The sequence below is a fragment of the Aythya ferina genome (assembly GCF_964211825.1).
Source record: "Aythya ferina genome assembly, chromosome: 4".
In the NCBI taxonomy this organism is placed as follows: domain Eukaryota; kingdom Metazoa; phylum Chordata; class Aves; order Anseriformes; family Anatidae; genus Aythya; species Aythya ferina.
The window spans coordinates 6,366,795-6,437,857 of record NC_140300.1 but is presented as its reverse complement, the minus strand read 5'-3'; the positions used below and the strand labels follow the sequence as shown (position 1 = coordinate 6,437,857).

At 47.8% G+C, this 71,063-nt stretch overlaps 1 protein-coding gene and 1 long non-coding RNA gene across 2 annotated transcripts in view; one reads left to right on the top strand and one right to left on the bottom strand.

Annotated features, from left to right (window-relative positions):
- Nucleotides 1-598, bottom strand: part of LOC311435452 — an 8,406-nt gene extending 7,808 nt beyond the window's left edge. Inside the window, exons 1-2 of the long non-coding RNA XR_014692136.1 lie at nt 226-598; nt 1-114 (exon numbers count right to left, since the gene is read on the bottom strand). The exon at nt 1-114 is cut by the window's left edge and continues 15 nt beyond it. This is a non-coding gene — a long non-coding RNA (uncharacterized lncRNA). The remainder of the gene's footprint in view (nt 115-225) is intronic.
- A 33,108-nt stretch (nt 599-33,706) lies between these two features.
- Nucleotides 33,707-54,551, top strand: ATOH8 (atonal bHLH transcription factor 8). The gene is made up of 3 exons (XM_084518826.1): nt 33,707-34,380; nt 45,275-45,466; nt 52,983-54,551. The coding sequence occupies exons 1-3, from the start codon at nt 33,940-33,942 to the stop codon at nt 52,986-52,988; spliced, it is 639 nt and encodes a 212-aa protein (XP_084374952.1). The 5' UTR covers nt 33,707-33,939; the 3' UTR covers nt 52,989-54,551.
- Nucleotides 54,552-71,063: the final 16,512 nt, after the last annotated feature.

The following is a 71,063-nucleotide window of genomic DNA, read 5'->3' as shown; positions in this document are numbered from 1 at the left end:
CATGGAAACTGGAGCTTTGTCCTTCACCACATGGTCCATCATCAGACAGAAGAACAATGCTGCTTTATCTATGTTTTCTTTTACTGCAGTACAAAGGAAGAAGAAAGGCAATTCCTAAAAAAAAAAAAAAAAATACCATACAGCCTGATTTTCTAGAATTCTTTGGGATCAACATTTTTAGAAAAGAGGAAATCGGAAGTTTGTTTAAATAACCTGGGTACTTACATGTTGTTTTATCATTAAAAATGGCCATGTGCCAGGAGGCAGAAACTGGAGGCAAGGGGCACGGAAAGGAGCTGGGATTTATGATTCCTCTCTTTGGAGAGTGCTGAAGTCTGCAAACTGCAGCCTTATCAACCTGTACACATATTTTGGGCACAATATTCTGCAGTGAAGACCCACATACCAATGCTCCTGAAGATACCACAAGAAGTTAAATACTTTTTTTTGAAATCACTCAGGTCTTCTACCTGTGAAAAATCATTTAAAATGATGGTACTCTGCTAACGCAAAGAAGAGCAAAGCCACAGTAAACACTTGGCCATGAATACCAAAGACTTTAGTAGCCTCCCTTGTCCTCTCTCCTATATAACTGCTCTCTGTGATATCCATGTGATAGAGACCTCTGACCTCTTCCCCCCTTTAAGGCACCTGTGCACCTTCTCATCAGCACAAATCCTCACCTGTTCATATTGATCCCGGCTCAGAAGTTATTTCTGCCAAGCCCCAAGAAGATCCCAAAGGCTTTTCTAGCAATAAGCACTCAGAACTGATGACACTCAACACCCAGCATTTGTTATAACCACAATCAAGGCAGCTACAACCAGCAAAGAGGCTGACTGTGGGATGCTGGTCCTCATCTGGCCATGAATTCACTCTGTTCTTGCAGCCAGAAAGAGAGGGCAGGATGAATCACCCCAAATCCCCAGAGCAGGGCTGATATTTATGGACAATGCTAAAAATTATGGCACAAGGAAATCAACAGTCTGGAAAGCCATGCTGGCTGCAGCCCTGTAGGAAGCAGTGGGGCGGAAAAGCAAAGTTTGCCAAATGGATGAGGAAAAATACGTTAAGGATGCTTTTGCTGCTTCTTTTTTCTTTACTTTTTTTTTTTTTTTTTTTTTTTTTTTTTTTTAACAAGTTTCCAAGGATATTTGACAAACAATGAAGCACAGAAGAAAATGCAGAAGTTGTTTTTAAAAATAGTGCCTGGCCAGGGAAGGCAGCTGCAGTTCAAATGGAGTTGAAATTAGTGAATGACAGATATTTGCTTCAAGTTCTTGGCTCTAGCAGATCTCACCCAACCCACCTCCAGAGCAGCATGGATATCAGAGTCCTCATGCCTTTTACCTGGCCAAATTATCTTCCTGTCCTTGCTCATTGCAAAAACTGTAACTCTCAGGAGCATTAGGATTTCATTTCTCTCTGTATCATCCCAACCAGCTCTTGTTTCTCCTCTCTCCACCCCAGATGCAAAAAAACACTTTAGCATCTGCTTGACTTCAACCCCTGTGTTTTGATCCTCTTTGCTTTAGATGAATTCAAGCACATGGGCTGGATCTGGCTGTCAGAGCTACCTGCTTCTCCTCTCCAGTCATTGCAACACCAGTTGCAGGCACCCCACAAAACCCTTGTGCAGGTATCACATCTCAGCCCTGATCAGGATTGCAGAGGAATGTAAAACCAGCCACTGACTCACAAAACAACCAGCACCTCTGTTTTGAGGAGCCTCCCAGCAGCAGCACCATCCTGTTTCAGGAACAACTGGTTTGTGGGGCTTGTAAGTGGGTGGAAATATGTTTACTAGAAGGCAGGCAGGGGTATGGAGCATGAACAAAAGAGAAATTACGGAACTGAAGAGGAGCTGCTGCCACAAACCTGATCCCCTGACAGCTAAAATGTCAGGCAAAATGTATTAGAGGATATAGTCTCTGCCCCTCAAAGGATGGGGGATACCAAAATCATCAGTGAGTTAAACCAAAAATCAAATCAAAATGTTAAACCAAATAGCAAATGGAAATTATTAATTTCATTTAATTAATTAATTAATCAATTAATTTCATTAATTTATCTTTAAATATCCCTTGGAATAGCAGGGAGGTTTTTTTATATATTTTTTTTTATTTCTAAGTGTAACAAACGTCAGCATCCAGGCAAACTAGAAAACTGGCATTTCAAAACAAAATTTGAGCCAAAAAAGTCCTGTTTATATACAGGTCATCATTCTAAAGCCTTCCTGCTTGAATTTTGCATCAGAATCAGTATTTTTAGTGGGATTTTCTAAGATATCTAAGAGCTTAGCTGCAAGAAAGATGCAATTTATTTTCTCTTTAGGGTGCAAACTTTTGGGGGTGTTTTCAGCTGGAGGTGGAAATGACAGAACAGTAAGTTAATGGAATAAATGGCAGGGACTGGGCTCCTATGTTAAATCCCTGGTGGAATTTATCCCCTGGGAATGGAGGTGCTGGACCCCAGGGCAGGCTGAGCAGAGGCCAGGCCTTAAGCCTTGCTGCAGTAATAGGTCCAATGCCTGTGTCTGGGATGGAGAAGGGTGTTTTTTCCAGTGAGAATCAGGACACGGGACTCCTACTGTGGAGCAATGGCCAACAGTCAGACCTGCAGAGAAGATCTACATGAGAGAAGATCTCATAACTGGGTCATTCAACATTTTGTTCTTGTCAAGTCTTGGTTTCAAAAATCTTTCCTGAGGTCCATCTCCTCCAGCATCCCTCAGGATTCAGGTCTAATAAGGGGATGATAAACAGTTTTCTCCATCAGAGGCTCCTGAGAGAGGCCAAGAGAGGGGCTGAGCACAACGGCCTGAGTTCTGGCACTGAGGGTACATGGGTGAGGATCAGCACTCTGGTTGTGGCCATTGCCAAGCTGAAGAAGGGGTACCTCAGGGCAGATTTATTATTTAAAATCTTGTTTAATTTCAGACATCAAAGAAAAAATACCATCACCACCATCAATGCTTCGTGGCCCCAGCCATCAGTGCACTAAACATCTGGACCTAAAATAAGCTGTGAAGGTTTTTGGCTTGTGGTTTTCTTCCACTTCAGTTGAGGTAGATGGAGCAGCAAAGCCAGCATAGCGGTGTGTCATACGAAGAAAGGGGTCATCCCCAGAAAACATTGCATGGCCAAAGACCTTACATACAACTTCCATAAATTACAAACGGATTTGGCTGCACCTTGAAATAAAGCACCCTGGAAGGGGCCCTGTTGTTGCTGGCACCTCCTGAGCATCCCATGGGAAGATTGTGTTTCTGCTGATACCTTCAGGGGAGGCCCATGTGAGAAAAATGTTAGATCCTCCCTTGTTTTGAATTTGGCCCAGCCCAATTAGAAATTTCTACAAGCCATCCTCAGGCTCGGTGTGGGGTCGGAGCCATCCAGGACTTATTTCCCTTCAGTGCTTTCGATGCAGCCACCTGGCTGGCCATGAAGATGTTTGCTAGGGTCCGTCACCTGCCAGTTGGCCTCAGTGCTCAGAAATGTCCCTGGACACATTTCATTCCCTTGTACAGATATAGCTGGAGAGACCACAGCCCTCTGTGTATTCCCTTTTGCAAGGCAAACAAACCACTTGCACATGTTAAATTAAAATGATTAAAACAATTTTAACATTTCTGCTGAAAAGTTATTGCAGCTTTTGACCAGTTTTACTAAATGTTCTCGGGTATTTTTAGCCTTCACATGGAAACTCATCCCATGAAGAGCAGAGGTTTGTTTTCTTCTGCGTTGCTGTACAGGTCTAGCTGCTGCTACAATGAAACCTGACTCTGGTTTTGGTTTTAATGACCTGAGAGAGGCCCAGAGGGCAGGGCCTCTCTCATTTCTTACAAATAAAAATAAATAACATTCAAATATAAACTTTGGGAGACATTTTCTTAAAGGTTTCTATAAAATAGGGTTACAAGTCACAGTAGATCCAGGTCTTTGTAATCATTTTTAATAGGAGACTTACATGATTTTTTTTTAAACACTTTTCTATGAAAAAATTAAAAGACTTCTTGATATTATACATATTTGTGGTTTTTTGTTTGTTTGTTTTGTTTTGTTTTGTTTTATGAAAACAACAATTAGAGGGACCCACAGATTGTGAGATTTGAGTGTAAATTGGAACCAAGGCTGAGTTAAAATCTTGGGTGCTCGGGGCTGGGACTTTGAAGTTACCTGCCACAAACACGAACTAGGAAGTTCACTTGCAAATGGGCAGTTTATGAGCAGGATTAGCTGACTTAGAGCCTTTCACCTGAAGGCATCCTAAAACAAGTGCACGCAAGGCTCTTCACCGATCTGCACAGTGCAATCCCTTATCTTTCGGAAGGGGCATCGGTTTGGCACTCTGCAATGTGATGGGATCCTTAAGAAGAGGAATTCCAAAAGACAGAGTCCAACGAAAACCTTACAGAAATGCTCCCTTTGCTTTGCAAATACATACCATAGGCATTTTATTTATTTATTTATTTTTTGTTTCCCTACTTCAGGGAAAGTTTTTCTACCATCCCTGTTTATAACCCTGTACAACCCAGCTAAAATCAAATGTCAAGTCCTCATAAGCATCTGTCCCTCAGCCAGAGGTTGTTTTTCTTCACGGATGAATCAAGCATACTGAGTAAATCACATGAATCACCAACGGAAACATCATCCTTACAGCATCATCTCACATTTATGAATAAGGAGCTTGTTTTGCAAGTCCCCAGAGAAGAAATAAAGCAGTGAGAGCTCAGGGAGGGGCCCAGGACTTTCACAACCATTTTGTTTTAACAGGTCACAAACAATAAGGTGTCTCCCCCTTCCAAAAATAAAATAAAGTAAAATAAAATTATAGGCAATTGCTTTACAAACCATCATTCAATTTAGAAGTCCTTTTATTAATAAGAAAATGCTTACACTGATGACATAGCCCAACAACCCAGTTATAAATCGCATAAATCTGTTGCAATGGTTACAAATGAGCAGCATGATTTATGGCCAGGGCCACTGACTTCTACACCTGACATAAAACTTTGTAGGCAATCAGCCACATGTTTCATTTTAGTTTTATATTTGGCAAATAAATCAGGTAGTGAAAGGGACTCTCCCTCCACCCCCACTCCTCCCCTTTAAACAGATGAAGCAAATCTTTTACAAGCAGCATGTAGCTCTTTGCAGCAAGGACACAACGCGAGGTATGGAAAATATTACGCTGCGATTTCATTAATTTCACATGAACCAACCTGAGGTGCAGTGACCTTCCCTGCAGAGCAGGCAGGTTTAGAGGAGAAAAACCGTGCGGGTCACCGTGGAAAAACCCTTGAGAAAACAAGTTGTTTTCCTGCACCACAAATGCCATTTATTTCCAGGTTTTGCAAACCTGGGGAAGGTTTGCAAAGGAAGTTTGTTGAAGACCTTTCCCTCCTGAAGCCAAGCAGAGTTTGGCCTTGCTTTTGAGGTGAAGGTGAACAACATAACCCCATAAAGGTGGTTTGACCATGAACAGGATGGAGCAGAAAAAGAAACTCGACAGTCACTAACTGGCTTTGTGGAGTTACTTTTGATAGGCGTTAACAAAATAATTCACTGCCCAGCATGTAGTGCAGGAACCCTCTCCTCTTCAAACGCTAAAGCAGTTGTCCTTATAACTCAAAGCTTCACATATGAGCCCCAGCTTCATGCTGAACAACAATTTTTATTAAAAATAAATGCATTAGGAGCGGCTTTTAGTCTTTTTAGGGCATTCTGGGAAAGCTTTCAAGTTTCTCCTGCATCTGTGTGACCCAGCTCCAAAGCCTGTCAAAACCAAAGAATCTTCTGAGCATTGGCAAGATGAGCCAGATCTTTGTGCAAAGTAGCTAAATATTTTCTTTACAGTCCCAGATAAGTGCTGTTTTGCTTATCTTGGTATAAGTTCAAATCTAAGATTTTCAGCAACTGAAAGATCAGACCCAAAAATATGGGAAACTTCTTACAGGTAGTACATGCAGAAGTGAGATGTGATGTAAAACAACACATGACTTCCTAAAAGAAAGGTTATTTTAAATAAGTGTCAAAAATCTGAAGAATCTTCCTCCAATTGCACAAGTTAGCTTATCTCGGCTGGATGAAGTCCTGACAAAGGTTTTTATATGATGTCTTCCAGGGATGTGAATTTTTCCACAACAGAGGTGTTGGCAATTTCTGGAAAGCTCTCTCTATGAGTCAGGCATGTCCTGCTTTTCCATTTTCTCAGAAGAACTCTTTAAATACACTTGAGGCAATGGAAAGCCATCTGGAGGCAGAGGTTGAAGGATGGGTTATGACTGCTTCGTTCAGTGATGCAGGCCTCTGGAAACAGGATAATAAACAGACTCTGTGATGTCAAAGCAAGATTTTTGTCAGAATTAATGCACTATTTATTTACTTATAAGCTTCAGCAATTTTATGCAATATATTTTATGAACACAAGCTTCTTGGAAACTTCAGTTAGGCTCTGATCAGCCATTTAAGTTTCATAGCCACTCAGACACTCAGTTTCTTAGTGCAGTTGAGGCATTTGCATACCCTCAGATAATAACTACATCTTTAATAACATAAATATCTGCAGTCCCATTAAGACAGCTGATGTCTCGTCTCTGCAAAGAAATACCTGTATGCTGTAACCTACTCAGACACTAACTGTAATTGGGTTCATCCAGTGTGCAAAGTAGAAAACAAATAATTTGTTTATAACAAGGTTATCTGTTTTGACATTAGCAGAGGTCTCTTCATTTACTAAAGAATAATTTGCAAAAATCTGATAGAAAACCCAATTTACACTAGCTGAGAATCCCCTTGTAAGCTTTTCAGCTGCTTGTAACTTAACATCTTCACTGGCAGGTAATGGAACTGATTTTCCCATATGCAGAAGGGGCACTGAATACCAGAAACTTTTCACCTCTATGTGTTTGTCTTAATTAAATGTGTTGAATGAGTCTTGGAAGAATGGCAATTAAGAGTCTCTTGTCTGTGTGCAAATTAACTTCTAGTGGGGGATGACGGGATTGAAGCAAACACAGCAATGGAATTATTCAAGGTCAGTATGGGATTAAGAGTGAGCTGCCAATGTAGAGGATGAGTTTTAAACCATGCCAAGGCTTGACAGCAGAGGAATCCAGCATCTCACCAGTGTCTGAAGCCCTTGCTATGGAAGTGAATGCACTAATATGTCCTCATGAGCCCATAGCCCAGCTTTTGCTTATGTGGCAACCAATGCTTGAAATGTGGCATCTGTTAATGAACACCGACCTTTCCATCCATAAATTGCTCTCACTTGCCTACTCTGTGAGGCTTTTCTTGAGCAACAAGGTGTTTGTATGCATTAGCTACTTGTAATGGCACTCTTCAGCCTGGGGAACAGAAGATTCAGGGGGGATCTTATTAATGTGTGTAAATACCTGATGGGAGGGAATGAACATGGCAGAGTCGGACTCTTCTCAGTAGTGCCCACTGACCAGACAAGAGGCAATGGGGACAAATAAAATACATTAAATTTTTGCTGTGAGGGTGGCCAGACACTGCAACAGGTTGCCCAGAGAAGCTGTGGAGATATTCAAAACCAGACTGGGCAGGGTTCTAGACAATCTGCTCTAGGAAACCTCAACCGTTCAGTGACATTGTAATAAAGCATTGCACAACAGCCACACTGATCTTCTTTGAAGACCAAGTACAAGAATATTCAAAGTACAGCATTATTCACTAGCCTGCTTATTGTCCATTGGCAAATTTCTCATTGGCATATTAAAGTATGCATGTTTTCAGATTGTGTTTTCAGTTGCTGGCAATCTGACACACTATAAAACAATAATTATAATTGGAAGTGCAGCAGTGATTGGATCCAAGAAGCATGTTTGGCTCCAGACTCCCAAACTCTCAGGAAGTTCCAGTGCAGATCTGCACATCACACCTGGTTCCTGTCTGTGTAATGGGCAGAACCAGCTTTTCTTATCTGAACAGCCACCTGCTGTTTCAAGAAAACCCAAAACCCGCAGCTTTGAAGACATTCTTGTTTAGATTCAGACTCAAATTTTATACCCAAAGTCAAGAATGTAAATGTAAAATTTTCAACCCGTTCCACTCCATTGTTCAAGGAAAACGTGTTAATACAGAAGAAAAAGGTGTTAATGCATATTTTAAAAGAAAGGAAGTCATTGAATTAGACTTGAACAAGACAAGGAAAAATGTTTCTAAATGGATTTGATTTTCATTTTTTTGGCAAGATTTTCAAATAACTTTTGGTGACACATATTGCTGAAGTGGAGCCAGAAAAAAAAAAAAATAATAAAAAATTGCTTTTCTAGTAAATTAGAACCATTTAAAATATATATATATATATATATATTTTTCAGTCTTGGGATAGCTCTTTTAATCAACTAAGCAAAATGAGTCTGCAGAGGAGAACTCTCCCAAGGCAATGGCCCTTCCCTATCTGAAGAACCAGGCGCAAGAAGGGAAATCCTGAGTCCCAGATCCCAAATGAGAATAATTACATTACACCAGGAGGGTCTAACCTCACAATCTGAGAATGCATTTTCTTGGCACCTTTTCCAACAAGCATGGGCTCCATTACAAACAAATGTGTATGATTACAAATAACGTGCCCTGATGGAGCATAAATTCAGATTATTTTTTTTTCTCATTTTGTTTTCTGCTGGGGAATTCTGGTGAAACTTATTTTCCTGCCATTGCCTACATTCTTCATATCACTGGAGTTCTCTTAAACCACATCTAGTGTGGATCAAAGTCTTGACTCAGAATTTAAAAGATCCCCTAAAAGAAGAAAGCATCACTCCAAGAGCATTACTCTTTTTCTTACTCTGTCACACCCCCAAAAATATTCAGCAGAGTCCTTTTGCTGCTACTTGTACATGTACATGAAATAATGATCAATTATTATTATTATTAATGAAAAATTTCATTAATAACTGAGCAGATTAGTCTCAGATCAAACTCTTTCCATATAAAGCAAATTCCTTCTGCTGTCTAACAGAAAAAAAAAATACCATTCATTACTCAAATGGTGAGCTCAAATAAGAAAGCTTATTTATCCAGTCTGAGGTCTTTTCTGCTTTCCTATGAATTAGGATATAAATAAATACCACATGGATAGCAGGTTGTGCCCTCCAAAGTGATGCCCTCCCACTGGATACAGCTCAGTATACACTGTATACAGCTCAGTATACAAAATCAGCAGACCAGATCAACCTAGGCTGTTGCTAACTACAACTTTTTTATCACAAGGAATCTCAGGGAAGAAAATCTGACAAGATTTTTTGATGAAAACTATTGTCACAATCTCCTTATTAACAGTTTTATCACATTCTGAAAAATAAGTTATTGGGAAAATATTGTAGCAGAGAAATGATAAATATTTATTAAAAGTACATCCTCCATCAGAGTTTGACAAGTCCTGAAAACATTAAGGTACATCAGGCAATAGGTAGCCAGGCCTGAAATCAAACAGAAAGCATTGCACAAGTTTGGTTCACATCACTCTATACAGCCTCGTCTAACAGACAAATAAGGAAAATACAATATTTAAATAATAGTGTGGTGTGATTGTATTCCCTTCCTGACACTCCAAACTTGGCGCCAGACCTGCCAGGGGTTTCACTGACTGCTGAGGATGTGTCTGACAAACCTGGCTTCAGTCTTGGGCTTTTAACCAAACAGCCGGTGTGCTCTAGATAGTTATTTGTCCCCAGATGCCCCAATGTAACAGCCAGGTTTGATACAACCCTCCCTTCAGCTGCTGAAGGTATTGGTGGCTGCCCGTCACTATTCCCTTTTCTGTTTCTAGCAGATGGGAGTTCTCCTCTGGGGATGAAGCTGATTACCCTTAGAGTCTTGCAAAAATAGAAATGACGTATATTGAGATGATAAGGCATGTTTGGAGAGGGGCAGAGATATTTAGGGAAGAAGCAGCAATGCACCGGGGAAAAGGAAGGTGCATTTTAAGTGCTTCTGGGAAATTCAGGCCCAGCCCATAAAGTTCAAATTTATGAATCTATTCTGGTTTTCTGAAATGATTGAACGCACAGTTTAATAATATGGATCCTCACTTTAAAAGCCTCGCTAGCATAAATCACAGATCTGCATTGTCTGCAATATCCATGCCACGTTTTATTACCTAGGTTCATGGCCAACACTTAACTTAATTTAGTGCATACCCTTTCATGTAATGTATTCCAAGATACGCATCACTTGACAACTCAGCACCATGGTACTCAAAACTGCCTATGGTATCAATCTATATGATGATTAAATCTCATCTTATTTAACAAACCAGGCTTTCAGAGCACTAGATGGTGCTAGAGAATGCTCTTAGCCAGCTCCGGGGGCTGCATTCCCATAAACTCTCTCCATGTACCATTTATTTTTGTAGGATATAACAGTCTTATCTGGATCAAGCATCTATATTCTCAGCAGTGCTTCAGATTGGCTGCTGATAGTGTCCATCACTCTTCCTTGTCGTGTGATGAGACATTGTTATTGCCAAAAGTAAGCTGTCAAAAACCATGAGTCAGGCTCCCCAGATCATAAGACAGCCTTAAAAAGCAGGGATATGTATATTTTGTACTGTGTACTTTTTATTTACATTCTGGTTCCTAAGTTTTAGGACTGATATGATACTGTTGATGTGCTCCCTAGGAAGGGGTGGAAGTTCTGGGCACTAAAAACATCTGCCATTAGGGCCATGTATGGGGCTGAGCTGAACTGGGGATGTTTTGGAGCAGGGTTTTGACCCACCCAAAGTAAAGGAACCTCCCTCAGAAAACACCAGGTGGAAAAGACAGTTAGGAAATGGAGCATTTTCCCCTCCCTGACAGCTCAGCTGTGAGTCCAAACATATTGCAGGCTGCACAAGACTCAGGTGCTTCGAGGCAGGCCGTGTGTCTTTGGTAGACAGGTGCCGAACCGATGCCGATTTCACAGTGCTGGCACTATACATGATGCACCCCAGCTGTGTCTATCCCACAAAGCCACCAAGCTGCAGACAGCAACTGCTGCCGGACAGCTGGAGGGGAAGCGGGTTATTGGGCTGCTTTGAGAGAGCCCCGAGGTGCAGCTGGCCATGGGCATGATCCTTCCCCCACAAGGCAGCTGCACACAAGAGGAGAGCAGCCTCCCTGGGCACCGACACTACAAGGGCTTGGCCTCATCCTGCACCTCACAGTGTGGGTTGGAGCCTCCTCCATCCCACCCGGCTGTGGGGTCATGCCCATTGAAAGCCTAGCTCACATCTATACAGGTAGATTTGGGTCAGGTGTGATGGGCCAAGCATTTGATGGGCCAAGGCTGTGGCACAGCTCCTGTGGTTGGTTCTTCCTGGGCATGGTGGAGCCATCCCATGCTCTTGAAACAGCCAGCAGCACAGATGGAAACACTGGGGGTCAGTTGTTGGCCCTGCCATGCTTCATCCCACCAGGAGCACAAATAAAGGGTGGTACAGAATAAAAAAACATTGTTTAGACAATATGGGAAGAAAAAGCAGAAATTTGGGAAAGCCATGTCAAAATCCAGATGGATGTTACAGGTCCTGCATTTGCACATCTCTGGTGTCACAGACCAAAATTAATTACCTCTCAGGGTTTATTTAATCTTGGGTTTCTTGTTGATCCGTGATTGCATCCGACTCCTGATTGATGACGGCGTTTAATCCAGATGGAAAGAGTTGAAGAATTCAGACATGACATCATGGAACTACGACATCATCACTAAAGCAACCAATCAGATAACAGCTAAATAATGACATTTCCAGGAAAATGACATTTATTTCTGCGGCAGTTCTAGTGCAATTAAGACTTGACAAGGACGCAGTCAGATCACGTTAGGCCCATAGCTTAATATTTTCCAAAAGATCAGTGGAAATGCTCCCGTGGCTTTTCCTTTAGAGCAAACCAAATCGATTGTTGGTATGAATTTAAATATATCGCTGAGGGTGAAGCTGCAAACCAAAAGAGAAATCCCACTGCTGTGCTGCTTGCCTCAGCTGAGCGAGTGCTTAAACGCAGTGAGAAACTCGCTGTGGTGCCACATCTCTGCCTCATTTCATGTAACCCACCGTCTTCTAACAATATGGCAGGGCAAAGAGATTTGCTTTTAATTGATTAGGAACCTACCAGCCTCCCTCTGTGTGCTTTTTATTTACATTAGCAGTCTGAAAGAGTGAAGTATTCCCCTTCAGGTTTTATTCTGCCAGAGAAACGGGTTTGCTGTCATCACTCCTCACCAGCACAGCCTGAGACCAGCTTCTCCTCAGTCTCTCCCTTCCACCATTTGTCTTTACTACCTCATAGCTGTCAGCTTTTCCTTTAACTGCTACTATGAAATGAGCACAGGGTTATTTTGGCTAAAAAGCACACCAAATGCCATGAGGAGGGGCAGAGGGGGGCAACTATTGATCTCCAAATGGGAAACATCCCTGGGATGGTATCCTTGACTAGGGGCTGCAATCTCCAGGTTGAAAACTTCCATCAATGCCTACCTGATAATAAATTCAAGAGAATTATATGTGACCATGAATCATTATAGACGATTCTATGATTCTGTAGTGGTGGACTCAAGTTGGACTAGATGGTCGTAGGGGTTATTTCATCCATGCTGCCTCAGTTTCCCTACCTGTGAAATGGGCATAGTGGTAGCTGCTTGTTTGACAGTGGAAGATCTAGTTTAAGGAGTAACAGGGTTTTCTATGAGCCCCTTGTTTTTCTGTCCCCAGCTGAACAGGTATTCAAAAAATAGACTGAAAAATCATGCAAGAAGCATACCCGAGGATCTGGGAGAAGCAAATAGCACAAATTACTACAGAGACTTCATTGCACCACCCCATGAGAAAAGCCATGTTCAGGCCCTTTCTGTCTGAGTGATGGATGTTTTAATGGACAGTGAGATAAATATATTTATTTTCCCTGAAAAAAAAAGAAGCCTTGTGCAGAAAGACCTTCAATATTTTAATGTCACTGCAACTTTCACTTGGGCCAGAAGTCTGAACGTCTTTCCAAGCCCTTGGCTTCCCAGAGGAATTTTTTTTTCCAAATGGTCAGTGAAAATGCAGACAGATGGGTCAAATATCACAGGAATTATAGAATGAAAGAAGGGGTCCATCAAGACCAGAGGGTGGGCAAACTGCTGCAGGTGACCCTGCTTAAGCATGAGTTGGACCAGGTGGCCTCAGAGGTCCCTGCCACCTTCTGCCATCCTTGTGAAGACAAGAACAAGAAGGCTCCGTCCTTTATCCTGTTCAAGCTGTTTGGCATCCTGCTGGAAGCACTGGGTTTGGGAGACACACGATGCATCCCAAGAAGGTTTGAAGGGGGAAGGCAGCTGAATTCTCACCCCTGCATGAAGTCCTGGTAAGAGCAGCCCATCAGGCGAGCGGCTGGCACTCTACGCAATTAGATATAATTAATAACACACAGCTCGGAGCAGGGCCAGCAAGCACCGGTGGCGATCCGGACCATCCCCAACCACGATGGGGTGCTGCCACCCACCTACCTGCCAGGCGGTGAGGCTGTGCCCTTTTGGGGAGCCCCCCTGCTGCCATACATCATCTCGGCTGGCTGGGCAGCAGCCCTAACCTGGGTCTGTCCGTCAGCCCGGAGCCAGGCTGTCCCCTCGCTCCCCTCCCGCCACCCCCTCGCCAGCCGCCAGGACTTTGTGTCCTAAAAGCTCATTCTTTCCATAGCGTAAAAAATAAACCAGCATGTGCTCCCTCTCCAACGCCGCCCGTCTCCGCAACAGCCCCGGGTGGGTTGTTGTCGTCGTTGGGCTCGGTGTCTCCTTAAATAACAGAATTACAGCGGGCCTAATCCTGCAAAGTGCTGAGTAACAGCTCGTTCCCAATAAATTAAGTAGGCACTCAGCGCCGCGGCCTGATATTTGTATCCATGTCCTCCCGGATTATCAGTCTCTCCTCCTCGCTCTCTCCCCGGCCCCTCGGGGAGCAATTATCTGTGAATGAGAACAGAATAACTCTTTTAGCAGAAGGTTTCCACACTCGCGCACAAGGAGCGCTCTGAATGGATTTATCATGCTCACTAAAAAGGGAGGTGGAAAAAAAAAAAAAAAAAAAAAAAAAAAAAAAAAAAAAGGTCCCCCCTTCTCTCTCATTTACTTTATTTTATTTTATTTTATTTTATTTTCAGGAGAAATCCCTGAAGCGGCAGCCGTTCCCTGGTGGCTCCCTGCACCAGAAAAAAAAAAAATGGATATAGTAAAACTTTTTAAGGGAAGCATGAATCGGTTCTTCAGAAAAACAAGGCAGCGGTGCCAACTGGAAATGTTTGCTTTGGGGGTGAGTTAGATGGCTGGCGTCAGCCAGGGCTAAAGACATGCCAGCGGAATGCAATATTGGGGAAGCAGCAGGTCACTCAATCACTGGCAATTTGCCCGGGAGCAACTGGATGCCTTCAGATTTTTTTTCATGTGTGTGTGTGTGTTGCTTTTTTTTTTTTTTTTTTTTTTTCTTTTTTTTTTTCTTTTTCCAGGCAAACAGAGCCTTAGCAGTTTGGGGGCCGGGGAGAGCTGGTGAATGGTATTTCTGAGAGGCACGCTCCTGCAGGAATATCCCTCGGTCTGCATGGCTGTGCAGCGGTGACATCTGGCAGAAGAAGTCGCATTTTGACAGATGGGGCTGAATCCGGCCCACGGCTGCACACAGCAGAAGATGCGGCACCACGTGCAGGGTCTACTGGGGCAGGGAAAGGATGGGGCAACGGGAAGGGACGGCAGTGCCAGCACCTCTGAAAATACCCTCCATGGAGAAGAAATATTTTTTTCTTCCTCTAACAAATATCAAACACCAGAGATGAGTTTTTGCTTATATTTTTGGTGGGCAATAGTTTTTTTTTCAAGGTTAACTTGCTTACAAGAGTGGAGAAAGTAAGAGAAATATAAAAAGAAAAAAAAACATTTTTTTTTTTTTTTTAAAAAAAAGGTACATTAACATGGGGAAGGCAAAGCCTCAACCGACATTTTTTTTCTGTATTTTTTCATGGCTATCACTTGTGTGGAGTGCCAGGCTGCAAAACCCAGGGAGGGAGGGCTCCCAGAAAGTCTGGCTCACAGCAGCCACCATCATTAGGGATTTGCCCTTTTCGCTAACAAGGGAAATTGGTGTCCGGTCAGCGGCTGAATGCAGCACATCATGTGCTGATGTCAACCATGGCACTTCTCCAGAGGTAAAAGGGAGCGATAAAATGGCCCTCACCACTGCCTCCCTCCATCCACATGGGTAAAACTCAAATGTGAGATGGAGAGGAGCTCCCATGGAAGCATGGCCCTGAATCCATGGGGTTCAATACTGTTCGGAGGTCATCCACCATGTAGGCAACCTGATCAACCCATGAAGAGATCAGAAAGAAAGAATAGGTTTCTGGAGACAGATCCCAGCTACAATCAGAAGGTTGGGATCCCTGAGAGGTCTTCTGAGCGAGGTCATGCAGAGGCATTCAGAAGGAGGCAATTCACTGCATGTGCAGTGCAGCCACTGATGGCAATTAAGTGACAAGCTCAAGAAGCTCTTGACCACCTCTTGGCTCCAACACTTTGGGCTTTCTTGAGAGCATTGGTCCAAATTTTCTGCAGGTAGTAACCCCACCAGGGGCTCTACCTGTGCTCTGCTATTGTCCCCTGACCTGGCAGCTGTCCTTGCACTGCCATGCCATGGTGCCCAGTGCCTGCCACCAGCCCACCCAAGCTTGGAGACCATCAAGCATTGAACAGCAGCTTCACCTTGGGACCCATTCCCCACCTGAAATGCAGTTTTTCTGCTGCTCCTGGCTTTCAGAGCAGCTGCTCCAGCAAACACAATCATAGCACAATCACTCTTGTCTTTCCATTGACCCCTTTCTTTTTACATTTTCCTTCTTGCTTTGGATCTTGACCCAACTGTGTTACAGAACAGAGTTACAGTTACAGACCTAAAAGCACTTGGCATCCCAGCTCTCCATCACTCTTCTTTTCTGCTTCTCTTTTCATCTTAAAAGAATCATATTTGGAACAAGAGATGGTCATTGAATCACTGGACAAGGGCTCTAGTTAAAATGAATTGCATTCCCAGGTCAGTCATTACTTTCTTGTGTGATCTTGAGAATGTCCCTGCCCCAAATCTTTGTACTGTCAGATGGATATTGCAACCTTTTCTTTTCCTTGCTGAGTCTTTTTTTTTTTGCTCTCAAGAGAAGAAGGAGACTCGCAATGTGCATGCATGGCAAACTCATGAAAATAATTTGGTTTTACTGTATCTTGAACAACTATTTAATAAAATACCCAAGTTACAATGGTCTCAAGTTTACAATGGTCTAGGGGAAAGAACATTTCCCATCTTCTTTTCTAGATAATTAATCCAACTTTCTCTCCTTGCAGAAAAGATCATATCAGAGCATCCAGCACGTACAACCTCTCCAGATACCATAATGGCCACATAACTGTGGTACCTTGTCACCTACCCGCAAGCACCTCCTGCTTCCCAGGAGGACCTCTGGTGTGGTTCAAGAGGAGCACTGATGGGCAGTGATTAAAGACAGAGTGGACATACTCAATAACCCAGCAAGATCCTTGTCACAGTGAGCTCTCCCACCAAACCCTGTACTCCAGGGCTGCAGCACCAGGCAGGTCACCTGCTGGAGAAGGGCAGGAGCAAGCCCTTCTCTGGTTCTGTCTCAGTGTTGCTGTGTTGCTTGGACAAATCATTTTTGCTTCCTATACCTCAGTTTCCCCATCTGGAACATGGAAAAAGTGATCTTGGCTTCTTTTTAAAGCCCTTTGAGATGTGTAGATGAGGAGCCCTTTTAAAGAGGTAAGCAGTATTATAAGCAGCGGACTCTCGTCTGCCAAGAACCAGAAGTGATACGAGGGTGATGAAATTCAGGCCACCTCATCAGCAAAGCATGTTGTCCTGGCCTTCAAGACAAGGTTAGGGCTCTCGGAGAGAGCCCGTTCCTTTTTGGGACAGAAAGGAGTGGACACAGACCCAGCACATGCTTTCCTATTATTAGTCATTTGTATCCATGCATTGCCACAAATGTATATGGCCCTTAAAAACCCAACCACAGCAAGTGCATAATCTAAAGTCATCTAGCCCAGGAGCTCAACTGTGCAACGCAAGCTGATTTTCAGTCTCCAGCTAATTTCCCCGTGATGGCTTGAGCAGGATGGGCGCAACCAGCCCTCAACAAGCCTGCAAGCCCCAGCACCTCCATGAGCCTTTCTGTAGGGCTGGAAAGGGACAAGAGCCAGCAGATGGACCTGCCTGGGGACTGAAGCTGGAGAGAGCATCGAGGCTTCTCCAGAGGACCATGCAGGATGGTGACGCACGGCTTGGCCGGGGCAAGAAAGCTGGACGGAGGCAAGCCGCAGGCACAGGAGAGCTTGGTGAGGACCTCACAAACGAGGCCGGAGGCACGATCGAGAGCTGCTTTGCACGATGAGGCCAAATCCGTCCCTGGCACGGCTCCGCTCCGGCCACCTCCATATGTTTGTGTAATAATCCCGCTCCGGCCGCTCAGGGAGGCACCGGCTGTGCAAGGCTGGCGTGCCAGCCCGGAGGCCCAGACGCCAGGACAGCACCAGATGCCGGGCATATTTTGTCAGCTGCGCGGCCGCGGGGAGTCACACGGGGCCCGGCGTGCACCTGCGCGACCCTGAGCCGGCCTGCTATTAACAGCCGGCGACAGCGCTCGGATGCCGTACGGCTGACCGCTCCGTTCCCCAGCGCGGTGATAAATTAGCCTCCCTGCTGGCAGCCCTGAGCTCTTCTGCAGCAGGGATTGATGTAAATGCTGAGTGAGGCCAGCCCGGCTCCGCAGCCTCCTGCCTCTGCTGCATGGCCCCGTGGCCTTCCTGCACCTCGGCACCCCATTGTGCACAGTGTACCCCGTGCTCCCAACACTCTCCAGTCAGCCCCTTGAGGTGAGGTGGCTCTGAAGGTCTCCTGATGTAGCTAATTAACATTTGGGGTCTTCCACAGTGTTTGAGACTGGCATGGTTTTCCTGGAGAGGAGATAAGATAGGGAGGGTCAATGTGAGATGTAAAGTTGCTGGGAGATGCTTGAAGCCAGAGAAAGCACCCAGAGGTAAAGTTACAGCAGACACTGAGTATGAGGGGGTTAAAGCTTTCTCAGAGTTGGGGGACAAAAGCTGTAAGTGTCAGGAAAGGAAGCACTGATGGAGAAAGCTGCGTTTACCTCTTCTGAGTGGGCACAAAGTTCAACATGAGCCAGCAGTATGCCCTTGCTGGAAAGAAGGGTAATGGTATCTTGGGCTGCTTTAGGCAAGTATTACCAAGAGGTGGTTTACCAACAACTCTTCTTTTCCCTCTACTCAGCACCACACCTGGAGTGCGAGAGCTGGGGCTGCTCAGCCCGGAAAAGAGGAGGCACAGGGGGATCTCATCCATGTTTATATACACCTGAAGGGAGGCTGCAAAGAGCCATGCTCTTTGCAGTGGTACCCAGAGTCGGGCCAAGTGGCACTGGACACAACCTGGAGCACTGGAGGTTCCTCTTACCATCAGGAAGCCCTTATGTGCTTCATTGGTGACCCTGCTTAGTAGGGGGGCTGGACAGGATGACCACCAGAGGTCCCTTCCAACCTCAACCACTCCTTGATTCTGATAAGCACCAGCCCTGCACAAGACTGTCAGGAAAATTCCTGCCATGTCCAACCCCTGTGGAAGAGACACACAACAGGCAAAGTGATGGTCTTCACATTTTCTATTTTCTTTCACTGCTGACCCAAAACAAGCAAAATCTAACTGATTAGCAGAGCTCATTAGCATCAGGATGAAAGGTCCAATAGGGACTGCAGACTCTTGGGAAATAAATTTTGATGCCTTGGGACTCAGAAAAATGATTTCCCAGGCATCATGTGCATAGCCCAGCCGGCTTTGTGACTTTTCCTCTTTCTTCATCAGTTCTTGGTTCTAGCACAAAGATGATTTTTAATGCCAAAGCATTGTGCTTCTTCCCTCTTTATTTCAGGCCGCAGGCTCACCACATTCTGGACTGGATGCAACCCATCTGGTTTCACTAATACTTCTAATATAATATTTATAACTAGCTAAAGGCTGATCATATGACGGGTGTAATCAATAAGTCGTGTGCCAATTGTGGTTATTCTACACCTCGAGCCATTTTTCTGTATTTTGGCGTTCGGAGTCTGTTGGAGTATTTGCGTGTTTGTTGTTGTTGTTCCTTTCCACCTTTGCAGACGGGCATTGAAGACAGCTTTCCTGAGCCTCTGTAATTGTGAAAAAAAGGCACAACACTTTGTTTCCACCCAAAAAAGGAAATGAGATGAGAGAATCAACCAAAAGCTCTGCTTGCCAGATACCACTTGCCACCATCTTTGGCTTTGCTGAAGGAACTTGTGCTTAGGGAAGTTGTTCAATCTAAACAAAACTGTCTTTTCAACAAGTTTGTCCTTTGCTTCGCCAGAAGGCTTGTCCAACAGGAACCAAAACCAGGTCTGACAGTTTTAGCTCACCCGTAGCCAGCTGTGGCAGCCCAACTTCAAATTCAATGGGCACAGGACATTTCCTGGCAGATTATCGGGCAGCAGGGAGAAAAGACCACCTATATCGAAGGGGTAGGACCCATTGCTTGCAGAGACCTTCTTCTTGTTTTCTCCACCCTTCTCAATCTACATGGCTACAGTGGGCTCAAAGGGGAAAGAATGACTTGGTAGATGCTCAGATAAAGCAAGAGGCCCCTCCAGAAAGAGACACTATCAGGTAACTTCAAGACACTTTGGTCGAAGCACTTCTGAGAGGGGAAAAAAAAAAAAAAAAAAAAAAAAAGGAGAGAGAAGAGGAGAGGAGAGGAGAGGAGAGGAGAGGAGAGGAGAGGAGAGGAGAGGAGAGGAGAGGAGAGGAGAGGAGAGGAGAGGAGAGGAGAGGAGAGGAGAGGAGAGGAGAGGAGAGGAGAGGAGAGGAGAGGAGAGGAGAGGAGAGGAGAGGAGAGGAGAGGAGAAGAGAAAAGAAAAGAAAAGAAAAGAAAAGAAAAGAAAAGAAAAGAAAAGAAAAGAAAAGAAAAGAAAAGAAAAGAAAAGAAAAGAAAAGAAAAGAAAAGAAAAGAAAAGAAAAGAAAAGAAAAGAAAAGAAAAGAAAAGAAAAGAAAAGAAAAGAAACTTTTAGCTTCATTTTGAAAAGAGTTAAAAAACAAGGTTTTACCTTGGTGTAAAACCACTGGAGTTGCACCAGGCCGGGATTTGGCCCCGTGTGGCTGCATGGAGGCAGAAGAGTGAACTCTCCCTTTCCACGGGTGCTTATAGCTGGCCACAGCCTGAGAGCAGATGATTTAATGATTCATTCTGGCAAGCAGGGAAACATGACTTCAGGTTTGAGCTTCCCACATCGCTTCTACCAGCTCCCCCTGGAGAGCCAGCACGTCGGTGGCCAAGAGGATTGCACGTCGCAGAGCCAAGTGGTGCTGCCTGTGGAGCCCTCGAGCAAGAGCACCACAGAGGGTCCCTCCATGACACCACCGTGCAGGAACTCAGAAGAGAAGCAGAGGCTGTGTGGCAGCCCCAGGAGCACAAATTAAAACATCTCCTTCTTGTGCTGAGGCTTTCAGTGGTGACAACTGCTACCTTGTGAGTCAGTGCATTCAGAACAGCCCAGCACTAACAGGATTAACAAGCTCTTCACTGCTTGGATCGCTTCACGGTGGGAAGATCCAAAATCAACTGATGGAAAAAGGATAATTCCTCCTGCGGAGGGAGCAAGTTGTTTGTGGAACCAAATGATCAAACAATGAATCTGAGTGCTGCGAGACATCCGTATGTGGAGACATGCACCCACAGTGCCATTGCGTGGTCGGGACCCCCTGCCCACACCCAGGCACAGCACTGTGAGATAGTCAGTGTTTTTGGGAGGGTCCAGGTTTGAGTTGAGGGTGGGGGAGGTGACAGGAGAAAGGAGCAGACATTCTCTCAGGCACTTCTCACCTGCTCAACCTCAAGGCCGGAGGCTCAGCTCCAGTCATGAGCTCACACTGTTGAAGCGATGTTAAGTCCTGAAAAGCACCAGCTCTGCTTCACCTGAAGCGTCACAGATAAGGTATCCATGCCCAAAACCATACAAGGACATGCAAAATCTTTCTTTTCTTTACAGAGCTGGGTTTCTCCTTCCCCACAGACACTGCAAGGCCTTGTGCCTTGTGCAAACCCATCTCCAAGGAGGAAGATACGCTCAAATTCTCCCAGTACCAAGCTTGCCAAACTCATTTTCTCATTCATCTATCTCTCATGGGATTTGGCGCTGAAGAGGAAGAACTGGCTGAGCACCAGCACCCAGCAGATGGCTAGAGTTTGTGATAGATGAAGCAGCAAGTCTCCACCGTCAAGCCTGAGAATCATTCAGTGAGCCTAGCTCAGGCCATATCTCAGCCATGTGCCATGGGCTGCACTATAAAGTTAGGGTCCTGCCTGCATGAGGCATCCTGATTTAGGGTGTGTTGATCATCTCAGGTTGGTACATGTGCTCAGAGATGGGCAGACACCAGAACGCCATGTTCCTTTGGGAACGAACTAACTTGCCAGAACCAGGCACCAAAAGTAGCCATGCTCAGCAGACCAGGGAGGTGACATTCGTGTGGCCCCAGAAAGGGATACAGCTGTCACCTGAGGCAATATTCCTTCCCCGTTCACATAACCTGGTATGTGGGGGTCTACTTCTTAGGAAAGAGGAATGTTCAAAGAGACCTCATGAGTGCAAATGGTTTATGCTAAAGGCAGTCATGCGTTTAATGTGTGTGCATACTTTCAACTCTGAGAAGCTTTAGGACCCTGTCAGAAATTGTTATGAAAAGTTTCATATATGTTGTGTTTTCCTTTTGTCTTTCCCATGGCAAGGAGCTAAGCCATTTGACAGGCATGAGTGAAACTTATCTAGCCAGGACCCGACTGAGGGGTTCCAGTGTTCACACAGAGCTTGACACTTCAAAATGACATTGATCAGGCTCTTCTCCATCTGGAAGAGTGAATGAACTACAGCTGGTCTGAAAAAAAAAAAAAAAAAAGAGTTTTCTTCTTCTACAAAATAAAATAAAATTTAAAACTTCTATCTTTTAGTTAAAAAAAAAAATAGCTGAAAATAAACTTTCTGCTTCTAGCTGAAAAGCTTCAGTAAACATCTGAAATTTCATGCTGAAAACAGACACTTCTCAAAAAAAATGCTTAATCTATTATGGCATTTTCTGTCAGAAAACATTTGAGAGGTAAACATTTTTGAACAGCCCTGGAAATGCTTTTTTGCCTAGCAAAGTTCAGTGCATGCTAACAATTTTAGATATAGCTTGGAATACTGTCAACTGAACTTTTAAAAAGATTTTTTTTTTTTAACCCCCCTTCCAGGTAAGCTCAGCAATAGATCCTTATAATGTCTCTGTGGCTTTCCTCCCATCCCAGTTCCATCCTGATTGTCATTACATTTAATAGTTATAAAGATATGTACCTGAAGATTAAAAAGCAAATGAGTCTCTCAGGAATTTATCAGGCTCTCTAAATCTCATTAGGAGTGATTGGTAGCAAGAAAATGGTTGTAAGTTAGGGTGAATGCTAAAATTAAAGCATCTCAGTTTCTTTTCTGACTGCACATCATGTTTAGCTCTGCTAAAAGCGAGTGGAAAGCACAAGAATAAAAATGTCCACATGAAAACTGGACTCAGGTCCACACTGCATATTTCAATAGGTTCCTGTTTCAGGCTGGCTAAGATTTGCTTTTTGGTCAGTTCAGCCTGGTATCACAAAGAGAAACATTATCAGTTCTTTCTGTTGTGTTAATATCCAATTTATGTTTCGGCATTGCAATTTCCTGCCTGCTCTTTGAACAGCTATCAAAGGACTAGATAACAGATCATGGTACACATTCTTCTCATGGTGACATCTGCTAAACTAGTCAGTCTGTTCCTACACAGCCCACTCAGCGCATCCTAAAATATTTTATAAGCCACCAGTGGAACAGAGAATGGTAATATTGGTCCCTGACCTTTATTCAAGCCACCTTGATGTTCACTGCAGATGGGTAGTCACACTTTAGCAGCCAGAATTTCTGGGTCCATTCAGCATAGGGTTTCTGTGTTACCTCCAAACCCAATAAATTTCACTTAATGCCATCTGGCACTTCATATCCTTCACTGTTTTTCATCTGACAGTACTGGCAAATCTGCATGTGAGGCTCAATCCAAAAGCCTCTGAAAACCAATGGAGAGATGGTTTTGGATCATAACTAAAAGTGCAAGGCTTTATTTAGCAACATGCCTTCTACAGCTTTGCTGGAAGATGCTCTTCTCAAGCACTCAACTAGCAGTGGGCACTTTCCAAAAAAAGTACACCTAGGAAAAGGTTGGTTTGATTACATTTAGAGAAGCTAAGAAATACAATTAATAAGATAATTAACCTAAATTATTATGTGTGAGAGCACCATTGCTAATTTTGTATTGGGCAACACCACTGATACCATGGTTATCAATGTGTTTCACAAACATAGGCAACTTCTTCAAGGGACTACTTACAGATAATTTTAAGAGTTATTCATAGGACCTGCAGTCTCTGCGTCACGGTTTTTTGAGCCCTGGTTTCTGATCCCCATCTGCCTGACCTCCCATTCTATCTATTCCTTGTCCTAGATCCTATCCTGTGACACTGTGCTTCCTAATCTTCAACAAAATCCCAGGCTAAACTTTGTTTTTTTTTTTTTTTCTTGAAATAGCTCATGCATAGATTCTGAGCAAATTTCTGGCCTTTTATCTCACTTTTCTGGACTGCTGTGTTCTTCAGATTCCCATCCATTGACCACAGTTGTCCTCATTCACTTCTTTTGAGCCCTGCCTGAGCCTGACCCCCTTACTGACACCCCTTATTAACCAGGGACCTGGTTAAAGGGGATGGCTGACTAGCAGTGTCATTAACTGTTTGATAACCAGCAGACCTGAACCATGTGCCACATAGGTCAGCCAGGGAAATTATGACTTTTTTTAGCTCCTGAAGATTGTTAGATGAAATTGTTTTCCTGGTGTTGACAAACGTTTTGAGCACTCCCTCTTCAACCAGAAGGTTTGGTCCTCTTTTCTCCTCGACAGAGACTGAGCTGAGCAGAACCTATGAAGCTGATGGCCCAGAAGGCTGGAGGAAAGAGTTTAGCTTAAATTTACACCCAAAACTGTTCAAAAACAGTAGCAAAGACTTTGGTTGTATGTATAATAGCAAATAAAACAGGCAAAGCTATTTTCCAGCTACAAGGCCAATCATCACAGCATAATAAGGTCCAGATGGATAAATGTTCCTTGTCCCCCAGCCCTATGGAGGGACATGTCCAGTTCTCAGCACTGAACAACTCACGTCCCAGATAAGAGGATACCCGAAGGCAAGCCTGAAGGTAATCTCCCACTCTGAGAAAGCTTCATATTTAACAATGTGTTAGTATCTCCCAAAATTCTAGGCTTTATAGAGAGACTTTGAAGTCTTTAGCAAGGGTCAACTGCTGCGTCTCAGCCCATCACTACTTTCTCTATTTCTTTTTGCCGCTCTGTTCACTAGGACACCGATGAGTGTAGATGTCAGAAATTCACAGACCATACTGTCAGAAAGATGATAATGTCCACAGAGCATTCATTTATGTGGTGTGAAATGTGTTAGGAGGCCAAGGTGGAGAATTTTTATTGCAGAAATGGCTTGATTCTTGGCAGTGTTTATATTTTATATCAGCTTAAACCTACGAAGACATTTACTGACTAGTACTAAACCAAGTCCTGCAGTGAACTGACATATGTGTTACCAATCACATCTTTCATACATTAAGTAGTGGAGCTTTTTCTCTATTTGTAGGATGCTGACAGGCGGTAACAAAAAAATGAAGAGCTGTACTGAAAGGAAGTTGAAAGGGAAAGTTAGGTTTAAAATTATTTCAGTACTCACAGAGTCTATTTTAAAAGTACATTTTTTGGTGCTAAATGTTGATAGATATCTCAAAACAACAACAAAATTTAAAAAAAAAAAAAAAAAGAGAGAGAGAGAGAGAAAGAAAAACCACAAAGCTTTAAAAGAACCCCTAAAACCCAGAATTGTTAAACACCAAAATAAAGTTTATTAGAAGTAAAATATGAGAATGATGTTCAGAAAGGAAATGTAGAAAAGACACACACACAGGCTAGCCAATGCTAAAATTAATATAAATATATTTAAAACCATTCTGACGAACAATTTCCTAAAGCTCTAAAGCTATTAAAAAAAACTGCTCTGAACACACCCAAAGAAAGTAGTTTGCCAGAGGACTGGCTTGGCTAATAGATGATCTATGTATGATAGCTGAGCACTCAAGAAATATTATCTCATGATAGCAAAGTCAAATAAATGCTTAGGATGCATCCCACACTGCAGCTTTCCTTACTGGGAGCACGTCCGAAGAGATATCTCAAATTGAAGCGTCAGTAGAAAAGATTTTCAAACAAACTGATAAAGTGAATAAGACAAATCTACAGGACCAGATGGTATTCACCCAAGAGCTCTATTGGAATCCAAAGAGGAAATTGCTGAATTTCCACAGTGCAGAGCCAACCTGCTGTTTAAATCAGCCTATGTCAAAAGAATAGAAGCAGTAAACATGATGTGAAATGAAATAGCAGTTTCCAGAGATGGCTCACTGAAGAAACAGAGACAAGTGTGATTCTGTATAAGATGAAGTGATAAATGTTCTAAAAAAAGATGAGTGGACATGACAGGGAGCAAGGTTTAATGGGTAAGAGTCAAGAATTGCATTCATAGCTTTAAGTTATATCTCACTAGTCAAGTCATCTGAGGGTGTCATGGAGTTGTGGGGGTAGTGGTCTGTGTAATATGGTCTACCTGGATTTCCAAATGCTGGAACCTATTAAGCTATTCCTGAACAAGGAAGAAAGTCCTCTCATTGTCTCAACAAATGGTTAAAAGTAGGAAACCAAACAAGGAATAAATGACCACATACCTAACAAAGGCAGACAGTCTGTAGGACTGGATGAGGTTTCATGCTGCTAGGACCTCTGGTGTTCAACACATATACGTATTGTAGACAAACTATAAGAACTGAAAAAGCAAGGTAGTAAGGTGACAGTTTTTTTCTGATGATACCAAAACATCTTAAATATTTCAAACTAAAACAGTAAAGAAAAAAAAATCAGAAGGACTTAGAATGCTAAGTGATTCTGCAATAAAATGGAACTCAAAATTCAGAGTAATATAAGTAATGAGGATTAAAAAAAAAAAAAAAAAAAAAAAAAAAAAACAATAATCCTAAAGATGCGTGCACAATAATGAGCATTGTGTGAGCTACTACTGTTGGAAATAAGATACTGGAGTTACTGTTCATGGTTTTGTTAAAATGAGAACTTACTGCTCTACAGGGATCAAAAAGGCAAAGAGAAAATTAAAAACTAGTAGGAAAAGCGTTCAGAAAATATAAAAAACTTTTGAACATATCTCCAGTGCACCAATCTCATATAGCATATAGCAGAATGAGAACACTTACAGTAAAGGGCAACAAGGCACCAGAGACAGGGAGGAGTTTCCAGAAAGGAAGAGCCAAAATAGGCTAAAACCGTTCATTTTGGGGAAAAAAAAAAAGACAGAGGCGATCTGAATGATGTCTGTGAAGTCACGAGTTGCATGGAGAAGATGAAAAAAAAAAATTACATACCATTTCTCAAAATATCGAGGGCCAGAGATTAACTAATGAAACAATTAGGCAGTGAGTTTAAAACAAAAAGAAAGGAGTTTTTCTGTCCCAAATGAGTTATGGAACTCATTGTCATGAATAGAAAAAAATTACAGTAGGGTTAAAATACTAAAGTGGATTACTCTGGCAGGGCTACCAAAACCACAGACCAAACTCAACCTTTAGTTCTCAATTGCAGACTGCCAGGATCTGGGTTGGTGTACCAAAGGTAGGACCACTCCGCAGTCAGCCTGCTCCTGCTTCTTTTTTATTATTATTTTTACTGTTAATTATTTATTTTGACTTTCCCACAGTCATTCTGTTTTATTACTCTGACCCTGCATGACTCTGGACTCCCATGTCCTTATCTACTGACATGCCTCTAAAGTAATATATCCCGATGTGGAGTCCCAACTGAACCAGAAACAAGCTTCTACAAAGAAAAATACCAAGTTACACTACTGATATACTCTATTAATTAATTCAGGCCTTCTGATGAATGACAACAGCAGAAAACACTCAACTTTACCATGCAATAAGACCTCCTTCATGAAGGAGCTTCTCTAGGAATCCTCTACTACCTCAAACTCAAGACTTCTGCATGATTATGGTGACTGCCCACTGGAGATGTAGGTACTTAGATCCTGTAAATTAAGTTCTTAGTGGTACTACTCTTCCCTTTTCACCAGTAAAAGCTCTTTTACACCCAAAGCATATGACTAGAGAGTTTGTAATAAATGTGCCTCTAATGGCACTCTCTTTACTGTAACCACTAAGAGTCATTGAGGATTCTCAGGACCTTGAAAACCACACTCAACAGCCACCATTAAAAAATCTGGCAGACTAGTGCCTGTTTTGCCCTCATCCACAAAAGTAAACTCCTATTCAAAACATATAGGTTTGAACTAAAATAGAGACTGTAGTAACTCTGCCTATGTTATATTTAACGTTCACTGTCCTTTTTCTAGAGCCAAAAAATATTAAGTGAAAGACTTCAGTGTCCTCACACCTCATCCTTCTCTTTTTTCCTTTTTTCTTTTTTCTTTTTTTCTTTTTTCCTTTTTTTTTTTTTTTTTGGTTTTGTTTTGTTTTGTTATATTTTTGCCCCAGTATATCCAAAAGAAGACAGCTCTATCCAAGACCATCTCAGCCTCTCGTCCACCTGCATTCCAGAGTTAGCCAAGAGCCGTGCAGTGAACCAAGCAGGGCTGGAAGGGAGCAGTGTTGGAGGTTGACCAGGAATATTGACCACAGAGCAGGAGCGATGCCTTGACAAGCTAAAGGAGGAAGAGTTCGAGCTAACCCGATGCTCGGTGTCTTTCTGTTGCTGTAGGGGAGTACAGAGGAGGTGGGTTGGGGCAAGGAGGGACTCGGTACTGCTGCTCACCAGAACCCATGGAGACCACAAGCACTTTAGGAACAACCCACAAGAGAAGTATCAGCAGGGCAGGGACTGCACCTCTAGGCAAAACCCCTTTCCTGACCACATGAACAACCTCCCAGCCTCAGACAGGTCCGAAAGAAACAAATGGGAGGATTTTTACTGGTTTCAGTGATGGATGAGTTCAGACTGGGGTGGAGCCAGACCAGCTGCCAGTGCAACTGTGCATAAATCAGTGAATTGGCTCACAGATGGAGAAAGAGTTGAGGTTTGTTTTCAGCTCCTTCTCCAGCTATTCAACCTCCCATACATCTCGCATCCCTGCAGTGCAGAAGCCCATATCTGCTCTTGTTGAAGTCAATGGAAGAGTTGTCCGTGGCCTTGACAGCTCCAGAGTCACTCTAAAAGCTGATACAGTGTGGCTAAGCCTCTCAGCAGGTTAGTGGAGACAGATTTTTCATCTTGCCTTAGCAGGAAGAAGGCAGCAAGGCACTGGCCCTCAGTAATGTAGTACTTCTGCTGGGGCTGGGCTGACAGCTTCAGGCTGAGGTTTTTAATCTTCAGTAAAATTGTTCTTTATAAAACTGAGCCTCTCAGTCTATAGTGGAGTGCATCCAAGCCAATATGTGTGACTGCCAGGCACCCAGCAGCTCCCACCAAGATGTACATTGATGTTCCAGAAAGTCAGATACCTAACCGGGATTCAAAGGTAATAAGGCCAGGGGGGTCCTGAAAGCTGTTCAGTCCAGCTTTCCACACATAAAATAAAATAAAATAAAATAAAATAAAATAAAATAAAATAAAATAAAATAAAATAAAATAAAATAAAATAAAATAAATCATATAGTAAATCCTTCATCAAGTGCAAAGCTTAACCTATAGCTTACATTTTTAAAACCTCTCCAGTTTATGTGTATGCACTCAATACACTTCAAGCAGTGTGGACTCAGTTATCCCTTTAGGTAATATATGGCAAATATTGTTATGTTCAGCATAACTACATAGCTCCTATCACAAGGCTCATCTCTTCTGCCTCTGGATTGCACTTCCTTCTGATAGACTAGAAAGCCACCGGGCAGCAGTGATGTCCTCTTCATGAAGAGGAGAGGAGAGGAGAGGAGAGGAGAGGAGAGGAGAGGAGAGGAGAGGAGAGGAGAGGAGAGGAGAGGAGAGGAGAGGAGAGGAGAGGAGAGGAGAGGAGAGGAGAGGAGAGGAGAGGAGAGGAGAGGAGAGGAGAGGAGAGGAGAGGAGAGGAGAAAGATTAAATTTCATCATTTAGTCTAAGAGAATAAAATAAAGCTGCTGACTGCCATAAGCACTTTTCACTCTGAGTGCATATTGACTGTGTTATGTAAAAAACAAGCATTTAAAAAGAAATACAAAGTTAAGCCAATGACAGATGTGACTCCAGTGCACATTGGGTGTGAATAGTTCTCATTTGTTACCTCATTTCACTATTGTTCCTCAGTTTCATATTATCCAAGAAGACTGTCCTATAATCCTGCCCATGCACATTTGCCAAGTCTCCAAATAGCTTTAAAAAACCCCACTGATGAGAGACCACCAACTTTACGATTTCTTGCAGCTCCCACTGTACGTTTTATGGGTATTTAGCAATGCTTTCCTAATGCTGGAGAAATTTCTCTTCTCTTCATTAGTAATAGATGTGTTTCATCAGCCTTCTCTTACTTTCTCTCTCCTCTCCTGCCCATATTCTCAAATTGCTGACTTTTAAGATGTATTTTTCATAGAACTGTAAAAATAGTATATTTTTTTCCTTTTTTTTTTTTTTTTTTTTTTTTTTTTTTTTTTTTTTTTTTTTTTTCGGATTAGAGACTGGACAAACTTTTAGCCTGCCAAGCCTTTTTTATTTCTTTTTTTTTTCTGTTGTTGTTGTTTAAATACTTCATAATAAAAGAATGTGCTCCTGATGGAATTTTTATTGCAAAAAAAAAAAAAAGTTCTCCCATTCTCCTTTTTTTGTATCTTACACACTTCAAAACACAAACTGAAATTCTATAACCTCCAAGACAGAGGGCTGCTCAAATGCTGCCAACCTAGTAAAGATAATGTCACAGTACGTGGCACAGATGCAAAAGTGAGAGGAAGAAGATTAATGCTGCATCTCCATCTTGCCTGGGTGACTCAACTTTACATTGATATACTCCATGTGCCAATTGCGATCAGACTTCTGTTTTTGCTCTTCTACGGCATTTTAAAACAATTCCTCTTGCCTAAGGAGGTTGCTGGAAAACGTACATGGGAGCACACATTCCTTTTTAACAAGTGCAGAGCCCTCGTTTTTCACAGCAGCTGGAAGCGTGTTCTGGTTTTCAGAGAGCAGAGAGCTGTCACCAGCCACACCACCTTTCAGAAATATTTAAGATGCTTTCCTGGGGACGGTAGCCCACCGCTAGTTCTCCTTCAGCCTTGACTTTGGGGCCATTTCCCCAGCACCCTCCCACAGCAGGTCTGTCCACGTTGCCTATCCTGGGAGCTGAAGACAAGCCCTTCAAACACCCTAAACTGCTAAATCTTGCCATTTAGTCACTGGATTGTTTCTGTCTCCTTTTTTCTATTTATCATTAAAAATACATATATTATGTGAAGACACATTCTAGAGTTTCACAGTCGTGTCTTTCAATGGTATCAGTTTTAGCAGAGGTGTTTCACCCACTGGCAGGAGGCAGAGATCAGTTCAGGACATGGCACTGCAGTGTCAGGGCGAGCTCAATCCCTTACTGGATCCGCACTGGATTTAATCCATGACTTTGAGTAACTCGGTGCCAGATGATGCTGGGATGAGAGGTTAACACATTTCCAGCAATAGTCTGCTCAGATTTTTACCCAGGCCTTGTATGCCCTTCACAGGGGACTGGCAAAGGGTTCGTTTCCTTATTTATTTACCCTTAAGGCAGAGGTAGCAAAGCTGCGTGGCACCCACAGGACTGCTAGGACTGACACTGAGCAGCCAGAAGAAAGGAAAAGTCAGAGGTTTCTCTGCTTCTCACAGCCACAGTCCTCTTCCTCCGCGCTTCTCTCCCACAGGCAGGCGATTCCCTCCATCTGTTTTTTACCTCATGTCATCATTTTGGCACGCAAGTGCCGCGCAGCAGAATGAGCTGCTACATCCGTATGGCACGGAGCAGCCAGCGCCGCGCCCAGGTTTATTTTGTCCCCAAAGCTGTGTCACCCTGGTGGCGTGGCACCAGGCCGTGCTCCTCAGAGCCACAATACCCACACAGCACAGCCCCACTGCTGTGATTTCCACCAGCAATGTGGGCTCTGCGAGCTCAGGAATTGCTGTCCGTCTCCATTACACGTGGCAGGCGTGCCAAAGGGCTCTGGAGCCACTGTGGCTTGCACAGAAGGGCAGGACCCTTGTGCTTGTTTCATGGAAAGCCTAACTTTCAGGTAAATACCATAGCCTGGCAGAAGAGGCTGTGCACACCCTTTCATCCTAAATATTTCTCCATTTGGTGCAGCTTTGAGCAAGCTTCAGTTTCAGCCACACTTTGGTTTCGGCCACCCTAAGGTGAGCAGCAGCAAGGCCATCGGATGCTAACCTGTAAAAGCTAAAGGCAGCAAGGTTCAAAGTTAAAGGAAGTTAAAGGCAGCTTGCACTGCTTTGAGTAGCAGAGTGCAGGCAGGTTCTTGCCCCTGGTGTGTGCTGGTGTGCATGGATGGCAGCTGGCACTGCCACATCCTCTGTGAACGGGGCCAGCCGCAGCCCTGCGTGCCACCCCATGGGACAAGGACCACCAAGTCCTGGTCCATAAACCATGGAGCCCTGATTCAGCCCAGTCCTCTTGTGCTATCCATAACCATGAGGATACTAAAATGAGAGGAGAGGAAGGTCTGACACATGGCTATGTGACCAGGGAGGCACAGGTTTAGGTTTCTTCTTGGAAGCGCTCTGTAATGCAGCCACCACCAACAGAGCCGCTATATAACCAGCACCCAGAAAGAACCCATGCCTAAAGGTCATCAGGAAAAACAAATGGTGCAAATTCCTTTGTTTGGAATGGGCTTCACCTATTTACATCCCAAATGCATTTGATCCACAGAGTCAAGCTAGAACAGCAGGGGATTTTAGGGAGGCAGGATTTAATGGCTGAGACTGAAATTTGGCCAAGGTCTTGGGTTTAATCCTTCTTGTGATAAGAGCCTCAGAATGTTTAACGTAAGCTTCCACTGAAAGCTGGACCTCTTGAACAATGCAGGTAGAGCCTGCTGGCAGGGTTGGTGCCACTGCCACCTAGCAGGACATTTGGGAGAAACCAGGTCAATTATGAATCCTTTTGTTGGCTCCCGTCTTGGAGAGTGAGAGGAGGTCAGAGGAGAAAGATGGAGAAAATGGTCATCGGGGCTTTAGTAGCTGAGGGTCAGGCACTTCTGAGTTCAACTGACTCACCTAAGTCCTTCTACAACAGAAAACCAACCTCGGAAGGTGCCTTGGGCAGAGGATTTCATGGAGGAGGTGGTGTGGCCATCACAGAACCAGGTCTCGGTGTACCTTCTCTGGTGTCTCCCCTTGTTTTGCCAGCTCTGGGGCAGCCTGGCCATGGAAGCACAAAGCAGAGGACCTGAGCCACCAGGCAGAGTTCGTGTTGCTTCATGGACCTCAGCTGGGGCACCAGAAGCTCCCCCTGCTCCCCCCACGCATGTGCCATGGAGGAGGGCTAGGAACCAACATCCCTTTTCCAGCAGGGAATTCAAACATCTCACAGCTTACAGCCCATTGATTCTCAATATGACACAATCTCTGGGGACTCCAAGTGACTGGAAAACAGAAGCCATGTGCCCAGATAGTGCAGAGACCCCTAAAAATGCCAGAGGACCTCCTGAGGTCCCTTCCTACTCACATTTTCCTACACTCCTGTGGCACACAGCTCATCCCCAGCTCTGCCACTGCTCTGTCGGAGACCCCAGGCAAGCCCCTGCTCTTTCCATCCCTCTCCCACCCCATCCCTGCCACCCCGGGGCTGCTTCCCCCCTCCAGGAGACTTAGGGGGGACTGGAGCCAGCGGCATTTCCCCCCCTCGTCGCGGCTGCCTTGTTCTTCCTGAGGGAGAGTAATTCTCCCAGGAGGATCTGGAGTCGGTAGCAGAGCGGTAACCGAAGGAGGGAGGTTTTTGGGGGAGGCACGAAGGGCAAAGGGGCGAAGGGAGAGGACCGGGAGGGCGCTGGAGCCTCCCCCGCTCCCCATCCCGCCGCGCACGGCTGGGAAGGCGGCGTGAAGCCGGGCACCCCCCGGCTCGCAGCTCGGGATTTCGGTGAGGGGAACGAGCTTTAGGAAGGGAAAAGTGTGTGTGTGTGTAGTGGGGGGGTGTCGGCAAGCAAAGCAAATCCCCGATTTCCCCGGGGAGGGAGAGGGGTGAGGAAAAAAATTAAATAAATAAACCGCAGAGCGCGCACGGTGTGGGTCGCGGCGAGGCTCCGGGGGGCAGGATTTCTCTTCCATCGCCTGGAAGGGCGAGATTAAAGAAGAAAGTGGGAGTGGGGTGGGAGGGAAGGGAAGGGAAGAGGGGGGGGGATGAACAAAGGAGATTGGCAGCACAGCTGTTTTGGGAAGAGAAAAAAAAAAAAAAAAAAAAAAAAAAAGCCAGCCTTCCTGTTTCTTTAAAGCCGCTCATCTGCGCCGCGGCGGCGGCGGCGGGCCGGCTGCCGGCGCTGCGAGAGGACAGCCAGCCAGCCAGCCGGACAGACAGACGGACAGAGCCGGGGCTCCCCTGCCCGCCGAGCCCGAGGGGGGAGCAGATGGGAGGCTGGAGGCACGGGGAGGCAGCGGCCCCGGGAGCGGAGCGGTGAGGCTCAACCTTGCGGCTCCCCCCGACCCCGACCTCCCCGAGCCGCCGCCGTGCGCCATGCGGAGCACCCCGCTGAGCGAAGGCGAGCCCTGGCCTCGCCTCTGCCCCTCGGAGCTGGGCTCCCTGAAGCGGCTGAGGCGCAAGCAGCCCAGCTGCAAAAGTTTCCGCGTCCAGCTTCAAGTGCTGAGCGGCAGGAGGCCGGGGCTCCGAGCCCCCCCGACGCCCCCCGACGCCCCGACGGCCGCTTGGGACCCGCGGGGCGCCGCGCTCCGAGCCGCAGCCTCCGCTCCGCCGCCGCCCCCCGCAGCCTCCGCCGCAGCCTCCCGGCCTCCGCCGCCGCCTCCCGCCGCTGCCTCCCCGCGGCCCCGAGCCTCCGAAGCAGCCGGAGTGTCGCCGGAGATCAAAGCCCTGCAGCAGACCCGGCGGCTGCTGGCCAACGCCCGGGAGAGGACCCGGGTGCACACCATCAGCGCCGCCTTCGAGGCGCTGAGGAAGCAGGTACCTGCCGGCCGGCTTGCCCGTCTGTCTGTCTGTCTGTCTGTCCCCGTCGCTGCTGTCCGTCCTGTCGTCCCCAGCCGCTTTCCAGCCCCCTTCGGGGCGCCGCAACCCCCCGGGGAGGGAGGTGGGATGCGGGGGAGAGGCTGGTGTGGGGTGCAGGGGGGGCAGGGAATGCGTGGAAGCCCCAACCTTACTTATATCTATGCTAACAATATGGATAAATAAGGGGTTTTTATTTTGCTTGTGTTCAGAAACTTTGGGACCTTTTCCCCAGAGGCAGGACGGAACAGTGGGAAATGAAATAAACCCCCCCAAAAAACCCTCTCTGAGCAAACAGTGAGGGTGAAGGGAGGCGTGTGCCCAAACTGCGGGTCGGGGTGATGCTCCTGCCCTAGGAGCACGTGGACTCACTAGGTCCCCTATTAGGGTGGGTGGGCTGCCCCCACGTTGATTTTTGCACAGGGTGGCTCGCCCCTAAGGCCCCGTGGGGTTCCCACAGCCACCCCTGAAGCTTTCAGTGTGACAGCTGAGTTAGGCTGGGCTCCCTTCCAGGCTAGTTTCCCGTGATCTTTACTATAGCGCCTGCTTGAAGTGTGTACAGTGCCGGGCTTTCTCCTCGAGAGGTCTTGAAAAACCCTCGTGGGCTCCCGTGAATGAATAATAGGGGCGTTCTCGCTGGCAGGGTGGAGCTTCCGAAAGGTAAACAGTGTTTTGGACAAAATCCCTCCATCCCCATCACCTCCCTGGCACGTGGAAGGCGATGGGGGATCTGGGGAAGGAAGCAAAGCCGTGCCCCGGCGTCAAGGTTCCTGTGCCTTCCCCTTGGGGATAAATCAGTGCCCGACCCCACTAGGGCCCTATAAACCTCTCTGTGGGCAGGCACCCTGCAGCAGCTCACTGCTGGCCGAGGATCTGCTCTCAGGCTGCAAACCCAGCCGTGCCGGCTGTGCCGCCAGCTGCCAGCAGGACTGATCCAGGTGCTCGGGAAGGAGGAGATGTGCAGGGCTTGGAGGGCTGCAGATGCATCTTGGGGAGATGCTGAGCATCAGATATCCCAGGCTGGTCCAGTGGGGGCAGCTCTGCAGGCGGGGGCTCACAGACCCCCACGGGCAGGTTTATGGCTACTGTCTTCCAGCTTTGACCCTATTCCCAGAGTCTGCTCGCTTTAGGGCTCAGCCCTGCTTGTTCCCATCTCATTTTCTCTCCGGGATGCCTCCAGCCCATCCCAGTGACCGCTGGGTGGCTGCACCCCGAGGATTAATCCTGCCCCAGCACCCAGCTCTGCAAGCTTTGCAGCTCCCACCTGGCAGGCAGCGCAGGCTGGGGCCGTGTGTCAGGACGAGCATCTGAATCAGAGCAGATTTAATCACCACATGGCGCTGGGATCTGACAGCTTCTGCTGTAATCGCAGCACTCCAGGACGTGCTGGGTGCTGTACCTCCAGCGCTCAGAGACTGCCCCTTGTAAATGCAGGCTCCAGGCTGGATGGATTTCGTTTTTGTAAGCCGCTTCCCTCTCTCGGTTGTTTGGCGACTGCGTGAAACGCGCTTGGAAGTGTCAGTCTAATTCTCCATGGACAGCCATCTACACCACCAAAACCGCAAGGGGAAGTAGCACTGATTTCCCAAATCACTGGCAATCTTGTTCTAGGCTGAGCCTCAAGCGCAAGTCAGGCAAGCAACAAATTAAAGCCGCGCTCTTTTGGGAAATGGGCAACTCTTGAAAAGCCTCAGATTCCTGGCCTTGGCCCTGTCTCCATAAATCATTTCAGCCCTGGACTCAGCTGGGAGCCCAAAGAGCCCGGAGAACAAGTTGCTGTCCTCTCTTCCCATGAAAGCCGGTCTCCAGGGGTCGGCACCGGAGCACAGTGGCGGGGCTGTGCTCGCCCTGCGGAGAGAAAGCGATCATTCTCCAGGAAACCTCCGCTGCGAGGCTTTCCGAGCGGTTTGCTGAGGGGTGGGCTGGCCGTCCTGGCCGGGAGGGTGACATTTGGATTCATTTCTGGCCGGGCTGCCAGCAGCGGCGTGCTTGGTGCCGTGCGTGACATCAGGTGACAGGCAGCAGCCTCGCACGCCCGCGTGGTGCTGGCTTGTCACTCAAACCATCCGCGCCCGCAGCGAGGTTTTGGGGAGCGGGTCAGAGCCGGGGACGTTGCTTTCTGCCACCTCTCAGCCAGCGGGGCTGTGAAGTGAGAGCACAGAAAGGGTCGTTTTGGGAGATGAACGCCCAAGGGGGGCTTTTCTTGCTGTCTTTTCACACCCCCAGGTGTGCAAAAAGCCTTCAGCCCTGCGCAGGATGAAATCCCCACATGCTGTCAACCAGCGAGGCTGCACGCAGAGCTCGCTTTGCTTCTCCTTCTTCAATTCTTCCTCCGTCCCTTCCTTGTCAGCACGGATCAGGCTCTTAAGCAGCTGGGAGCCTTTTCCTGAGGCTCTGAAACCGATACGTCCCCGCAGAGCGCCGAGGAGCGCAGCGGCTGCGTGCGGCCAGCCCCATGCCCCTTCCCGGGACAGGGATTGGGGTGCGGGATCCCGCAGCACCCAGCACCCCCAGGGACCTCGTCCCTTTCCCCACCCTGCTGCAAAAGGTGAAACCCAAATCAGGATCGGGCCCACTATGGGCAAGCTGCAGGGTGTCTGACCATGCCAGGCGAGGAGGAGGAGGAGGAGGAAGGGCAAGGCATCATCACAGCACAATGCCCTCTCCTCCCGACCCCAAAACGAGTGGCTGGCATGCAGCGTGCCGGGCAGACAGGCGGCAGCAGCATCCCCGTGTGCTGCAGCTGTGTACATATGGCACACGTGTCTCGGCTCGCCTGGGCTGGCTCCCCAGATGGCAGGAGGCTTCTTGTTGTTGTCCTCGTTTATGGTGGAGGGGGAGCCGACCGCAGTCGTTTCACACAAGGAGGGACTGATCCAGCCGTGCTGCTGAGCCCGTAGCTGTCCCTGGCTCGCCTCAGAGGTGGGAGATGAGATGGATGGGTGGCTGCCAGCTCCAGAAGGCAGAGCCTGCTGTTGGGACACATGTGCCATGGCCACTGTCCTCACATCTTTGTGTCATGGCCACCAGGAACCAGGATCTCTCACCATAAGGGTCACGATGCAGGACCAAAGTGCTCCTGAGATGCAGCCCCTTCTCAGTCCTCGCACTGGTGACCTTCAGATCTCAGCCTGGAGATGGTTTTGCTCCCTGAATCCCCCAGGTGTCATTTCTCAAGGTCTTCTGCTGGTGGAGGATCCAAGGCTGACAACATGCTTCCCTATGGAAAACACCGCCTCACTGTATGCCTGCTCCAAAACACCTCAAAAAGAGTGGAGACACCTCTCCGAGCACCCCTCCTGGGTGCTGCCCCTACTCCTCCGTTCACCTCCTTGGATATCCATGCAGGCACTGCCCTGCAGGCTCCTGCACCGTGTCCTGGAGGTCTCCCCACCACCAGAACCCTTCCCCCAGCACCTCGCACGCGCCAGGGTCGCACTCACGCTTCTCAGCTGTGCCGACAGACCCTAAGGTGGCAGCAAACTCTCCCTTGGTGGATGGAGACAACTGCAGCAGCCTCTCCGATCTGCTCGCTTGCACATCTGGTTCCTCTCCGGAGCACTGCTGTCCAGCTCCTCCTCGAGAAAGAGCCGGGGTCTGCGCCGGGAGCAAATGTGTCCGCAGACATTTATTTTCCCTTGAAGTGCATCGGCGTTTTCCTAAATCTTTTCACCACTGCATTACCAGGGCTCTCTCCGCTTTAGCAGCTGACAGGCTCGCTCTCTGCACTCTGTGGGCTCTCGGGATATTTTTGAGTTTTATGGGGCTTTTTAGCTGCTGGAGCTGAGTTTTTCCCCGAGTAGCATCCTTTCACTTGGAGCTGCTGGCATGCATGTGACTGCTGTGGCTTGTAGTTAAATCGGGGCAGAAAAGACCCCGCTAGCTCCCACCAGGAGCCTGGAGGGACATCAGGAGCAGCAGCCCCAAGGCTATGGGGTGGTGCTGGTGCAAGCCATCTGCAGGGGGTTGCAGGAGCATGCTGGGCACTAAATGCAGGCAGGACCTGTGGCTTGAGCAGCGCCTTCACCACAAGCCCACGGAGCCTGAGACTGTTTTGGGGATGCATCATCATGTACTCACCGCTCCCCCCGTGATCCCTCATGCCTTGCCATCGTTAACCGGGGTGGCTCGGTGACTGGAGCCAGCCCAGAGGGATGCTGCTGTTATTTAGAGCGTGGTCGGGGCAGAGTGGGCAGGCACTGGGGTTTAACAGCCACAACAGATGACAAAATACTGGCCTGGAGCAATGCACGGAGAGAGAAAAAAAGGGAGAGCCCAGACAAAAGGACAAAACTCCTGAAAACAATGCCTGCATGTCACCAAGGAGGAGGCCTGTTTGCTCCCTTTGCTGATTTTATCCTCTGATACAAACCCCGTTGCTGTCGGGAGGTATTTGCTCTGCCTGCCACCGCCACCCCGCGTTAACCTCTATGTTTTCTTACGGCTCCCACTGAAATCGGAGGAAGGAGCCTGCTTTCCTCCAGCGGGCTTCGCGTCCAGCCCCTGCTCCCGGCCTTCAGCCACTCTCAAATTACTCTCCAGGCTGCAGGCCCGGTGGTGGGGAGGTGGGATGCTACCCTGCAGCACATCCCCCGGGGTCTTTGTCCCTGCCCTGCATCTCCTTGGCCCCATACCTCTGGTTTCACAACGCAATGTGTCCCACATCAGTCCCAGTTTGCTCTGCTGGGGACAAGGGAGCAAGAAAACCCCAGCTCTGGCTGGTGGCCGCAGCTTTGGTGGAGCTTGGTCTCCTCTTCCCCAGCAGAATTTGGCCCATTCAGAGGCAGAGGTGACAGCCACCCTGCTAAAATGTCACCTGATGAGGTTTTCCCCATTTGGGGTGGCCCCTTCTGGAGGAGATTTGCTGTGCCCCATAGCCCCAAGCTCTCTCCTGTGATACCTTTCTGGGTAGTTATTATTTTGGGAGGTGGTTCAGAGCGCCTCCAGTAAGGTGAGGCTTTGCTGCAGTGTGATATTATTCATGTGTGACGCTGAGGGTTTGTGCTGCCTGCTCCAAGGATGTGCAGGAAGCTCTCAGGGTGTAAAACATCCTGGGACGGTGCCGGAGGACCATCCAAGCCAGAGCGGAGCCAGGCCCAGGGCAGCGTTAACCAGACTGCTGTTTGGAAGGGATCCCTGGGGTGAACTCACCCAGCACCACACCTAGGTTTTGTTTGGAGGAAGGCAATTCATTCGCTCCAAGGAGTGAACTCATGTTCCTGCAATGCGAGCGCCGGGGGAGCCAGGGGCTGGGAGCGAACCAGGAGCGTGGTTATTTCACCGCCCGGACCCACCCGAGAGGAGCAGGCGCCTGGGTTGGGGCCGGTGCTGCCGCCCGAGCGATGCTGCTTTTGTTCTTGCTGACGTTTTTCAGCTCGCTTTGGCCGCCGGGTGCTTCACTGGTGGCAGGGAGACAAAGCCTCCCACACCGACGGCACAAAATAGCTGCCCGTCGCTGGCCGAAATAAGGAGCTGCGGAGCACCCGACGCCGCGACGCCCACGGGACTTGGGGCTTGGGACCTCATCCAAGGCCGCTCCCCTGCAGGCTGTGCCATTTACCCACAGAGCTCACAGGATCAGGCCTGCTGGGTGCAAAGCTCTGCTTTGAAGGGGCCCTGAAGGTCCTGCTCGGTGCAGCAGACATCAGTGGCGGCTTCTTCCGTGGGCAGGAGGAGTAGTGTTTGGGGAAGACCCTGTCCGGGAGCTGTACATCACAGGAGGTGTATGATGAGCCCATGGGATCACGGTTCATCCTCTGGGGTGTTGTTCAGAGGCTCTCATGGGTCCTGGCTTTCGGCACTTCACAGGATTTGTTTCACGGGCTGCTTCCCTGGTGTGGTGACTGTGACCACCAAATCCACCCACGGAGAGCCCGCTGTGCCGGGGGGGGACCGGCACGAGCACCCACATGCGTTCACCCCCAACCCACACAGAGAGAAAAATACCTGCTCCAAACCTACTCCAGGAAGTAACATGACTCGAAACCAAGCGGTGATGCTCTGCACAAGGCCTTCAGCCTTTAATTGAGGCTGTAAATCTCTCCTCCTCCTCCCAGTAGCTCCGCAGACGCCAGCCCTGCAGAGGTGACAGAGGCAGGAGAAGCTCCCGCAGTCCCAACCTGCCACATGTCCCTGAGGTGCCTTCACCCCAGCAAACATCCAGCTCATCCCAGGGTGGAAGGAGCAATGTGAGAACGTCAGGACTATGAAGCACCGGACATTTATGTGAACCTTCTGGAAATATTTTTGGCACACGGCGCCGCACAGACAATGAGGCAGTGAAGTTGCGCTGCGTGCTCCGAAAGGATGGGAGGAAGAGGCAGCCAAATTCTCTCCCTGGCAGGGGGGGGGGGGGGGCTGACATGTTTTAACTCCCAGTGTAAAGACAAAACAGATGAATTAGAGGGCAGGTAGATTCAGCAGCTTACGGCGTGCTGTGGAGGAGCCGGCTGTCAGGAGGGCTTAGCTCACGGCATGCTGCAGGCGTTCGTCTGCCTCCCTGTCCCCCCTGCTGCAGCCCAGGGGCCGAATTCCCCCGGAATTCCCAACCTCATCCCTCCGGCTCCTCTCCTGTGCCCTGGGTGGGAATCGACTCTGTCTCGTGTCTCTGGTGGACGACAGTGAAGTGCCTGGCAGATGGCCCGTGGACTTCAAAGGGAGCATCTCTGGGCTTCTGAGGGCACCGCCTCTGATCGCAGACGTCAAGGATGGAAGAGACCTGTTAGGTCACATCCCGTCCCATCTTCCTGCCAAAAATAAAAGAGCTCTTCTGCTTGGGAATCTGTCTCAAGAGCACACATCTTGTCTTGCTTCAGCCTGATAAAGCTGATAAGGCCCCTGAGGCTGCAGAGCCCCACTGCCGTGACCAGCGGGCATCTTCTGGTCCCTCCTGGTCTCCCAAAGCCGAGGAAGGTGCCAGCATCCCTTCCTTGCTAGCAGACGGCTGCATTCCTTCGGATCAGTGTGAAATTTCAGTTGCAGCCCCTTCCTAATTCCTTTTAATCATCACAAATATTGCGGGCAGGACGGTGAGCTGCGCTGCTGAAAATCTATGAGGTCAAATTAGGGAAACGATTTAATTAACAGCAGGGGAACCCGAGCTCTCCCCTGCTTCCCCCTGGCTCCGAGCAAACCCTCTCAGCTCCCATCTTCACAGCTCTCCCTGTCGGGCTCTGACGTGATGAGCAGGGGAGGAAGGCAGGAGGGAAGGGCTCGTCAGTCCCCAGGAGCATGGCAGACACCTGCCCGTGATGAAGACCCCCATAGCTCAGGTCCCTTGGGAGCTGGGAGGGTGGTACCTGCGTGTCCATGCTGACCTCAGGCATTTTTTTTCCTGTTTCAAATACACTCAGTCTGTTTTGGGTTGAATTTTGAAGATTTCTTGGCATCCAGGTGTGTCACTGACACCCTTCGCTCAACCTGAGCAGAGCTGTCTCCTCCTTGCTGCTGTCTCTGTGCTATTGAAGGGCCCAAACCAAAGTTTGCTTTCTTCACCCCCCCTCCCATACAAACACACACACACTCAGGGAAGCTTAGGATCTGGATCTGAACTAAGTGGCTCATTCCTCTCTCAATTTCCCATGTTTAATTCAAAAGGAAGCATTCAAATGGCAGGAGCCGAGCCAAGACAGGGAGGGTTCCTACAAAACAGTTATTCTAACACCGTTACCATGGCAAAAAAAACTCTTATCTCCTAATGTTCATGCCCTGCACCCATCGCTGTGGTATCTGAGGTGAAACTCTTCCCGTGCACGCATGGGGCAGCTCCAGTTTGGACTTTGCTGCAGCGTGTGGGAAACGGGGTTGTGTAATCCCAGCCGAGGGCTTGGTCAACTCTGTTAACACTGAGGTCTTTTCTTGGAATCTGCAGCAAGCATGCCCCACAAAGCAGTTTGGTTTTGATTTTGTTTCTTCTTTAAATAATAATAATTTTAAAAGGGCAGCACAAAGGAAAAGAGAGCAAAACAGATGAGGGGAATAGGCGCTCGCCTGGCTTCTCGTGTTATAACTGGACAGCGTCTGTGCATCAGCCTCAAGGACTTCGTGGTCTCTTTTCCTTCCACTTGATTTAACTTCCTCCTTGCTCTAATTCTGAAATTATTCCCACATTTCACTGAATCTTTCCATTTTAGTTTCCGCCTTGCTTTGGTCTTCCCCGCTGCCGTTTGATCTGGGATCTCCACTGCTCTTGCTACATCAGTGTCGAAAGAGGCTCGGGTGTTTCTGCTGCCCGAAGCAGTGCTTTCAAAATAACCCTCAGCTTATTGCATCTGGGGCCAGGTATGGCCATCTGAAGGCAGATGAGATGTTCCTCTCAGTGTTAGTGTTAGCAGCAGAGGTTTCTGCTCCATGCAAATGCCACTTGAGGCCACAGCAGTGGTGGCACTGGGTATTCCCTGAGGATAAACAGATTCCTGGCCTCCTCAGGGGTATCAGTAGGAGATTATACATACAGAAAAAGACCCTTTGAAGCTTGTTAGCTTGTTTCTGGAGAGCTCAGCTACTGCTGGGGACCTCGGCTGTATCACAAATGGCCCACGGGGTCAGTGGCATTCTTCCATTAAAATCCTCGTGCTCATGGATAAGGGTGACCCAGCTGGTATGTAGCTGTTTGGATTTCCGTAAGCGTTATGACAGAGCTCCTCCCTTCAAGTGGCTGGAGAAATTAAGCAGCTCGGACTCTCCTGTGGATGATCAGGAATTGGTGGAAGGGCAGGGAACATTGGTAGGGAAATAGGGCTGTCACGGGTGGGTGAAACAGATCCTGGCTTGGCACTTAGTGGGGATGGAGACCCCAAAGGTCCCCCTGCTTGAAGCTGTGTCTATGTGTCAGTGTGTTTAAGTGAGCAGAGAGATGGGATATTTGCTGGCAATGCTCAGCAAAGGTATCGATGTTTGTTGGGGGCAGCAAGGATGAGAAGAGCTACAGAAGGACCGTATGACTCTGAGTGACCAGGCAATACGTGACAGGTGAAGTGGTGTAGATCTAAAATGATGAGCAAAGGAAAAAACATACCAGATTTCCATGTGAAATGATAGCCTCTGAGCAGATCAGGAGTGATCAGAAAAGGAATAGAAAATAAAGCAGAGAACATCAGCATCTGTTAGATAAACACGCAGAGCACCCACAACATGAATACTGCGTGTGGTTCTGGTCCTCCCAGCTCCAAAAGGACACGACAGCACTAGGGCAGGTTCAGGGGAGAGCAACGAGAGTGCTCAGGGGTATGGGATGGCTTCCACACGACAGTCAGCTAAGGAGGTTAGGTCTTCTCCTTTGGAAAAGGGGCAGGAGAGATGATGGAGGACTGAAAATGTGAGTGTTGTGGTGGGGATGAACCAGTTGTTCTCTCTTCTCGTACAAGAACTGGGGGAGCTGAGGTGAAGACAGTGGGAGCTGAGTTCAAACAAGCAAAAGGAGGGCTGTGTTATTAGGAAGGGGGAGGAAACTTTGCAAGAGGGTGTTGTGGGTGCTAAAAAGTGTCAGGGGTTCAACTTACTCGATCAAATTCATCAACTTTTGTGGGTTGCTAATACAGAGGAAGCTCATCTAGCTGGGTTCGTGGAGCCGGCATTGGTTGGAGCCTGGGAAATATTTGAGGAAATACTATGTTTGAGCTGTTCTGCCCTTCCCTTGGCATCTGTGTGTGGCTGCTGTGGGGTTAGTGGAGGGGCAGAGCCTACCTTACCTTACCTGAAGTCAGGGACGTGGCTCCAGGGATGAGCCTGGCAGAGCAAAGAGAAGCTCAGGCGTGAGTGAGGCAGGAGGCATTAAAAACCTCCAGCCGTAAGCAGAGCGTGACACCCTAGAGGGATGAGGAGGATGGAAGCTGGAATGGAGGCAGATGGTGGAGGGACACCCGGCCATTCCGGTGATTGATGTCGTATGAAAACTTAGATTGACGGGCGCTCGGACAGCTCGGACGGCTAGGATGGATTTCAGATAAACGCCCGGCTCCAGTTTCCCGTAGGCAATAGACTCTTGTGCATTAAAGGCTGAATGACCTTTAGCAATTTTGCAAACTAGCGGAGGGGGCCCCAGGCCTATTTGAGCTCGGAAGATTTCTCTTAAAGCTGGACACGTCGAAGTTGCGTGCCTGAAATTGAGCGCACATGTAGCGCTCTGCTGGATCGTGATCTAAAGGCAATCAAACCTTCTGCAGCAGAAAACGTACACCGTGCATTTATTTAGACACATGCTGTTTAGTTTGAATCGTTTGAATGTTTCACATTACGCTAAAAATCTTCAAGGGTAAAGAGGTAACTTGCATCAGATATCGCGAGGGTCCTTCCAGAGGGGCAACGTGACGGGTGCTTCGGCAGATGCTCAGCGTGGGGCGGCAGGGGAGGAATTGCAGAGCAGATCTGGAAGCTGTAACCAGCGCTGTCTGAGCACGAAAGCACCAGGTCATGACACGTGTCCCTTATGCCACTATTGCTACCTTATTCCACCGGGCCCCGATGGCTTTGTAGCCACTCAGTTACTCAGGGCGAGTAACGCGGTGCAAACAAGGGGCAGACACGGGGGTCTGAGGTTTCCAAAAAAAACCAGGGTCTGGCCTCTGAAAAGCCAGCCGAGGGACAGGCAGGCGTCGTGGGCCGTATCCTGCCGTGGCGTGTTCAGCAGAACTGCCCCGCTGAAATCAAGAGGGATCGTGCTGCTCCGTTCCCGCGGAGATCAGCGGGGGAGTTCTTCTGCAAAACCTGTTGGGACCATATGGCCGCGTATCAGCAGAGCTCCTATTTGTGTTAAAAGCTGCAAAGAAAATAACCTACAGTTGTTTTGTCATGCTTTGAGCGAGGTATTTTGTTTATCTGGCCTAATTTTTTTTTCTTTCCCTGTTACCCTTTCTAGGTTCCCTGCTATTCTTATGGTCAAAAGTTGTCCAAACTGGCCATCTTGAGAATAGCCTGTAACTATATCCTTTCCCTGGCCAGACTAGCAGACCTGGATTACAGCGCTGACCACAGTAACATGAGCTTCTCTGAATGCGTGGAGCAGTGCACTAGGACCTTACAAGCAGAAGGAAGATCTAAAAAAAGGAAGGTATGTTACAGCCTCCCCCCGCCCCCCAAATAACGGTAAAAGTTACAAAAGAAGGGGAAAAAAAAAAAAAAAGAAATCCAAAGAGATTTCCTTCCTTTCTCAGCCTTTGAAATTTCCCCCGCTCTTTATTCCCCGTCTTTCTCCCACTTCTCAGCTCTCGCTTTTTCTCCTCTGTCTGATCTCGCAATAACTGCATTCTTCTCTAATCAAAAGCTTTGCTCTCCTCCCCGTGCTCCGCGCCGGGCTCTTCCTCTCGTTAGTCACCCGGCGCGTTTTAACGCGGGCATGATCCTATTAGCGTTGTCTTGTGGCGGTTATTTGTTAAAAGAAACCAGCCGCCAGCCGCCTGTTGGAGAGCACAAAACGCCATCGCCCAGCTGTGTTTTCTGTTTGGTTTAATCCAACACTTATCTCTGCAAAAATTGCCCGACAACAGCACCAAAAAAAAAAAAAAAAAAAAAAAAAGGAAAAAAGCAGCTAATGGAGCCATTGGATGTATAAACACATTAGGAAGATGTACGACCTGAAGGACGTGTGGGTATCTTGAGGAAACAAGGCTAAATCTAATTACGCATCGCATTCCTTTAGGTTACTTAACACTGAACCAATTAGGTGAAATCATCATCAAGCTGGGGTAGGAGGAAGCGGAGCGCTCGGCCAGCTTTCCTCTTGGAAAGTGACATGGGTAAATTAAAGGAGTGATTGATGTCTTTGTTCGGGCTTTTATGACAAAAAGAGTTTTGTAAACTCGAATTGAACTTCCCCCTGCTTTCTGGGCTCACTTGTCATGCAGGATAATAAATCAGCGGGACTTTAATGGATGAATGGACAGCCAAGCTGGGGAGCAGGCTCCTTCCCGGTGTCGTTAAGGTCTGCCTCCGATTTGGGCAGGTTTCCTTGGTCTTCCTCTTCTTCAGCCCAACAGATCATCCTGCAGAAGCCCAGTTTATAAATAAACACAATAGCACACTCCCTGCTGCTTCCTCTGCCTGTCCCGGGCCGTGTTTATGCCCCCAGAGCGGCAGTGCCAGGCGAGATGTGCACAGAAAGACGTGGTCCTCCTTGCTTGTGGCCAAGGAGGTGCAGGAGATGGGTCTGGGGATGGCCTGAAACTGGGGGGTCATTGTGGGGTCCCTGGTCTGAAATTGGGAGTCCATGGCACCACGGGCGGTGTTATCCCAGGGACCTGGTGCGGTGCCACCAACCCCAGGGCAGGAGGTGGGAGCTGGGATGTGGATCCCCACATGGGACGTAGGAGAAGGAGGAGGATGAGCATCCTGTATGGCACTCGTAGCGGTAGTAAACCCACTACAGGAAGATCTCAGGGGTGGTTTTCAGGCTTTCGGTGCCCGGTGGGCTGAGACTCATTGTCTTGGCTTATGCGAACCGACGCGAGCTTCAAGACGGAAAACTCCGAGCCAGATTTCAGACGGCTCCAAATCCCAGGGTGTTCACATCTGAGGGTTAGGGCTGGGCCCACCCTTAATTAAAAAAATAAATTAAGAATGAAAATCCTTCCATTTATGGCGTTTGCTCTCTACAGTTCTCTCCGAAGTGTGTGCGTGGAGAAAAGCCCCGAGCCTACCGAGAGCATATGAACAATGAAATTCTCACGGGGCACCGGCCGTGCTGCCTCCATGCAGGCCACCACCAGCCCCAGAAACAGCGTCACCAGCAGGCAATCTGCATTTTCTTCTCATCCTTCAAGGATGTCCATCCTCACCCTTCTCCAAAGACCCTCTCCTAAAGGAAATCTGGGCTTTGGCCCCAAGGGAGGATCCCGGTCCTGACTCTGCCTTGCTTTTCTTTCTGGAAAGGGTCTTGCAAATGTATTTCTGACATATAGGAAAGTCTGAGCTGAGGATTGTCTGGGCAGCCCAAGAGCCTGTGGATTACCCTTGCTGATAGGAGTCATTTTATTTTAAACAGAATTTGCCCTGCTGAGGGCAAGAGCATGTTCAGTTGAAGGTGAAGCCAAAACCAGTAGGCATCATGGAGGAACCCCAAGCAGTCAGCAAGTCCCAGGAGAGAGAAAATGCAAAGCCAGGGTTGAGAGGACGCCCCTTAAGGTATCTCCCTTTCTACTTGGAGCCAAGCAATGGATGGCTTAGTGGGCACGAGACTGGGAAAGGCTGATGTCAGGGCAGGGCTATAGATCTGGGATAACTGGGCAGCGAGGATCCGAGCTCTGGATGTCAGGTGGTGTGAAAGGATGTCTCTCCTGGGGGGTCTTGCGCGGGCGGCTGGATGAGGATACAATGGCTTGGCCTGAAATCACCACACACTCATTAATTTGGAAATCGGCACGTTTTTCTAAGCCCTTGTGTGGTTTTAATCAGGTCTCAGAAACCACTGCTCGCTGAGCAGTTCCTCTGAATTATCGACTTTGGGGCTTTTTTTGTTGTTGTTGTTTTTTCCCTTTTTGTTCTGCTTTAAAAATAAAATCCCAGCAAGCCCAAGCGCAGACCTCCGGTGCTTCAGCCGCGCTGCTCCGGTGGCAGCGCCCCGATCCTCTGTCCTCTCCCTCTTGTTGTATCTCTCCTTGCCTCTATCTCCCTCTCTTTCAGCTCCCCGGCAGATCACAGCGTGCTGGGCACCGTGAGCTTTTCACACAAAAAAGTAGCTGGTTGGAGTTTGTTTTGGCAGGCTGGGGCTCCAGATGTTGCATTTGCTGGATGGCGTGTCGCCTTGTGCTTTGTTTTTTGAGGCCGAATTATCTGCTATCCCTAACATTAGGTTGCTGTGCAGACTGAGCTGCTGTTGCAATAGGAAACTTAATGGATGTTTTTTTTCCCCCCCTCCTTCCACTCCGTTGTGTTAATTAGAAAAGTTGGCGTTAGCCTTTCCAACTATTTTGGCTAAGCAAAAACAAAAAAAATCCCCTTCCCAGTCCTAGCTGCCGGTATAGAGTGATTTAAGTCGTTGCAATTGAGACTTGACCAAGGGTGTTTGGTGATTGGAGATCTCATTTATAAGTGGCCAAGGGGGTAACTGAAGGCCTTCAAATGTCTTTTCCCTAAAAAAAATAAGCTGCATTGAATGGGGGAGGGGGCAGCGGGTTCTGAAGACATTCTTCATTTTTGGTTGGTTATAAAAGTGCTCTGGGCTGAGCCCTGGCCTTCACAGCACAGGCAGGAGTCCCATCACGATGGAGATTTAGGTTGTGGCACCCCCAGCAGAGCCCCAAGTCCTCCTGGGGCTGTGCTCGGGTCCTGTCCCCAGCATCACCCGAATTCGAGCGTGGATTTTGTGGGGCTTCTGCTATGGGACACTGTTCACAGCCCTGTCCCCCGGTGCCCCGCAGGATGGCTGCCTTAACTGGTCTGGTTAGGGTATTTAGGGATCAGGGGTGCAGAGCTGCACTCCCCAGCCCCACAGAGCTCCCTGCCCCATAGCTATGGGGCAGCCCCCACCTCCCCACCAAGCAGCACAACCACAGCCCTTGGGTCAACACGGAGCAGCACCTGACCCCCAACAAACACCCTACGCAAAGCACCCCGTTCCCCACAACAGCCAGAAAACCCCTCCAAGTCAAAATTAAAAATTAAAATTAAAAAAAAAAGCCTCATTTTCCCCCCTAAAAAACCTCCCCTCTTTGCTTTGCACCGGTCGCTCTGCTCGGCAGCAGCGGCGCGGCGTGCATGGGAGCCGAGCCGGAGCGGGGAGGGAGGGCTGGGTGGTTGTGTTGGGTGGTTGTGTGTGTGTTATTTTTTTTTTTTTTTGGCTTCCACCCCCCCCCCTCTTCTCCCCGGCTCTTCTGGCAGTCGCAGACTCCAGATGTTCGGAGCGCGAGCTGGGAAGTCCTGCTGGCGCCACTTGGGGCAGAGGGCAGGGGAAAGGCACGCGAGCTGGAACCCGGAGTACTCAGTCACTGCAGGACTTGGCGCATTCCCCAGCTCGCTGCTGGCACATTCCCCGGCTCTCTCCTGGCCATCTGTTCCAAAAAAACACTTTCAGAACCTCATCATCACTCAGGATACAACACTGCGAGCAGCTGTTAGCAAGGCAGAAGGAAAAAAAAAAAAAAAAAAAAAAAACCATGCGAAAGGTCTCTTTGTGAGAGAGGAAACTGGGTTATGAATAACAGGCGAGCAGTTGGAGCTCAATAAAAGTTTTCGGCTGGAATTTAGTTTCTTGGGTTTTTGAGTCCCCGGGCCTGCGTGTGTGTGGATGCGCACAGACGCAAGGAATTAAAAATTAAAGATGCTATATATATGTGTGTATATATATATATATATATATATTCCCCGATAATTAAATGATATAGGAGCGTACACGGAATGAAAAGCCGCTCTATTTGTTGCAGTCTGTTGCACCGAAATTGCTCACGTTATGTATGTAATTATTGCATTATAGGAAATAGTTATTGTGGTGTTCTGCCATGCCTTGATGCCGCCTCATTGCTACTTTGCTCAGAGCAGATTTCCCACTGTAGGTAACGCTTGTTCCCACTGAAATAAACGTCGGGAGCAGCGCTTTCTGCGGGCGCAGCTACTTGCCAAAGCGAGCAAGTCAGGGGCTGAGGCTGTAAAAGAGAAATGGTAGCGGCAGGCTTCATTCGTATGGCACCGAAACCACTTGCTTGGAGCATATTTTTTCTATAACTCTGCATCAGGATTCAGGGTTTATTTACACAGAGCCTTGAGATAAAGCCACAGCTCCCAGCCCTGCTCTGCGTGGCCTGTCCCAGCTGTCGGTGCTCGTTGTTATTGATCAGCTAATATTGATTATTGCAGCGTGATCGATAAACCCTTGGTGTGGTCCTGTGTGCCGGGGGGGCTGGTGATGAGGTCCATAGCTCCCTTTCTCTGCAGTTTGACTCAGCCGAGGTTCCTCTTTAAAAATAGCTCCCTTTCCCCGCTCACACTTGCAGGCGCGGGCAGGCAGGCAGCCAGCCTGCTTCCCCGGGGAGGAGTTGGACCACAGGAGAGCAGCGACCCTCCCCGTCCGTCTGTCTGTCTGTCTGCCTGCAGGACAGCAGGAGGGTCCCTGAGGAGAGCTGGATCCCCCACGAGTTATCCCTGCCCCGTGCTCGTTGCTCCTGCTTTGAGATGTCCCAAAGAGCAAACGTGGCTGGGGCAGAGGTGGGAGGCTGAGGGCTCCCCGCAGACCAAGCAAATTAACGGGGCTGCGAGGTTTTCCTTGCCAAAGGGGTGTGATGTGGGACCCCACTGCCGCACGACAGCACCAAATCCTTTGCTCCGAGGGGCATCCGAGCAGCTCCAGGGCCTGCCTCCCGTGGTGGGCTCCATGCTGTGTTACCCAGGGTATAGGGCGAGATCTGCCCCGCAGCTATCAGGTAACAGCAGCAAAAGGAAAATGTGACTCGAGGAGCCGGGAGAAGCCCGGGAACAAAGGCTGACTCAATTCCAGCAGTGCTTTGATTTATAGAGATTGAAATGCTCCGGGATGCTGCGAACTCACCAAGGTCATTGGGCCAGTTGTCAAATTCAAGAGCCAGGGGAGTTCTGATTATTAGTTTAAAGCAGACCCCGTTGAATAAATCTGTCTTTGGAGCTCCTGGCTGAACTGGGAGAGGGTGGGGGAGAGGCAAGGCGCCCCTTCCCACCCAGCACACCCCACCATGAACCCCTGGGGACCAATGACACTGCTGAGCTCCTCCAGCACGTCACAGAGGGCTCCCTCCCTCCAGCCTCCATCCCATGTCCCTCATGCCGAGGCTGTGGCACCTCAACCTGCCTTCGGTCACCCCCTCTTTCTCTTCATCTTTCCCAGCTGCAGTATCAGGCAGGATTTATTCAGCATTTTAAAGAGCCCCCAAGGCACCAGAGAGGGAACCGGAGTCCCTCTGACTCCGGTGGCTTTGGATGAGGGCACGAGGCTGCTCCTGCGGGGTAATTCCTTCCTGCAGTGGGAAGGGGTTTGCTCGCCAGGATTGCTGTCCCAGACAGCGACGGGGGATGTGTCTCTCTGCTGGCTTTTACTGTTAAAGAGAGTGTTTGTCGCTTCCCTCCTTTTTCTTCTTTTTCTTTCCATGTGTGATGAATTAACCAGCATTTCTTTTGCAGCTCATTAATATACATCATTTATTGTTGGAAACTCATTTTAGGCATTTCCTAACAAACATTTGCAATACATAAGGCTGTTTATTATTCTCACACCTAACCTTCATTTACCCAAAATCCCAAGTCCCGGTTAATTGGGGCAGTTCTTCCTCCTGCTCAGGGCAGCGCTAGGTAGTGTGTTAGTAAGCAGAGACACCAAATCATTGATGATAATTGCAGTAATGAGCTGAGTTTCTGTATTTGGTGTGTGCCAATTCGCAGGGTGAGCTCATGTTCCCCAGGGTCTGCACTTGGCAGGAGCGGGTGGCAGGGGGGGGCCTTGTGTCCCCCATTCCCCTAACCCAGTGTGGATGCTCACCTGGGATGGGTCATCTCACAAGCGGCAACCCTAATTGTAGTATTAATAAAATAAAACATTGATGTCTTAATAAAACGTTCGTAGATCATAGCACCATCTGGGTTGGAAAAGACCTTCAAGATCTCCAACTCCAACCATCAAGCTGACCTACCGAGTCCCACTACTTTCTACCTTAATGTTACAAAATCCAGTAATGGAAAAGGAGAACGAGTACAGCAACAAGCCAGCTTGAGAAAAAAAAAAATGCTTTTGAGGCCAGCTTTAAGGAGTTTGACCTTTTTAGATGGTCAGCAAGATGACTAGTCTGTCCGGAGAATTGATGACCGTGTCCAAAGGACCGTCAGGGATGCACTGCACCCCAAAAGGCTCTTAAATCCACTGGTGAAAAGCAAGAAACTGTGGTTGGGCTCAGAAAACACGATCTGATTTCCAGTTTCTAAATTCCTCAGTTACTTAAAGGAGGATTTAGGAGCCCACGTGATGAAGGCAGTTTGGCCAACTGCGATGTGACCTCAGGAAAGAGCAGGCCCAGAGGATTTTACTGTGTTTTGAAGTATGCTAACGATTGTTTGTGGGATATTCGCAGGGCTTATTTTAATGTCAGAGGGGGTTTAGATGAGGTTTTCCCTGTCCAGAGCTGCTGCACATTGGAGCTGTGCATTTTCCGGTGGCAGCTGCGAACCTGGCCGTAGCTGTCAGTACTGCATGCAGTTACCCAAACACACCTGCCTCGGCCTCTCCTACAGGCTGAGACGTGGGGATGAATCCAATAACCAAAATACCACCATAAACCCCACCTCCTGCCTGAATCCAGGCTGCCCAGCTCGCTTGCTTTCCCTTTGTAGTGCAGAGATTGACTTCTGAAACTGAAAATGGACCCGGAGGTCTTTTCCAAAGCAGGCGTTGGCCATCATTTCTCATTCCTTGTCCTCTCTTTCTCCCAGTCCCTCTGCTCTATGAACTCTGGCTGAGGTCGTGACACCTACACGGTGATGCTCTACAAGCCAAACTCTTAAAAGCTTGCACTGTGGGTCAGTGAGTCCCAAGGAAACCCCAGCGTGCGTCACCCAGGGTCGTTCGTGCGAGGACGGCACGTGTTCGCTGTTCTGACGATGCCTCTTTCTCTTTCCAGGAGTAATAACCAGGAAGGGAGGGTTCGGAGGAGCTTCCAGCCAGAGTTACATCTGTTCTTGGCAAAGGTTGCATGATCCAGATGAAGACTGCAAGCAGCTTTTTTGCAGAAACCCCTTTTCGAGATGACGATTGGCCAAGGAACTTTCTTCATCTCTGGAACAGAAAGGAAACAAAAAGGACGACGATGCTTCTTATTGTTTTTAAGCCAGCCACCTTTTAGTACGTGCAATTTATTTAGCACTTTTCCCTTTGCTTAACTGGGAAATGTTCCCCTCTCAGCTCATGTGTACAGTCGTTTTTTGTTGTTGTTGTTGCTGTTGTGCCAAAGATTTGATGGAGCTTCTACACTGTGTCTTATTTTTGCCTTAACGCTAAATCCTCGAGCCAAAGAGAAGTCAGAGGCGCCGCTCAGATCGTGGCGAGTGGGCCGGCCAGCTCTCGGGGAATTTTCGGAAATTTTGGGATCCTTCTGCGAGTTCCCTCTTAGTCCTCCCGTCCTGTAGCCCTGCAGCCAGCCTTCAGTGTGGGAGCAAGCTGGGACACAGCACGTGGGGCTTCAGCCCCCAAGTTGTCGCCTTCCTCGGAGCTGCTCCATGCTTCTGCCTCTTTGGTGATTGCCCGACCTTCCGCGGGGCAGCAATACCGACACGCAGTGAGAGCTGAAGCAGGATCTGTGGTGGTGTTTTTCTAATAAAGAAATAAAATGGAAATAAGTAGAAGCTAAGTGCCACGTAAAGCAATAAAGGAAAATCAGAGGGACGTTCAGCTAGGCAGAGCGAAACGCAGCGAGGCGGTTCAGCGGGCGTTTCGGTTTCGTGAAGGCATTTTTTTTCCGTGGGGTTTTCGAGTGGTCAGAAACCCGTGTAATGCAAAGGCATTTGAATCCTATACTGTACCTTTCACTTCAAATTGAAGTAAAAAGAAAGAAAAAAAAATGGAGAAACATTTGCTTGGAGTAAGCAGACTTTATAGGTAAACGCAGTTCGTGTGCAGGACATCTGCTAATGATGGGGGACAGAGCTCTGTGTTCAAGTACAATAAGTTGGGTTTCCAAACCCAGGAGATGAACTCATTTTGTTTCCAGTAAAGGGAAAGGTTGTGTTAGCAAGGCTGGGTTCAAAGCCCAGTTACAGCAGCGTAAATCAAGTACCAGGGGGTCTGAAGCTGGCCCGGAGCTGGGAGGGCACCGCTGAGCATCCTCAGGTGAGCTCCTGCTTCGCTCCTCGGCAAGGCTGGATTTGAGCTCCTCGGAGGCTGCCCGCTGATTTCCCTGTACAAGCAGATGCCCTGAGCAATGTGCAGGGGAATGTCGAGTGTGCCAAAAACCTGAGCTTGCTTGAGCAGCATCTGGAGGCCTGGGAGGGGGACCACGGTGACCCCCCGCTCCCTACCACATCCCCTGCCCAAGGCGGGGAGGAGAGAGGTCCCACTGAGGATGCTCGAGATACCCAGGGCACGCTGGGGATGGCTGTGTCCAGATCCCCAGGTTTTCATATTCCTGCTCACCACCCCCTGCCCTCACCGCTGTTCATTATTAGCAGCCCAATAAAATACATTTTTAGATTGACGTTTGTATTTCTTTCTTAAGCGTGGTTTTTGACCCTTTCTTCCACTGTATACATTAAATACGTCTTTTTAACTTCTAATTGGGAGAGGGGCTGAGTGCACGGACTCGTGCATGGCCACAGGAGCATGGAAAACACTGTGGGGGTGTTCAACCAACAAGGTGCTGGGTTGAAGGTGCATTTACTTTCAAGGGTCATGTTCCTCATGGCACACACAGGTTATGCTGCAGTTAGGGGCTACGGAAACACTGTGGGCATTTCCCTCTTCAACTAGCATCAAATATGCATTAAATTTCTGTAAATGTGAGAAATACTATGTTTTGATCCTGAGCTCTGCAGTGGCTCTCAGTTTAGGAGAGTTAATGATTATCAGTACAGCAAGGTCTGCAGGGAGAGCTGGTGATACAATACCGCTGATCTTTATTTGCCTTTTTTCCCACTTTTTAATCGCTGCTGATAGATAAGAAATTTGCTGCAAATGCGTAAGCCACAAGCCAGGAAGCACCGTCAGGCTGTGATTGGGGCTCTAGATCACGCAATATCGTTTGTCCCTCTGATGAGGGAAACATTAACCCTTCAGATCAAGTTGCTCATTTGCACGTTCCCAATTTCACTTCCCTTAATCGTGCCCTGCTATTCACACCCTATCCATTTCCCTCCAGTAAATGCAGGAAGAAAGCCTCTAGAAGTTAAAAAAAATGAATGATTTTGCTTGATTTAAGTGAGCAAGGCTCTGCCAGAGGAGACGAGGTATTTTCTGGCTGGGCTTTGGAGCCCCACTGGGAGGTGAGATAAAGCCAGGGGGCTGGCAATGATCCCCCATAACACTGCCCTGTGTGTCCCAGCCCAGCACAACTCCACCAACTGGCTCCGAAACCAAGAAGGGTAAATTTTTACCAAAGAATAACAAATATGTTGGTGTTTTCCTTGAAAACCACGGCGGAGATGACACTCTGTTGTCCTGGCTGGGGTCAGCCGAGGTAGGGAGCTGACCTTGCCTCACTCCTGCCCAGCAAACACGGCAGGTGATCGCTCTCCTCATCCAATAACGTGGTAATGATGTTTGTTAGCATGCTGGAAAAGCAAAACCCTCCGTGTTGTCACCCTCCTGACAAACAAGCAACAGCCTTGGCTCCCAGCCTGGGATGCACGGGGGAAGCTGGTGGGTCACCTCTGCCGATGTCCTGTGACGTCCAGACCAACTGGGACCCACCATGGGACAGAGGGGTGATGTGTCCCCGAGCAAAGGGGACCCTGAACAAAAGGTGGGGGCTTTCTGGTTAAAAAATTCATGTTTCTGCTCCCTGGGACTGCTGAGGTGTGGACAGGATAGACGGGACCAGATCCTGCTCTCAAGGCGTGAACCCTGCCTGCAGCAGTTCCCCATAGGCCAGTGGGATGTTTATTTTATTTTATTTTCAGATGCTGAATGCTGTATTAAAGCAGAACTCATACACCAAGCCAATAACACCACCCAGACACAGAGCACGGCACCTCGTTGCTGCTCACACCACACCTGCTGCCTGGGCTGGCAGCTGCAGCGGGTGAAGGGCAGTGGCTTTTCCCCTCATTTCTGACCTAAAGATTTGCTCAGAAGTTCGATGGCGAAGGAGATTCCAAGGGTGAGGACAAGGTGAGGGCCATCTTATGACCATAACACCACCACCAGTCCCACACTAGACTTGTTCAGGGTATTGCAGACCGTTCACAGCAGCAGCCACCATCGGTGTGCCCCATAAAATGAGCTTATTCTTTCATTCAAGGGTTTTATGTTACAGGTGGTGGGACTCTACTGACATAAAGCCAGCAGAACAGCCACGCAGCAGCTCTAACCACCAACACAGCCACAGTGCTGTTGTCCCCACATGATTCGGGGCCAAAACCAGATCAAGCCCCAGCAAAAAACAAGGTGAGATGGGCTCAGATTGTCTACATCTACTCAGGATAAGAGCCCTAGTTTCCATGCTTGCACTTTACCCAGCATAAAGTGGTTCCTGCTCTGCTGTGTGCCTCCACTGAGCCTAGGGGTATAATTTTGGCCTTATCTTAGAGCAAAATCCTGCTGGCCCATTTTACTAGATGTTTCCCTTCAACCCCACTTTCAATAGAGCATTTATTCACAATGCTGGCGTCAACATAGGTATTATCAGTGTAAACCCATGATAAAGCCCAGTACTAATTCATTGAAGAACCTCTTTTTTTCTTTTTCTTTTTCTTTTTCGTTTTTTTTTTTTTTTTTTCAAGTTTTTTTCCCCTATGTTTTGGGTTTTGGCTTTGTTTTGTTTTTCACATACATGTCATGCTGCTGCTCCTCCCTAGTGCACATGCACTCTCACGGGCAGAAGGTTTTCCCATCCTTGTAACACATATCCCTGCCCTGAAGTGCTTCCAGCCCCAGCCTGGAGCAGGGACAAGCACAGTCCACTCCTGCCAGGTGTGTGGGAACACAACCAACACAACCACACTGCACCCCACCAGACCCAACGAGCCCCAGCCAGGTGCCTGCTCTACCACCCATGAACAGGTTGACCTCTCAGTATCCCCAAGGCTGAGAAAAAAAATGTTTTGGCAGGCTGGAGCTGGTCCTCGTGGCTCCAGATCATCATCACTGCTCTAGCTGGGGTATTTCCATGCAGAAATAGGATGGCAGACAGACGACATGGAGACCTCTGCCCAAGCCAAGCTGTCAAAATGCAAGCCAGGTCCTGTCGATAACTACGGAGTGGTGCCTGAATTAATATTCCCTGCTTTTCAGCAGAGCTTTTCCTTAATGCTTTCTAACACCTACAGCTGGCTCCCAACCACCTGCCCCTGACCTTGCCTCAGGGCAGACTCCAGCCCATGGGTTTTTCTCCTCGTATCATCCCTCCGAGGTGCTATGGAGAGGTGAACAAAATTCCCGTTGACTTGGGTGATGTGGAAAAAGGGGACTTGGCATTGCGAATCCAGGGTCGTGCCATCAGAGGTGCTGATGGGCTGTTGCAGACAGAGCCCAGAGAGCAGGTTAACCCGTCAGTGAAGGAAAGATTTCAGCCTAAACCATGCAGAAGGTATAAATAGCCAGATGCTGAAACAGAAGTCATCACCTGAACTTTTTGAAATACTGGCATGGGAAGAAAAAAAAAAAAAAAAAAAGAAAGAGAAAAAAGAAAAAGACGTCTCCATGGCACCTGCCCTCCACCTTGCTGCCCTCCAGGCTGAAATGATGCACCCTGGGCTGCCAGGATGTCCATGCCTAAATCAACCTCATAACCAGCCCAAATCCCCTGTAAAGGAGCATGCATCAACCCAAATCACCCGTAAAGCCGTACCCGCAGGTTTACAGCTGGCCGGGTACCCCGTCGGTGCCATTAACTCACGCCACACTGCTGCTGCCTGATGGATGCCAGCACTAACACCTCTCCCCCACAGGCTACCCACATTTGCCAGGGATCAGCAGTTGCCTTTCAGGGAAAGTTTAAAGTGCCTCAAAGCACCTTTATTACAAATTGGGCCAAGCCCAGCTCTTCCAAACTGGAAGGTGGGATGCACGATCTGCATATCTCCCCTCAGTGACCTGATGGCCCAATTCTGCTCGATGCTGCTTTTGTAGGATGCTACTTGATGATGCTTTTGTGGGATTTACTCCCCTCGTCTACACCCTGGATGGCCATCTACACCTCCTGGAGGACAAAACCTTCGGATGCAATGTTTCACAGGTTCCAAGGCATTTCACTGGGAGTTTCCCTGCCCCTGCCCTGCTCTGTGTCACGGTGGCACCGGTTACCCTGCAGCTGTAAGATGTGTATGGCAATTATTAGTAATTGTATTCACTTGCTCCATATAAAAATATCAGCACAGATGCATGAATGATTTGTGTAATGATATATTTGCTGTTATTAGGACCTAATATGTTATGCCTGTAATTACATACTGTGCCCCATATAATAGGCCTGGAATTGCTGTGTAAATTTTGGGTAATTATAGAAAACTATGCTACAAACAGGTCCCCCTAGACCAAGTTGAGCATTCACTACCAGGAAATAACCATTATTAAGGGCTCTGCAATAGACAAACCGATAGACCGAAAGCCAAAAGCTGTCTGAATATATAGCAGCAGTGATTGGGAAAAGAAAGAGCATGTGAGTATATTGGTGCAGGGGAACAAGAGAAGGATCAGCCCAGGTAGTGTTAGCCCTGGGGAATGTCTCTCCTAGCTCTGTTTTAGGTGGTGTTCTGGCAGAAATCCGAGGGATCCCTGGTGTAAGGCTGCGTTTTGCTTCAGCTCCAAGTTGCACAAGCTCGCTCAGATGCAACTGCTCCAAGTGATGTGGAAGCAGTGCTCGTCATTAGAAAAAAAAAAATAAAAAAAGAAAGAAAAAAAAAAGCAAGTTATAACACTGCATCTAGATTAAAAGTCTGCCAGAGGTCATTACAGCTTACTGCATAGTCAGGCTTTTCTAAATCGGCTGGAAACATTGACATTGATTAAAATTTATCCTCTCCTTCCCAGATGCAAGAGCTCTTCCAGATTTCAACACACTTCTTTTTTTGCAAAGCTGATACTTCCCCCTCCTCACTGCAGTATCTGCACATCTTCTGTTGAAAATCAATCGCAATAGCAGGGTCCCTCATGGGCTTCTTGCAGTCATGAGCCTTTCTCCCAAGAATGGGCTGGGGTGGGAAGAAATGAGATCAGCCATCTTTATGGCTGAGTGAACAGTTACAGGCTTTGAGGGCTTTCTCATGGCCGTGAGCCTCAGAACAACTTCTGATTATTTTAATTTCACTGCAGCCTTCCAGCTTCATCATCTACACTGCCAACTTCTATTAAGGTTCCATTAAAAGCCAATGAAACACAGGGCTTTTTACAATACCCTTGACAGAACAATTTCCCTTTCTGGATACAGTAAAAAATTTCAGCCAGAAATACATCTTTTTGGTAAAGAGAGAGACAATTTCAAGCCGATCAAAATATTTCATAAAATATTGTCAGACTGTCTGAGCCAGAAAAAACAACCTGGAAAAGGCTAATTTTCAAAGTAAAACATCAATTTTCCTTTACGCCTATCATAATTACATTTGTTTCCACTTGCTTATGAAAAGCCCTAGATATCAGACAATATTTCACTCTGTACCCAGCAAAGTGTTTTGTTCAGATCAAAATATTTTCTACGGCACTTCATTACGGATAGATGCTTGGTAATTGAATTTTCTTGTTATTAGTTGTACCTTTTGCTTCAAGGATCCTAACAGCTCTTTGCTTTAAGTTTAACTAAACTTAGCAACAGAGAGAAGGACAAAGCCTGCCCTCAGATATAATCAGCTGAATTCGAGCAAATCATGATTAAAACAAAATGTGTAGTAAAAGGTGAGGGCTGGGGGGAAGGATAAAATTTAACCCCAAGTTACACATAGAATAAGCTTGCCCAATACACTGTTGAAAAGTTTTAACCCACAATATGCCAATAACTAAAATCTGTGGCTTTTCACGTCAGTGTTGAAATACCAAGTCTAATTTGGGAACACCCACGCACGTGCTTGGGCCTCCTGAGGTTTATGGGACTTCTTGTAGCATCGAGTACAGGGAACCTCTTTGGTGACCAGTGACCCAGTATCAGGGATGGGTTTTGTGCAGTGAAGGATTGTGTGGCTTCAAATGTTGGGAAATAGTGGTGAAATTAAGTTCCTGCCCCTGCTAACAGGCCTCCTTCCTCAAATTTGGCACTTTGCTCTAAAAGAGATTACCAGGGCTGGCCCCCACCCCATGTACATAAGTGTACATAAAATGTGGGCTTTTGCAATGAAAATGAAGATGTCATTGCTCTATCCATTTTGATGGGTTATAATCATATTCAACTCATAAATTACTCCACGGATCACTCTGTTGGGCTGCCATGGGAGGGAAAGCAAGGGAAATTTGGGGGAAGAAGAAGCCCAAGAAGGCCAAAAACAAGACAAGCTGGCAAGACCCAAGGACTGGCTTGAGTCCCTGGTTGAAGAGCTGGCAGGGAACCAGCTGGACCACGGGAACCAGGGCACATGTGGGGAGAGCTGTGATGGAGCGAGATCCCCACCTCAATGCTAGGACGTGTGTTGGAGCAACCAGAGGGCTGGCACAAAGCACTGAGTAGGCTCCTTGCTAGAGAGATGTCTCTTCAGTGAGTTGTAGGGAGAGATCTTGCATAAAAATACTGTCTAATCATCATGAGACAGTCATAAGACAGGCTTGAGAGAGCTAAACGAAGATGAGAGATAAAAACCTTCCTTCTGAAACCTCTTAATTTACCAGTGCCTCGAAGCAGTTTATATGCATACACCACCTACGTGCTCCAGCGCTGCCCGGAGATTTACAGACTGCACATTTGTACGTGTCCCGTTCAAACTAATTGCCTTGACCTCCCATAAAACAGCAATAATCAACTATCAATAATACTTTGGGAACTGGAAAAAAAATTGGAAAGGAAAGCAAAATGCTCATTCTTAATAAAAACTGGTGCTGTCAGGAAATTGAACTTTCTGTTAGCGTTGGTTACAGGAGCCAAAAACATCGCTGCTGAATGTTTCTGGGGAGCATATGCTTTATGTAGCTGAAAGATACTCCTCTGCATCAGGCCTTTGTAATTGCACAGACATGGAAAATCAGGTAGAAATCGTAAAGACTTCCTTTTCCTCTGGTAGCTAATCAGCCCAGGATGCGTTTATGTACAAGCAGAGGGCTGTCTCCATCCCAGCCCCTCTCCTCCCGGATCCCCAGGACGCAGCCCAAGGTGCAGTTTGCTGACATTTCCCTAATGAATCAAGCCATTTGCTCCAGAATTACAAGATGTGGGGCCAATATTTTCAAAAGCTGCCTTCAAAACTCTGGCAGCAATTTAATGCGGTTGTGTTTCCGAGTGCGAAGTTCTTCATGTATGAATGCTCGCACTCAGGGTTTATTTGCTTGGACTGCACCGACATCTGTGTGGGGAGCGCGAATCCAAAGTTTTCCTTGTGCCAACTGCTCGTGGGGGAAAAGGGGTCTAATGGTTTAGAATACAGATAAGGACTGATTTGGAGATCCTGAGTGGTGTTTAGGGCAGGGAGTGAGTTAGAGGAGGGGACAATGAACCATTTTTACAGTGACTTGAAGTGAGCCCAGCAGTTTTGCTACATTCCCTACATCTCCCGTCCCTTGCACTTCACTAAGGGGGTGGGAAGAGCCTTTCTGTGCACGTCAGGGAGCGATGCAATGCAGAGCACGGTGCACAGGTCCCAGGGGTGGCCTCAGACCTGGACACAGCCTGGTCACATCAGCATCATCCAAAAACCAAGACTAATTAGTCCTCGTGGGAGCATAGCAGTGCTGGGGCACGGATGAGATCAGGAGCTGAGTGGGGACCTGCCCTCTGGGTGCACTAAAGCCTCGCAGACCCTGCCTGGGGACCCCCAACACCTCATCTGTTATGCTCTGCTTGGAAGGGAAGGGCCACGGCTCCACCTGAGCATGATTTTTGCACTATGTCTGTAATTTTTAATTATCAGAGACATTTGTTGTCTGGGATGCATGGAGGGGGGACTGTGATGTATTGTGCACACCGAAAGTACAAAACAGAAAGATGCCCCTTGCCACAGCCCCCCCATAAATCTACCCCAGATTTCCACCATCCCCATTTTTTTTTTTCTGCTTTTAAAGAAAAATTAAATTTAATGCAGGAATAAATAAAAAAATAAAAAAGAAGAGTTGCAGCTTTTACAGAGGAAAGTGTGCCTGCTCAGGAAGCATGAAATTAAAAGCTCTCAGGCGTGTGTTTGCCCAGCTCCACGCCGCCTGTACCTCGCCAGCTCCGCAGAGGGCTGGGAGCTCACTAATTCCCTCCATGGCCTCATCCTGCAAGCACGCAGCCCCGCGAGCGAGGCTTACTCATGGAAACGCTATGCCTGCATTCCCGGCTGTGAGCGGCTCGGGAGGGACCTGCTGGTGGGCACCCGGGGACACGGCTGGCACCGGCCGAGCCGTCAGCCTGGCACCGTCAGGAGGGCTCCAGCAGCAGGGCAGCAAGCCACCCAGCTCGGCCGAGAGCATGGGATCCCACGTGCTCTGAAGGACACCCTCTGGCCGTGCCCGAGGCCACACTTGGAGGGTTTTTTTCAGACAATGCAGACAGCGAAACCTGCTCTTGGAAGAAAGGGGATTCAGGCAGCTCTCGGCAGGCTGCTGAGGCACATCCAGGAGTTTTACTGGAAGCAGCTTGCCTGTCTGCCCACCCCTGTGTTATCAGAGCATGTCCTGAGCTGTATTTCCCTTTGGAAAATTCATCTGCTGCATGTCCCGCGGTCCCCTCCAGCAGCCTGCAGGTGCTTGAGGCTGGGTGCGAGACGCACAAAGCTGGCTCCTGCCTGCTGCCCCCCCAGGAGTGACACTGCCTTGCTTGGTGCCCTGCTCCTCATCCTTCCAGCTCAAACATAACGGGGCAAGCTGGTCTCTGCTCCACCGATCACATCTCCTGGCACAGGAGAGGACCCCAGAAGTCTGGAAGCTGCGGCACCTCCCAGGGTGCCCAACTCGGGTGATCTCCATGGGAGGCTGTAGCCACATGTTGTGCCACCTGGTTGTAACCCTGACCCTCCTGTGCCCCACTGAGCACCCTCCCTTCCCCTTTCTGGTGGCTCAGTGTGTGTCATACCACGCTTTTTTTCCAGAAGAAAGCTGGAGGACCTGCGCTTCTCTGAGAGATGGGGAAGCAAAAGTTGCATGCTTGCTTTCAAACCCAAAAGGTTTTTAAAAGTTTATCGCCCCTGGGGGCAAATCCCCCTGGGACTGAGGTTTGTATCCATCACGACAGAGGCTGAGGTACTTCCCAGGACCCCAGAAATCCCCCAAGGACCGTGGTGACCCCCCCAGCACAGCCCCAGCCGTATCAGTAACGGTGCACCAGCATGCACGTAATGCCTTCCAGACTCCTCCGGTTTGACTGAGCCGTATTTTGACATCTCGGAGAAAACATTTTGCAAGATGCACAGTCAAAGCCTCTTTCAAGCCGAGATGTTGCGGAAAGCGGCGCGAGCTCTCCAAGGCACTATCTCTCTCTCTGCCAGCTGCTCTGATGAAAGCTCCCTGTGCAGGCCAGAAGATAGAGTAGGGAATAACACATTCCTTTAAATAGCATCCTAGCTGGCTTGGGGAGCCCACGGCCATTTGAACTCACTTATAATTTGCCTGTGGTTCAGCCCTCTCTTCTGCTCCAGGCACCGCGGCCAAGCAAAGAGATGGGGAACCTTTAAAATGGCATTAGCTGGTCCACGACTATCCAGGGAGTGCTTGTGTCCATGTCCTCGCCTGAGCAATATTACACGCTGCACCGTACCTACCCTATAACGTGCTGCTCAGACCTTAATTACCCAGAGGTAATTGGCACAGGAAGACACTGAGGTCAGCAGAGGAGGCTTTGTTCCACCAGGGACGCATCTCAGTGCACTGATGGCTCCCCTAAGATGTGGCACTGGCCAGAAAATGCTCCCCTAACATCTTCCACGTGATGTTTTCCAGAGGCAATGCCGGCTGAAGAGGTCCCTGAATGTCCTCCTCCTTCAGCCCCGTGCAGCCATCTGTGAACCAGCTCAGTGAGAGAGTCAAATGCTTGGGGCTGGGGGGGTGAACCAAAATAATTGAGATTTTAAAAAAATTACAGACCCCATTTGCAGCATGACCCCAGAGCAATTTCTGTATAGGAGGAGTTATTTTAGAGTAGTTCCCAGTCTCCCACTCCACAGGAGATTTTGAATGAAAACTTAAGATTCAGTGGTAGCAAGACTCCAGCTTAAATTAAAAAATAAAATAAAATAAAATAAATAAAAATAAAAAATAAAAAATAAAAAATAAAAAATAAAAAATAAAAAATAAAAAATAGATTGGGGGGGGCAAAAATATCAAAAAGTTAATTTTCTTCACCGAAATCTGAAATTCTTCCACAAATAACTCATTTTTCCAGTCCCCAGAAAACAAAACAAAAACAACAACAAAAACAACAACAACAAAACAGTGTTTTTCCGTGGGCAATTTGGAAATGTGTTCAACTTCCAATATTCTTTCTGCAGAGCCTCCCAGCCCTCACTTTGCTGCATCCATCCTCTGCATGCAAGCTCTTCAGGACAGGGCAGGTTTCTCTGTCACACAGTTCATAACCCACCCTGCGCAGTGTTGGTGTTTTAATCAGATTACATGACTGAGGGTCAAACCAAAGGTTTGGTATTACAGAAATACTTTGTGGTGCTGTAATATTGTGAGCCAAATGGTGTCAAGCAGCAGTAAAATAAGTGTCCCGTGTTTTACGTGACCATTTTAGGGATTATCCTTATACTTTGTCTGGTGCCCTTTTGTCCTGACAAAGAAAGCATGTCTTCCATTCAGCACCTCTACAGAGGATAGTTTAAATCACCCATCTTGGCATGTCTCTATTTATTAGCTAGTCTTAAAGGTTTGCACTGCATAGGTCTGTAAGCAATATATTCAAGTTCCTCATGGATTATTAGGAAAAAAATATTGCATCCTCAGGAAAGTCTCAGCTGCTGTGTGACAAGTACTTCTCTTAGCTAGTAAGATCTGTTTTCACTATGAGCCTTTACCCTGGGAGGAAAAAACAATCAAACAAGCAAAGCAAAAAACACGATATTTGCTTTACAAGAACTTTGGGCCAAAATCTCCTTTCCTGTCTTATTTCCAGAGCTTGGGAATTGGGAATTTGCATTGAGCCAAACCACAGTCAGGGTTCCTCAGACCCACAGCACAACCCAGTTTGGTAGAAACCCATCTCTGTGTTGTGTTTGCAGCACAAGGAGAGGCCATTGAAACAGCTTTTCGTGGGTGCTGAACTGCTTCCACACCCAGCTGCAGCCATGCTGAAGAGGACTTCAGGTTTTAACCAAAATATTCCAGCTTTTCTGGAGATGGTGAGGGCAGGTGGCCTTCCTCCACTCCCCATACTGAAAATGCAGAAGCCTCAACATTTTATTTTTATTTTTATTTTTATTTTCTGTGTAAAGCAGCCCTTGGGTAGCTTTTCAATGAGGATGAGCACCGTGCTGGGTCACCGGCACAGCACAATGGGGAGCGGGGCATGCTGACAGCAGCTGCCTTCGGGGTGAACACGACATGGTGGCCACCTCCATCCCACACATGCTGCCACGATGGTGGTGTCAGCACTGGGCACGGACCTGCTGCTGCAGGGCCGCCCTCGCTGGCAGAGGTTTGCAGTGACAGCAGTGGGGACATCTGCCTTTGACTTTCTGTTCCAGACACGGCTGTGTCAAAATCCAGATCCGGAGCAGCCCCGTGCTTGAGGATAAGTAATACTGAGGGCTTGATGAAGGCTCTTGGAGAGATGCAAACCAGCTGGATTAGGTATCAAATCTTATGGCCGTTCCTGTCTCATTCCCTCAAATTACACATAGATCACAACTACTCAGCTCCATGCCTTGCACAGAAAGCCTCCATTCACCCCAATTCTTTCAGTTTTTTCCTCACTTTCCACATTGTTTTCACCCGTTTTCTTCTTCCCCCATCCCACCATTATTCCATGAGGTGGTTCAATCTGTCTTCTTTCTCTCCTATCCAAGGAAGGGAAAGACAGAACTGTTGCAACCAAGGAAAGGAGCCTGTTAACCTAGCAAAGCCTGAAGTGGAGGCGTATTCCTGCTCTGGGAGGGGATCGTGCCAAACCAGTGCCCTGACACGTTTGTTTAATTTGGGGATCTTCCCATGGCACTGCATTCAGCCACCTAAGCCACTGATGGCTTCACACACTGAGAGATAGTACTGCTATAAACGCATACACACACCAAAGCATGCTTAACATGAGGACACCAGGAGGAAGGAGGGAGAAGAGGAGCTGCATGTGGTGGTGCTGCCACCCTGGGCTGGCCCTCAGATGAAGCCTGGTACCTGCAGAGGTCCCAGCTGGGGACCCCGCCAGGCCTCACCATCCCCTGGCGGTGTGAGAGCCGCCCAGGAGCACGCGGGCCGCTCACCGCGGCAGCCTGCAGCCCAGCGAATTAAGTATTCAGCAACCACTAAACTCACAAACAGACAGTAGGCGCCAGAATCCTCAGCTGCGGCTCCTTGGCCTACGCTGGCTTTACGCTGATTTAAGCCAGCTGAGGATCCGAGCCACGGGGCCAAGTCCCGCCGGCCTACCTCAAGCTGATGGCTAGCTGACGTGACTGATGACTAAGATTTCCATTTAGCCTAACTCAAAGCATGAGCAGTGCCTGTGTAGTGCTACCATTGTTGACTCCAGCCTTTTGTCTCGGGCTGTAACCGATAGGCCTAATAACAGAAATCATACTGCATGCATTCATTCACCCTCTTCGCAAACAGCATGTTATTGAGCTCAGTGGTGAAAAGGCATGCACAAACACAATGGGGCTGGGATTAAGCCCAGCTGCATTACCAAAGTAAATACTTTTGCTGCTGACAGTTTGTCTGTAGGGATTTGGAGAAAAGTTTTGTGCATCTACTTAGGCAACATATGGTTTTATTTTCCCTGTTAACAAAAACAGTAGTGGTCAAAAGTCAACACCCTCTGATGACTGTTCGGTGGCCAATGTGGAATGGACTTGGTGGTCTAAGTCCAGTTCCTAACATGTCCACATTAAAATGATTCTCTTCCTGCATTCCTCTCTCACTTGGCACTGTGGTTTACAGGCTCCGCAAGGAAGCAGAGGGGTTTTTGAGGTTAATCTCATCTGTCCTCCTTCCTGACTGAAAGCCATTGGTGACGTGGTTTGGGTTAAGGTACCTTGCTAGCTTCTTTAATTCTCCTGCTGATGAAAACCCCTCCACAATCTGTTTCCTTGCAGCCTGAAGAGAGTCAGAATTAATCCGCATTAGCCGGCGGCTGGGGCACGCCAGCTAGTCAGACTTCTAAAGCAAACACAGTGCTGATGAGGACGAGGATCATGCCAAGAACACAAATGGTCTGAATTTAGCCCTTCATCTCCAAGCTGAACGCATACAGTTCTCCAAAGACCTCTGCAATACTCAACCAGCAGCTGTTCACCTTTGTGTCTGAAATTGAGAAGAAAATCCTCAAGGGCCTGGCTTTATATTTGGCAACAACTTCAGTGGGGTAGTAGAGGGTAAAAAGTTGGCTGAGCTTCCATTGGTGCCCATCTCCCACAGCTCCAGTGAAGGAGCTGGCAGATACTGGCACTCGACATCATGGGGAAATAAAAAAAAAAAAAAAAAACAACCGCTATCAAACCTTCCCGAGCTGATTCACTTGAAAGATTTTAAAGCTCTCAAGGTGCAAACAGGTCTTGTCTACACTGAGGTAATGAGAGTTACAGCAACTAGAGCTGCTAACACTTAGCATCTGCAGGGTCAGTTAGCTAGAGCACAGCGCAGGGGTGTTAACTAGACCCGCCGCATGAAGTAATTGTTTTTAAGGGAGTGCATCCAAGCTGGAACACAGCAGTGCAGAACATGCACACTAAGACAGGTGTAATCCCAGGCACAGTGGGTGGGAAGGAAGGCTGGAAAATCACAATGAAGAAGCCAAGAGGTGTTGTGTAATCCAGATGTCCCTGCCAATACGAAGGTAGTTTTATTGAGGGCCAGATCCCGTGCAATGCCCAGTTACTCCCACAATGTGTTTACCATCCTCAGGATGCTACCGACGACTCAGGAAGCCAGAGGTCCAAAGTATTTTACAGGGGATGCTCAAACCTGCCCAGGGACAGCCCGCGACGGGCAGGCAGCCAGGGCTGGAGGAGCGAAGCCAGAAAGAGAAGATGCTGGAGCTCAGGTTGACACAAAGAGCCCATCGCAATCCCACGCTCATGCAGGCACCATCCACGGAGCACAAGGGCAAAGCCAGAATTTTTTTTTCTGTTCCTACGAGAGGAACATCAGCGACAACAAAAGCTTATCTTAACGGGTTCCTTTCTGCAGAAGTTTGGGGGTTTTCATTGAAAAAGTAAAAACTGAAAAATGCTTGGTTTCTGGCAATCAAAAAATGGAAACTTTTTGGCCACAAACCAAAACAGTTTGGGGTTTCTGGTTTTTGGCTTTGTTTTGGGATTTTGCCAAACTCCGTTGCCAAAAAAAGTGCACATTTTTCAAGTTTTTTCTTTCTCAATGAAAACCCCAAAATTGTTGTTGAAATTGGACATTTCCCACAGAAAATTTTTGATATTTAAAAAAAAAAAAGACATTTTCGGCAGAAAGAATGTTTTGAATGAATGATTTCATCCAGCTCTGTAAGCACATCCCTTGGAGGGACTATCACACACACCCTCACTTTTATCTCCTCTTCCCAGCTCACTTTTCTCACCCATGGGACTCCAGGGCTGGGACCATGGTCTGGTTTTGGCCACCACGTGGCCAAGTTTTTCAGACACAAAGCAGCCATGCTGGCCCTCCCAGGGACAAACAGCTCTGGGGTGGTTATGGCTTCAGCTTTTCCTGTGAAATACCAACTATCTCTGTGGAAATCAGGATATGCAACAAAAGAAAATAAGTATCTGGAGTTTAGATTCCTCAGATCTTGTTTGGACCACACTGACATTTGGGCCTGTGGGTCTGGGAGGTGGAGGTGCTGGTTCCTGTCCTCCAAAATACCTCAAAGTCATCTACCCACAGGTCCATTGGTGCTGCTCTGTCCCACATAAGCCCCACAAAGTATGGGGCAGATACAGACTGCATGAATATTCAAGGTTTGGCACATAAAAAATGGACAGGAAAAAATCAGCAGTATGAAGTTCTGATGCAAACACAACACTCACGACTAGGAAGAAAATGAAAAACTTTCAGACTTTTCTGCCCCAAGCATTGAACTCAGAGATGGAGCTGAAGATACAGCCAAGCAGTGACCCGTCTCAGGACTGGGAAGGTGTTTGCACCCCAGCCCCAGGGATCACTCACACCTGACCCAAGGCTGAAACCAGAAACTGCATGAATGTGATGGAAATCCGGACAGGAGTCTGAGTGCCAGGGTTTAGTCTACACTTTTACAAGGCGGATCCAAACTACAAATCTCAACTGCCTCAAGTTCTGGGCAAATGTGAATTTGGACCGTGTTTTGCATTTCATTTTTCCAACCAATCTTCCATTAAAATGGCAATTGAAAGGACCATTGTTTGCCAGTTAAATCTAGGAGATCTTGGAGTCCTTATAACAAAGTAGAACCATCTTTTTTTTTTTTTTCTTTTTTTTTTTTTTTTTCTTGGAAAAATCCTCTTTTTTTGCTCTCAAGATCTGTTTGGATGTCTTCTTTGGTTGGGACACTGATCGAGGTATCTGATGTCCCTGCCAGATCCAGAACTTCTGTAAGGAAGGTCAGGAGAAGGAAGGCCAACAAGGGGAGGGCAACCACGCACATTGGTGGCAAGTATGCCAGGAAGAGAGAGAAGGAGAAGAGTCTAAAATTTAGAGAAAAACAGGTTTTCCACACAAAATAAATGCTGGCCTGGAGGACTTTGGGCAAGACATTTGGAGGGGACGGCCAAGATGAGAACTGCCAAGAGGAAGGGGTGGATTTGGGGAGACTGGAGAAGGGAAGGGGTAATGGACTGGTGGGTGAGGAGGAGGCAGGCTAGGGGCTGGCCATGAGGAAGTCAGGATATAGGGACAGGCTGGGGACAAGGAGGGTCTGAGGGGTTCTCTGGGTGGTTGGCGAGGAAGAAAAGCAGGTGAGGTTTTGCTTTTGGGGAGGAGGCGTTTGGACCTCACACTATTTTAAAGCTGATTCCCAGCAAAGTTTATTTCAGCCTTGTCACGGTGAAATGCTGCCTGTCAGCTGAGCTGTGGTTCCCAGCATTGTGTCCTGAGCCCAAGGCAAGCAAGGGAGGGGGAATACATTAGCTTAAATCTCTGCGAAAGGTTTCCCAGCGGCAGCAGGCTGACAGCACAGGCACTGTTACTGCTGTTCAGCTCACAGCATGCGAAGTCGAGCGTCTGAACCCTCCAAATGCAGAAAAGATGCTCTGCCATTAATACAGACTGAGAAACAAGATAAAATGCCAGCACAGGATGGTTTTAGAGGCCCCTAGGTGCAGCTGCTAGCCTGGAAGGCGAGCTGGGGCTGCTCATGATGAAAGCCCCACCAAGAGGTGGGTGAAATGCCAGGTAGCCCTGGGAGAGAAGGAGCTATTTATATTGGTTTAATCTGACATTTGAACTGTAGTGTCCTTATAATAAGCCATGCCCCAGAGCGGGCATTATTTGGATTGCCTCAACACCAGACAGTGGGAAGCCCAGGAAGGGGAAACTGAGGCAGGGCCAAGGTTTGACCTGCAGCTGCATGAACGCCTTCTGCGGACTTTTATCGGGGCTGCTTTCATCCATCTTGTACTCACACAGTTAAGAGGATCTCGGAAGCAGCAACCCCTTTGCTTTCCAAAGCCGTTACTCAGGAAAGGACTAATTAAGTGGTGGTGTTATTACAGCAGGTCCTCCAGGCTCCGAACACAACCAGCAGTGATTAGCCAGGCGTCAGCTACTGGGCGGGATTTCCCACTGCCCAGCTGTGTAATTATCGTGGCAACTAAGCCAAAAT

Excerpts from the sequence above, each read along its gene's own strand:
- ATOH8 (XM_084518826.1), top strand. The coding sequence starts at position 33,940 with ATGCGGAGCACCCCGCTGAGCGAAGGCGAGCCCTGGCCTCGCCTCTGC. Across the intron at positions 34,381-45,274 it reads TCGAGGCGCTGAGGAAGCAG|GTTCCCTGCTATTCTTATGG; the intron begins GTACCTGCCGGC and ends TACCCTTTCTAG.